The sequence below is a fragment of the Oncorhynchus kisutch genome, unplaced genomic scaffold (assembly GCF_002021735.2).
Source record: "Oncorhynchus kisutch isolate 150728-3 unplaced genomic scaffold, Okis_V2 scaffold3444, whole genome shotgun sequence".
In the NCBI taxonomy this organism is placed as follows: Eukaryota; Metazoa; Chordata; class Actinopteri; order Salmoniformes; family Salmonidae; genus Oncorhynchus; species Oncorhynchus kisutch.
In genome coordinates this window covers 340,374-412,462 of record NW_022265389.1, presented here as the reverse complement: position 1 = coordinate 412,462, position 72,089 = coordinate 340,374, and the positions used below count along the sequence as shown (strand labels likewise).

General features: G+C 44.2%; 2 protein-coding genes and 1 pseudogene across 2 annotated transcripts; all 3 read right to left on the bottom strand.

Moving 5' to 3' along the window:
* The window catches only part of LOC116371612 (F-actin-uncapping protein LRRC16A-like), an 87,562-nt pseudogene extending 77,422 nt beyond the window's left edge, over positions 1-10,140 (bottom strand).
* Positions 10,141-20,540: 10,400 nt separating this feature from the next.
* Positions 20,541-23,504, bottom strand: LOC116371611 (tumor necrosis factor receptor superfamily member 11B). Its single transcript, XM_031820516.1, has 5 exons — positions 23,370-23,504; positions 22,682-23,087; positions 22,349-22,534; positions 21,996-22,117; positions 20,541-20,993 (listed from the first exon to the last, which is right to left on the bottom strand). The coding sequence occupies exons 1-5, from the start codon at positions 23,412-23,414 to the stop codon at positions 20,724-20,726; spliced, it is 1,029 nt and encodes a 342-aa protein (XP_031676376.1). The 5' UTR covers positions 23,415-23,504; the 3' UTR covers positions 20,541-20,723.
* Positions 23,505-30,133: 6,629 nt separating this feature from the next.
* Positions 30,134-59,154, bottom strand: LOC109885033 (tumor necrosis factor receptor superfamily member 11B). Its single transcript, XM_031820517.1, has 6 exons — positions 58,913-59,154; positions 45,820-46,189; positions 40,619-40,834; positions 32,136-32,360; positions 30,953-31,164; positions 30,134-30,667 (listed from the first exon to the last, which is right to left on the bottom strand). Exons 1-6 carry the CDS (start codon positions 58,958-58,960, stop codon positions 30,488-30,490), a joined length of 1,251 nt encoding a protein of 416 aa, XP_031676377.1. The 5' UTR covers positions 58,961-59,154; the 3' UTR covers positions 30,134-30,487.
* Positions 59,155-72,089: the final 12,935 nt, after the last annotated feature.

Here is a 72,089-nt window from a genome sequence, read left to right as displayed (position 1 = left end):
AGGATGAACCAGACTTGTGGAGATCTACAATTTTTTTTCTGAGGTCTGATTTCTTTTGATTTTCCCATGATGTCAAGCAAAGAGGCACTGAGTTTGAAGGTAGGCCTTGAAATACATCCACAGGTACACCTCCAAAAGCCTCAAATGAGGTCAATTAGCCTATCAGAAGCTTCTAGCTTCTTCCTATCAGAAGCTTCTCTCTCTCTCGGTCTCTCTTTCACTCTCTCTGTAGCTCTCTCTCTCTGTCTATGTAGCTCTCTCTCTGTCTCTCTGTCTATGTAGCTCTCTCTCTGTAGCTCTCTCTCTCTCTGTAGCTCTCTCTCTCTCTCTGTCTCTCTCTGTATCTCTCTCTCTATATATCTCTGTATCTCTCTCTGTCTCTCTCTGTAGCTCTCTCTGTATCTCTCTCTCTCTGTAGCTCTCACTCTCTGTATCTCTCTCTCTCTCTCTCTGTATCTCTCTGTAGCTCTCTCTCTGTATATCTCTGTAGCTATCTCTCTCTGTCTCTCTGTAGCTCTCTCTGTATCTCTCTGTAGCTCTCTCTCTGTCTCTCTCTCTCTGTCGCTCTCTCTCTGTAGCTCTCTGTAGCTCTCTCTCTCTCTGTAGCTCTCTCTCTCTCTGTAGCTCTGTCTCTCTCTGTAGCTCTCTCTCTCTGTAGCTCTCTCTCTCTGTAGCTCTCTCTCTCTGTATCTCTCTCTCTCTCTCTTTCGCTCTGTCTCTCTCTCTCTCTCTGTCTCTCTCTCTCTCTGTCTCTCTGTAGCTTTCGCTCTGTCTCTCTCTCTCTCTCTCTCTCTCTCTCTCTCTGGTTCTCTCTGTAGCTCTCGCTCTGTCTCTCTCTCTTTCTCTCTGTTGCTTTCGCTCTGTCTCTACCCCCTCTCTTCACACTGTACTCCTAATTCTGGAGTCTGGTCTGTATGGGGGAGTTTGGTATAACTGTTCTGGCTGTGACTGTGTGACTGCTCGAACATTAGCTAACTCCTTCACTGTGACTGGGCCTGGGTCAAACCCTCTCTGGGAACACAGGTGTTGTTCTGTTGTTGTAACAATCAATTAGGAGCCATGATCTGTAAACTTCCTAAGATGTGACCCTTTCACCCTGGTGCTTGGCCTTGTGCCAGCTGGTGATAAGCTGACAAGCCTCGGAGTCGTCAGACAAAGAGAAAGTTGCTCAGGCAAATCAGTGTTCTCCTCTCGCTGTTGCTCTTTCACTTGCTCTCTCTCTCTCTCACCCCCCCCCCTCTCTCTCACCCTCCCTCCCTCCCTCTCACACACACACACACACACACACACACACACACACACACAATCCAGGTGAGGGCTATGAGAGCATCCTCCTGGTTGTGTGTGTGTGCGTCTGTGCGTGTGTGAGAGAGAGAGAACAGAACAATGAGCATCACTCAGACAATGCAGCTACTTTCTCTTCCTGGTGTGTTCTGACAGAGAATTATCATGCTGACTGTTCTGTGCTGACCGACTGCTCCATGCTGACTGCTCCATGCTGACTGCTCCGTGCTGACTGACTGCTCCATGCTGACTGCTCCGTGCTGACTGACTGCTCCGTGCTGACTGACTGCTCCATGCTGACTGCTCCGTGCTGACTGACTGCTCCATGCTGACTGCTCCATGCTGGCTGACTGCTTCATGCTGGCTGACTGCTCCATGCTGACTGCTCCGTGCTGACTGACTGCTCCGTGCTGACTGCTCCATGCTGACTGACTGCTGACTGCTCCATGCTGACTGACTGCTCCGTGTTGACTGCTCTGTGCTGACTGACTGCTCTGTGCTGACTGACTGCTCCGTGCTGACTGACTGCTGACTGCTTCATGCTGGCTGACTGCTTCATGCTGGCTGACTGCTTCGTGCTGGCTGACTGCTCCGTGCTGGCTGACTGATCCATGCTGACTGACTGCTCCATGCTGACTGACTGCTCCGTGTTGACTGATCTGTGCTGACTGACTGCTCCATGCTGACTGACTGCTCTGTGCTGATTGACTGCTCCGTGTTGACTGCTCCGTGCTGACTGACTGCTCCGTGCTGACTGGCTGCTCCGTGCTGACTGGCTGCTCCGTGCTGACTGACTGCTCCGTGCTGACTGACTGCTCTGTGCTGGCTGCTCCATGCTGACTGACTGCTCCGTGCTGACTGACTGCTCTGTGCTGACTGCTCTGTGCTGACTGCTCCGTGCTGACTGACTGCTCCGTGCTTCTCCACCTGCATTGCTTGCTGTTTGGGGTTTTAGGCTGGGTTTCTGTACAGCACTTTGAGATATCAGCTGATGTACGAAGGGCTATATAAATAAATTTGATTTGATTTGATTTGACTGCTCCGTGCTGACTGACTGCTCTGTGCTGGCTGCTCCATGCTGACTGACTGCTCCGTGCTGACTGACTGCTCCATGCTGCTATGTGTTACAACAGCTCCTAGAAGAAATGAGATCCTCATTCTACCGTCACTCCCCTGTTCTGTTCTATTGCCGTTGACTGTGATGTCACAACACATGATGTTATGTCAGCCCTCATTCTCTCAGTCACACCATCACAACACATGATGTTATGTCAGCCCTCATTCTCTCAGTCACACCATCACAACACATGATGTTATGTCAGCCCTCATTCTCTCAGTCACACCATCACAACGCATGATGTTATGTCAGCGCTCATTCTCTCAGTCACACCATCACAACACATGATGTTATGTCAGCCCTCATTCTCTCAGTCACACCATCACAACACATGATGTTATGTCAGCCCTCATTCTCTCAGTCACACCATCACAACGCATGATGTTATGTCAGCCCTCATTCTCTCAGTCACACCATCACAATGCATGATGTTATGTCAGCCCTCATTCTCTCAGTCACACCATCACAACACATGATGTTATGTCAGCCCTCATTCTCTCAGTCACACCATCACAATGCATGATGTTATGTCAGCCCTCATTCTCTCAGTCACACCATCACAATGCATGATGTTATGTCAGCCCTCATTCTCTCAGTCACACCATCACAACGCATGATGTTATGTCAGCCCTCATTCTCTCAGTCACACCATCACAATGCATGATGTTATGTCAGCCCTCATTCTCTCAGTCACACCATCACAACGCATGATGTTATGTCAGCGCTCATTCTCTCAGTCACACCATCACAACACATGATGTTATGTCAGCCCTCATTCTCTCAGTCACACCATCACAACACATGATGTTATGTCAGCCCTCATTCTCTCAGTCACACCATCACAATGCATGATGTTATGTCAGCCCTCATTCTCTCAGTCACACCATCACAATGCATGATGTTATGTCAGCCCTCATTCTCTCAGTCACACCATCACAACGCATGATGTTATGTCAGCCCTCATTCTCTCAGTCACACCATCACAATGCATGATGTTATGTCAGCCCTCATTCTCTCAGTCACACCATCACAATGCATGATGTTATGTCAGCCCTCATTCTCTCAGTCACACCATCACAACACATGATGTTATGTCAGCCCTCATTCTCTCAGTCACACCATCACAATGCATGATGTTATGTCAGCCCTCATTCTCTCAGTCACACCATCACAATGCATGATGTTATGTCAGCCCTCATTCTCTCAGTCACACCATCACAACGCATGATGTTATGTCAGCCCTCATTCTCTCAGTCACACCATCACAATGCATGATGTTATGTCAGCCCTCATTCTCTCAGTCACACCATCACAATGCATGATGTTATGTCAGCCCTCATTCTCTCAGTCACACCATCACAACGCATGATGTTATGTCAGCCCTCATTCTCTCAGTCACACCATCACAATGCATGATGTTATGTCAGCCCTCATTCTCTCAGTCACACCATCACAATGCATGATTGTTCTGATGGGAGAACTGGCCCCAATACTGTTCTGCTTTTACAACTGCTTGTGTTACTGTGGTGCTTCCAAACATAATTCCATCATGAGGACAGAGTGTGAGTTTATCAGGAGCTGGTCGATCAACCTCAATGATACTGGAATCTAGAAACGTCTAACGTCAACTACACACGTCTGGTGTCATATCGGGAGGGTAAAAGTCACCAAGCCGAATCCTATCATATCACTGTGAAACAGAGAGGTCTTTATCCACGGTTTGGTGTAATCTGGTGTCCTTACATGCAACTAAACTAGTAACTTGAGTCAGGATTTGACCAGCTTCCTTTCAATACAATTCAATCAATTATTTATTTACGTTGTAGTCCTACATTGTTTAGATGTTACCGGAGAGCCAAGTCCAGGTCCAAGAGGCTTCTAAACAGCTTCTACCGTCTAAGCCATAAGACTCCTGAACAGCCAATCAAATGGCTACCCAGACTATTTGCATTGACCCCCCCACCCCCTCCCCTCCCCCCAATTGTTACTCTGCTGCTATTCTCTGTTTATCATCTATGCATAGTCACTTTAACTATACATTCATGTACATATTACCTCAATGACCTCGACTAACCGGTGACCCCGCTCTTTAATTATTTGCTATTTTTCTATAATTTATTTATGTTTACCTTCAGTTTATTTTAGTAAATAATTTCTTAACACGTATTTTTCTTGAAACTGCATTGTTGGTTAAGGGCTTGTAAGTAAGCATTTCACTGTAAGGTCTACTACACCTGTTGTAGTCAGCATTTCACTGTAAGGTCTACTACACCTGTTGTATTCAGCATTTCACTGTAAGGTCTACCTACACCTGTTGTATTCAGCATTTCACTGTAAGGTCTACTACACCTGTTGTATTCAGCATTTCACTGTAAGGTCTACCTACACCTGTTGTATTCAGCATTTCACTGTAAGGTCTACTACACCTGTTGTATTCAGCATTTCACTGTAAGGTCTACTACACCTGTTGTATTCAGCATTTCACTGTAAGGTCTACCTACACCTGTTGTATTCAGCATTTCACTGTAAGGTCTACTACATCTGTTGTATTCAGCATTTCACTGTAAGGTCTACTACACCTGTTGTATTCAGCATTTCACTGTAAGGTCTACTACACCTGTTGTATTCAGCATTTCACTGTAAGGTCTACTACACCTGTTGTATTCAGCATTTCACTGTAAGGTCTACTACACCTGTTGTATTCAGCATTTCACTGTAAGGTCTACTACACCGTTGTATTCAGCATTTCACTGTAAGGTCTACTACACCTGTTGTATTCAGCATTTCACTGTAAGGTCTACTACACCTGTTGTATTCGGCATTTCACTGTAAGGTCTACTACACCTGTTGTATTCAGCATTTCACTGTAAGGTCTACTACACCTGTTGTATTCAGCATTTCACTGTAAGGTCTACTACACCTGTTGTATTCAGCATTTCACTGTTAGGTCTACTACACCTGTTGTATTCAGCATTTCACTGTAAGGTCTACTACATCTGTTGTATTCAGCATTTCACTGTAAGGTCTACCTACACCTGTTGTATTCAGCATTTCACTGTAAGGTCTACTACACCTGTTGTATTCAGCATTTCACTGTAAGGTCTACTACACCTGTTGTATTCAGCATTACACTGTAAGGTCTACTACACCTGTTGTATTCAGCATTTCACTGTAAGGTCTACTACACCTGTTGTATTCAGCATTTCACTGTAAGGTCTACTACACCTGTTGTATTCAGCATTTCACTGTAAGGTCTACTACACCTGTTGTATTCAGCATTTCACTGTTAGGTCTACTACACCTGTTGTATTCAGCATTTCACTGTAAGGTCTACTACACCTGTGGTATTCAGCATTTCACTGTAAGGTCTACTACACCTGTTGTATTCAGCATTTCACTGTAAGGTCTACTACATCTGTTGTATTCAGCATTTCACTGTAAGGTCTACTACACCTGTTGTATTCAGCATTTCACTGTAAGGTCTACTACACCTGTTGTATTCAGCATTTCACTGTAAGGTCTACTACAACCTGTTGTATTCAGCATTTCACTGTTAGGTCTACTACACCTGTTGTATTCAGCATTTCACTGTAAGGTCTACTACACCTGTTGTATTCAGCATTTCACTGTAAGGTCTACTACACCTGTTGTATTCAGCATTTCCCTGTAAGGTCTACCTACACCTGTTGTATTCAGCATTTCACTGTAAGGTCTACCTACATCTGTTGTATTCAGCATTTCACTGTAAGGTCTACTACACCTGTTGTATTCAGCATTTCACTGTAAGGTCTACCTACACCTGTTGTATTCAGCATTTCACTGTAAGGTCTACTACACCTGTTGTATTCAGCATTTCACTGTAAGGTCTACTACACCTGTTGTATTCAGCATTTCACTGTAAGGTCTACTACATCTGTTGTATTCAGCATTTCACTGTAAGGTCTACTACACCTGTTGTATTCAGCATTTCACTGTAAGGTCTACTACACCTGTTGTATTCAGCATTTCACTGTAAGGTCTACTACACCTGTTGTATTCAGCATTTCACTGTAAGGTCTACCTACACCTGTTGTATTCAGCATTTCACTGTAAGGTCTACTACACCTGTTGTATTCAGCATTTCACTGTAAGGTCTACTACACCTGTTGTATTCAGCATTTCACTGTAAGGTCTACTACACCTGTTGTATTCAGCATTACACTGTAAGGTCTACTACACCTGTTGTATTCAGCATGTCACTGTAAGGTCTACTACACCTGTTGTATTCAGCATTTCACTGTAAGGTCTACTACACCTGTTGTATTCAGCATTTCACTGTAAGGTCTACTACACCTGTTGTATTCAGCATTTCACTGTAAGGTCTACTACACCTGTTGTATTCAGCATTTCACTGTAAGGTCTACTACACCTGTTGTATTCAGCATTTCACTGTAAGGTCTACCTACACCTGTTGTATTCAGCATTACACTGTAAGGTCTACCTACACCTGTTGTATTCAGCATTTCACTGTAAGGTCTACTACACCTGTTGTATTCAGCATTTCACTGTTAGGTCTACTACACCTGTTGTATTCAGCATTTCACTGTAAGGTCTACTACACCTGTTGTATTCTGCATTTCACTGTAAGGTCTACTACATCTGTTGTATTCGGCATTTCCCTGTAAGGTCTACTACACCTGTTGTATTCAGCATTTCCCTGTAAGGTCTACTACATCTGTTGTATTCAGCATTTCCCTGTAAGGTCTACTACACCTGTTGTATTCAGCATTACACTGTAAGGTCTACTACACCTGTTGTATTCAGCATTTCACTGTAAGGTCTACTACACCTGTTGTATTCAGCATTTCCCTGTAAGGTCTACTACACCTGTTGTATTCAGCATTTCACTGTAAGGTCTACTACACCTGTTGTATTCAGCATTTCACTGTAAGGTCTACTACACCTGTTGTATTCAGCATTTCACTGTAAGGTCTACTACACCTGTTGTATTCAGCATTTCACTGTAAGGTCTACTACACCTGTTGTATTCAGCATTTCACTGTAAGGTCTACCTACACCTGTTGTATTCAGCATTACACTGTAAGGTCTACCTACACCTGTTGTATTCAGCATTTCACTGTAAGGTCTACTACACCTGTTGTATTCAGCATTTCACTGTTAGGTCTACTACACCTGTTGTATTCAGCATTTCACTGTAAGGTCTACTACACCTGTTGTATTCTGCATTTCACTGTAAGGTCTACTACACCTGTTGTATTCTGCATTTCACTGTAAGGTCTACCTACACCTGTTGTATTCAGCATTTCACTGTAAGGTCTACTACACCTGTTGTATTCAGCATTTCACTGTAAGGTCTACTACACCTGTTGTATTCAGCATTTCACTGTAAGGTCTACTACACCTGTTGTATTCAGCATTTCACTGTTAGGTCTACTACACCTGTTGTATTCAGCATTTCACTGTAAGGTCTACTACACCTGTTGTATTCAGCATTTCACTGTTAGGTCTACTACATCTGTTGTATTCAGCATTACACTGTAAGGTCTACTACACCTGTTGTATTCAGCATTTCACTGTAAGGTCTACTACATCTGTTGTATTCGGCATTTCCCTGTAAGGTCTACTACACCTGTTGTATTCAGCATTTCACTGTAAGGTCTACTACACCTGTTGTATTCAGCATTTCACTGTAAGGTCTACTACATCTGTTGTATTCGGCATTTCCCTGTAAGGTCTACTACACCTGTTGTATTCGGCATTTCACTGTAAGGTCTACTACACCTGTTGTATTCAGCATTTCCCTGTAAGGTCTACTACACCTGTTGTATTCTGCATTTCACTGTAAGGTCTACTACACCTGTTGTATTCAGCATTTCACTGTAAGGTCTACTACATCTGTTGTATTCAGCACATGTGATAAATAACATTTGGATGTGATTATTGAACACTGTTATGCCTATAGGGTCACAGCTAGGTAATTACATTTTAGTTACAGTGTAACTCCTCTGGTATGGCATAAAGGCCAATTAATGCAAAGTGTTTAATACGCTACCCAATCAGCAATGAACACACACCATGCTTTAGGACTACACTGTATAGCATAAAGGCCAATGAACACACACCATGCTTTAGGACTACACTGTATAGCATAAAGGCCAATGAACACACACCATGCTTTAGGACTACACTGTATAGCATAAAGGCCAATGAACACACACCATGCTTTAGGACTACACTGTATAGCATAAAGGCCAATGAACACACACCGTGCTTTAGGACTACACTGTATAGCATAAAGGCCAATGAACACACACCATGCTTTAGGACTACACTGTATAGCATAAAGGCCAATGAACACACACCATGCTTTAGGACTACACTGTATAGCATAAAGGCCAATGAACACACACCGTGCTTTAGGACTACACTGTATAGCATAAAGGCCAATGAACACACACCTAGCTTTAGGACTACACTGTATAGCATAAAGGCCAATGAACACACACTGTGCTTTAGGACTACACTGTATAGCATAAAGGCCAATGAACACACACCATGCTTTAGGACTACACTGTATAGCATAAAGGCCAATGAACACACACCATGCTTTAGGACTACACTGTATAGCATAAAGGCCAATGAGCACACACCATGCTTTAAGGACTACACTGTATCATGACTTGTCCTTTACATCAACTCCTCTACATCCAGCAGGTGCAGGTCCATCTGATGTCGTGGGGACTAATAACACAGACACACACGTGGACCATGAGGTTTGAACGAGATGAGTTACCTGACTGATGTTACACGTAGGTGACATTAGCTCAGATATTCTACGTTTTACAAGGTGATTACCAGAGAGAAACATAAAAAAAACACCTACAAAGACCGTCTGAAGCTACACTCCGCCATGCCTGAGGTTTCCAAACCGTTAGAGATGTACTCACGGGTTTAATAATACTGTAGCCCAATACAACGGGACAATGATTTACTGGGATAAAGACACGATTTAAAAACGGATGAAAGACAATCTCACTGAGACACTGGGATGTCTCTATATCTAAACGATTTTTCTGCTATTATACGATTTTATGTCGCTAAACCCAGCCAGTCTGGTTAAATGTTAAATGATAGTCTAAACAATGGAATTCGCCGAATACAGCGTTTCTCTGTTGGATGGTTATTACTGAAATATCAGTAACTACATTTTGCCACACAGTAATATCCCGCATCATTACAAGCCCGTGGGTTTCCCTGGATCACAATAAGACACAGCGGGTTGCCTTTACTAGCGGTTAGTAGCTACCGTTAACAAACCGGTGTTCACATGTCTTACCCAGCAGTTCTTTGGGGACCTCTGATACTTCCTCGCTCATTTTTGAAGTCTTGGCTCGACGATAATATCCAACGGAAAACACAAAAATACTGTGTGTCAATAATTCAAATAATAAAATAACGGGTGGATACAACAGACAGAGAGTCCTGCTCGCGAAGTGTCAGGTGCCGCTCCGAACGCCCGGTTACATGTTTCCCTCCCCTCGCGTTTTCGGTAAGATGTATCCACATTTGCCTGGGCGCATATCCCTCCGTTTCCTGTCCGTTTCTAAAACTCAGGATAGGAAAATCATACATTTAAAAAATAACAGATTTCCTCAGAGAATCCGCTGATTAACGGCTAGTAGATGACACCATCAGGGCTCACCTCGCGAGAATGAACCGCCACCGGAAGAATCACACACCCTCACACAGGGCCCTCGTAGTACGTTACAGACCGTGATGCGCCAGCCCCTCCTCTCCTGCGACGCCCGGGCCGTCGTGGCTGGCTGGCTGTAGACGGGTCAAGGAGCGCAGCAGCAGCGAGGAGAAGGGGACATCTGCTGGCGCTGTGTGAAGCTACATGCTGTACTGTGTATTAATGCTGTATTATAAGGTTGAAGTGCCTTGCTCAAGGGCACATTGACAGATTTTTGTCCACATATTTGGCTCAGGGATTCGAACCAGTGACCTTTCAGTTACTGGCCCAACACTCTTAAGCACAAGGCTACCTGCTTTACATTACCTGCTATAGGAATAAAGGGGGGAGTGGAAGTGGAGTGGAGGGTTGGCCTAGAGATTATGATGATGATGAGGAAGAGGAGGAGGAATTTGATGATTGTGAAGATGATGGAGATGAATGTGATGAAGTTGATGGGGAGGAAAAAATAATGATGATGTTGGTGGGGAAGGTAATGTTGATGGGGAAGGTAATGTTGATGTTGATGGGGAAGGTAATGTTGATGGGGAAGGTAATGTTGATGGGGAAGGTAATGTTGATGTTGATGGGGGGGTAATGTTGATGGGGAAGGTAATGTTGATGTTGATGGGGAAGGTTACCATCTCTGTGAATGGTTTGTCCTCTGACAAATCAACTGTACATTTCGGTGTTCCTCAAGGTTCCGTTTTAGGACCACTATTGTTTTCACTATATATTTTACCTCTTGGGGATGTTATTCGAAAACATAATGTAAACTTTCACTGCTATGCGGATGACACACAGCTGTACATTTCAATGAAACATGGTGAAGCCCCAAAATTGCCCTCGCTAGAAGCATGTGTTTCAGACATAAGGAAGTGGATGGCTGCAAACTTTCTACTATTAAACTCGGACAAAACAGAGATGCTTGTTCTAGGTCCCAAGAAACAAAGAGATCTTCTGTTGAATCTGACAATTAATCTTAATGGTTGTACAGTCGTCTCAAATAAAACTGTGAAGGACCTCGGCGTTACTCTGGACCCTGATCTCTCTTTTGAAGAACATATCAAGACCATTTCGAGGACAGCTTTTTTTCATCTACGTAACATTGCAAAAATCTGAAACTTTCTGTCCAAAAATGATGCAGAAAAATTAATCCATGCTTTTGTCACTTCTAGGTTAGACTACTGCAATGCTCTATTTTCCGGCTACCCGGATAAAGCACTAAATAAACTTCAGTTAGTGCTAAATACGGCTGCTAGAATCCTGACTAGAACCAAAGAATGTGATCATATTACTCCAGTGCTAGCCTCTCTACACTGGCTTCCTGTCAAAGCAAGGGCTGATTTCAAGGTTTTACTGCTAACCTACAAAGCATTACATGGGCTTGCTCCTACCTATCTCTCTGATTTGGTCCTGCCGTACATACCTACACGTACGCTACGGTCACAAGACGCAGGCCTCCTAATTGTCCCTAGAATTTCTAAGCAAACAGCTGGAGGCAGGGCTTTCTCCTATAGAGCTCCATTTTTATGGAACGGTCTGCCTACCCATGTCAGAGACGCAAACTCGGTCTCAACCTTTAAGTCTTTACTGAAGACTCATCTCTTCAGTGGGTCATATGATTGAGTGTAGTCTGGCCCAGGAGTGGGAAGGTGAACGGAAAGGCTCTGGAGCAACGAACCGCCCTTGCTGTCTCTGCCTGGCCGGTTCCCCTCTTTCCACTGGGATTCTCTGCCTCTAACCCTATTACAGGGGCTGAGTCACTGGCTTGCTGGGGCTCCCTCATGCCGTCCCTGGAGGGGGTGCGTCACCTGAGTGGGTTGATTCACTGTTGTGGTCATCCTGTCTGGGTTGGTGCCCCCCCCTTGGTTTGTGCCATGGCGGAGATCTTTGTGGGCTATACTCAGCCTTGTCTCAGGATGGTAAGTTGGTGGTTGAAGATATCCCTCTAGTGGTGTGGGGGCTGTGCTTTGGCAAAGTGGGTGGGGTTATATCCTTCCTGTTTGGCCCTGTCCGGGGGTGTCCTCGGATGGGGCCACAGTGTCTCCTGACCCCTCCTGTCTCAGCCTCCAGTATTTATGCTGCAGTAGTTTATGTGTCGGGGGGCTGGGGTCAGTTTGTTATATCTGGAGTACTTCTCCTGTCCTATTCGGTGTCCTGTGTGAATCTAAGTGTGCGTTCTCTAATTCTCTCCTTCTCTCGGGGGACCTGAGCCCTAGGACCATGCCCCAGGACTACCTGGCATGATGACTCCTTGCTGTCCCCAGTCCACCTGGCCATGCTGCTGTTCCAGTTTCAACTGACCTGAGCCCTAGGACCATGCCCCAGGACTACCTGACATGATGACTCCTTGCTGTCCCCAGTCCACCTGGCCATGCTGCTGCTCCAGTTTCAACTTCCACCTGACTGTGCTGCTGCTCCAGTTTCAACTGTTCTGCCTTATTATTATTCGACCATGCTGGTCATTTATGAACATTTGAACATCCAGAAGAGGACTGGCCACCCCACATAGTCTGGTTCCTCTCTAGGTTTCTTCCTAGGTATTGGCCTTTCTAGGGAGTTTTTCCTAGCCACCGTGCTTCTACACCTGCATTGCTTGCTGTTTGGGGTTTTAGGCTGGGTTTCTGTACAGCACTTTGAGTTATCAGCTGATGTACGAAGGGCTATATAAATAAATGTGATTTGATTTGAATGATGATGTTGATGGGGAAGGTAATGATGATGTTGATGGGGTAGGTAATGATGATGTTGATGGGGAAGGTAATGATGATGTTGATGGGGAAGGTAATGATGATGTTGATGGGGTAGGTAATGATGATGTTGATGGGTAAGGTAATGTTGATGTTGATGGGGAAGGTAATGATGATGTTGATGGGGAAGGTAATGTTGATGTTGATGGGGAAGGTAATGTTGTTGTTGATGGGGAAGGTAATGTTGATGTTGATGGGGAAGGTAATGATGATGTTGGTGGGGAAGGTAATGATGATGTTGATGGGGAAGGTAATGTTAATGTTGATGGGGAAGGTAATGTTGATGGGGAAGGTAATGTTGACGTTGATGGGGAAGGTAATGTTGATGGGGAAGGTAATGTTGATGCTGATGGGGAATGTAATGTTGATGTTGATGGGGAAGGTAATGTTGATGTTGATGGGGTAGGTAATGTTGATGTTGATGGGGAGGTAATGATGATGTTGATGGGGAAGGTAATGATGATGTTGATGGGGAAGGTAATGATGATGTTGATGGGAAGGGTAATGATGATGTTGATGGGGAAGGTAATGTTGATGTTGACGGGGAAGGTAATGTTGATGTTGATGGGGAAGGTGATGTTGATGTTGATGGGGAAGGTAATGTTGATGTTGATGGGGGAAGGTCATGTTGATGGGGAAGGTGATGTTGATGGGGAAGGTAATGTTGATGTTGATGGGGGAGGTGATGTTGATGGGGAAGGTAATGTTGATGTTGATGGGGGAGGTAATGTTGATGGGGAAGGTAATGTTGATGTTGATGGGGAAGGTGATGTTAATGGGGAAGGTGATGTTGATGGGGAAGGTGATGTTGATGGGGTAGGTAATGTTGATGTTGACTCAACCCACTCAGGTGACGCAACCCTCCCAGGGACGCAGTGATGCAGTGAGCAGGATGGAGCATAAAGTTCATCACAACCCATCACCTTGACTTCAATCTTAAATCACTGAGTCGTTACCACAGGACAGGAGTCCAATCAGCACGTCCTGTTTACGTTGTTTTTAATATGGATTCACCCTAATCTCGTTTACCAGACACTTCCTCCTATTGCTATCCGCAATTAGTCTTGTGATGAGGTTAGATTTACCCTAAAGTGTTGACCCTGTCTGGTCAAGAAAAGAAATGGGAAATTATAACAAATGATGACTTAATCCTGCCAATAGATGGCAGTAAAGTGACAGGTTTTGATCAGGAGTCCAACATCAGAATCTTTGTACTGAGCAGATTTTTTTACAATAGGCAAGTCAGTTAAAGAACAAATTCGTATTTACAATGTTTTGGCCCCCTACCCCGGGCCAAACCCCGGACGACGCTGGGCCAATTGTGCCTAGCATCATCCGGGATGAGGAACGGTTCCTTATTCTTGAGTGGTGAGATTGTCTTGTTCATTTGAAACTAGTGAGAAGGGAGCTATTTGGTGTCTTTCTCCAAGACGTACCATTTCAGTTACAGAACATTAGTTGTGTTGACAGCAGGGTTCAACTTACAGGTGGGTTGGGGGGGGGTACTGGGAACACCCATAACAAATCAGGGCACCCCCACGAGTGTCAAAGATATCTATGTTGGGCACCCAACACAGATAACAACCTCACTCGGTATATAAGGTTGAGAATCATTGTTTTGGCTTTGTTGATATCAACACTGACCCCTTAGAAACAGAAGATGGTAACACTATCTGCCGTGCTGTGTGCTCACAGGTTCCCTGTCTTTCTCAGAACACCACAGTAATCATGCAGGGGATATTTATCTACTACTCTGTCATCGGATCTGCTCACAGCAGAAGACATGACGTGTATTATCCCTTAAAGCTAAAGAGCTGGAACGGAGCTCATTGTGTCTAGTTTAACCAAGTGTGTTTGTGTTTCCCAAATCACACCCTACTTCCTATATAGTGCACTACTTTTAATGAGAGCCTTTATGGGGTTTGGTCAACATATGTGCACTTATATAGGAAATAGAGTGTAATTTAGGATGTAATCTGTGTGTTTATTCCAGAAGGAAAAATATTTGTTTTTCAGGCATTGTGGTCAGGCAGAAACACAGTCACACTTTCACAAAAATAAAATGCAGGGGGAAAAAATGTGGAAATTCGGGTGACTGTGTTTGGGACCGATCTGGAACATTCAGATTGTTCCAGCCTCCAGCTTCTGAGAAAGACCGAAAGAAAGAAAGAGAGAGAGAGCACGAGAGAGAGAGGGAGAGCATAAGAGAGAGAGAGGGAGAGCATAAGAGAGAGAGAGGGAGAGCATAAGAGAGAGAGAGGGAGAGCACAAGAGAGAGAGAGGGAGAGCACAAGAGAGAGAGAGGGAGAGCATAAGAGAGAGAGAGGGAGAGCACAAGAGAGAGAGAGGGAGAGCACAAGAGAGAGAGAGGGAGAGCATAAGAGAGAGAGAGGGAGAGGCACAAGAGAGAGAGCACAAGAGAGAGAGAGCGAGGGGGGAGAAAGAGAGAGAGAGGGGGGAGAAAGAGAGAGAGAGCACAAGAGAGAGAGCTAGAGAGAGGGGGGGGTGAGAAAGAGAGAGAGAGAGGGGGGAGAAAGAGAGAGAGAGCACAAGAGAGAGCGCTAGAGAGAGAGGGGGGGTGAGAAAGAGAGAGAGAGAGAAAGAGCGATTGAGGAGAAAGAGAGAGAGGGGGGGGTGAGAAAGAGAGAGAGAGAGCGAGGGGGGAGAAAGAGAGAGAGAGAGCGAGGGAGGAGAAAGAGAGAGAGAGAGAGAGTACCTATTGTGTGTCATGGTGGAATGAAGCAGAAATAGCCAGAGAAAGAACAAATGTGGGATGTTGAAAACAACCATGTCAGAATGCTCCTTAACATGTAGAGGTTTGGGCTACATCTCAAATGGAACACTATTCCCTATATAGTGCACTACTTTGCATCAGGGCCCTATAGGACTCTGGTCAAAAGTAGTGCACTATATATGGACTGGGGTTCCATTTGGGAGACATCCCTGGACAACATCACCCGGGGGGATTTCTGATCGGTTCGTTTCCTGGGGAAAGTCCTGAAGTTAAAATAATTGTTTCAGTTCTGTTCTCGTTCTCTCTCCCCGAAATTGTAATCGTACAGACAGTGGTCAATGACAGCCAGGGGTTGTTTGGACCATTTCAGAGAAGACTATTTCAGAGGAGACTATTTCAGACACTCATCAATAGATTTAAAAAGCTATTTGTGGCAATTTAAGTTGTTGGTTTTTTTTTTACATTGATTACTGACTATAAATGGTGACGTGTCGGGCTGAAGATGTATGACAAACAGGATGAAAATCACTTAAGACTGCAGGTCTGGGACACAGACAAACACAATTATCTAAAAGACCTAAATCTAGATTTTTAAAGTGGACCTTCATTTTTTCCCTCATGTTTCATTTCTCTCCACCATTTCCAGTTAAAGCACTTAACTTTTTTTACATTGTGGTTTGTCCCCTTCTGTCCCTAACGTGCTGCTTGGTGAAGAAGGACAGCACCGGTTAGTGGCTTCTCTGTGTCAGGTTTGTCCCCTTCTGTCCCTAACGTGTTCTGCTGCTTGGTGAAGAAGGACAGCACCGGTTAGTGGCTTCTCTGTGTCAGGTTTGTCCCCTTCTGTCCCTAACGTGTTCTGCTGCTTGGTGAAGAAGGACAGCACCGGTTAGTGGCTTCTCTGTGTCAGGTTTGTCCCCTTCTGTCCCTAACGTGTTCTGCTGCTTGGTGAAGAAGGACAGCACCGGTTAGTGGCTTCTCTGTGTCAGGTTTGTCCCCTTCTGTCCCTAACGTGTTCTGCTGCTTGGTGAAGAAGGACAGCACCGGTTAGTGGCTTCTCTGTGTCAGGTTTGTCCCCTTCTGTCCCTAACGTGTTCTGCTGCTTGGTGAAGAAGGACAGCACCGGTTAGTGGCTTCTCTGTGTCAGGTTTGTCCCCTTCTGTCCCTAACGTGTTCTGCTGCTTGGTGAAGAAGGACAGCACCGGTTAGTGGCTTCTCTGTGTCAGGTTTGTCCCCTTCTGTCCCTAACGTGTTCTGCTGCTTGGTGAAGAAGGACAGCACCGGTTAGTGGCTTCTCTGTGTCAGGTTTGTCCCCTTCTGTCCCTAACGTGTTCTGCTGCTTGGTGAAGAAGGACAGCACCGGTTAGTGGCTTCTCTGTGTCAGGTTTGTCCCCTTCTGTCCCTAACGTGTTCTGCTGCTTGGTGAAGAAGGACAGCACCGGTTAGTGGCTTCTCTGTGTCAGGTTTGTCCCCTTCTGTCCCTAACGTGTTCTGCTGCTTGGTGAAGAAGGACAGCACCGGTTAGTGGCTTCTCTGTGTCAGGTTTGTCCCCTTCTGTCCCTAACGTGTTCTGCTGCTTGGTGAAGAAGGACAGCACCGGTTAGTGGCTTCTCTGTGTCAGGTTTGTCCCCTTCTGTCCCTAACGTGTTCTGCTGCTTGGTGAAGAAGGACAGCACCGGTTAGTGGCTTCTCTGTGTCAGGTTTGTCCCCTTCTGTCCCTAACGTGTTCTGCTGCTTGGTGAAGAAGGACAGCACCGGTTAGTGGCTTCTCTGTGTCAGGTTTGTCCCCTTCTGTCCCTAACGTGTTCTGCTGCTTGGTGAAGAAGGACAGCACCGGTTAGTGGCTTCTCTGTGTCAGGTTTGTCCCCTTCTGTCCCTAACGTGTTCTGCTGCTTGGTGAAGAAGGACAGCACCGGTTAGTGGCTTCTCTGTGTCAGGTTTGTCCCCTTCTGTCCCTAACGTGTTCTGCTGCTTGGTGAAGAAGGACAGCACCGGTTAGTGGCTTCTCTGTGTCAGGTTTGTCCCCTTCTGTCCCTAACGTGTTCTGCTGCTTGGTGAAGAAGGACAGCACCGGTTAGTGGCTTCTCTGTGTCAGGTTTGTCCCCTTCTGTCCCTAACGTGTTCTGCTGCTTGGTGAAGAAGGACAGCACCGGTTAGTGGCTTCTCTGTGTCAGGTTTGTCCCCTTCTGTCCCTAACGTGTTCTGCTGCTTGGTGAAGAAGGACAGCACCGGTTAGTGGCTTCTCTGTGTCAGGTTTGTCCCCTTCTGTCCCTAACGTGTTCTGCTGCTTGGTGAAGAAGGACAGCACCGGTTAGTGGCTTCTCTGTGTCAGGTTTGTCCCCTTCTGTCCCTAACGTGTTCTGCTGCTTGGTGAAGAAGGACAGCACCGGTTAGTGGCTTCTCTGTGTCAGGTTTGTCCCCTTCTGTCCCTAACGTGTTCTGCTGCTTGGTGAAGAAGGACAGCACCGGTTAGTGGCTTCTCTGTGTCAGGTTTGTCCCCTTCTGTCCCTAACGTGTTCTGCTGCTTGGTGAAGAAGGACAGCACCGGTTAGTGGCTTCTCTGTGTCAGGTTTGTCCCCTTCTGTCCCTAACGTGTTCTGCTGCTTGGTGAAGAAGGACAGCACCGGTTAGTGGCTTCTCTGTGTCAGGTTTGTCCCCTTCTGTCCCTAACGTGTTCTGCTGCTTGGTGAAGAAGGACAGCACCGGTTAGTGGCTTCTCTGTGTCAGGTTTGTCCCCTTCTGTCCCTAACGTGTTCTGCTGCTTGGTGAAGAAGGACAGCACCGGTTAGTGGCTTCTCTGTGTCAGGTTTGAGGTTTCAAACGTTTGGTTGAGTAGTCACCTCACCTCCATCAGCGGACCCTATTGGTTAATTAACACACACACACGCACGCACACACGCACACACACACGCAAACACACACGCAAACACACACACACTATTGGTTCAAAGGATCTAATTTGAGGAACATTTGAGACCCAGGAACCAGACATGACGGTGGCCTGACCTGGTTGTCTTCAGCAGTCAGACACGGGGACCTCACCTCCCCTCTATAGAAATAACTAGTCGGCCATTTTGAGTGACCCCATGAGGTAAAATATGTTTCTATGTCACCTTTACCCTGGTTATAGTATGTTGGACATAAACACAAACCAACACACTAACTGTACCACGGTGTGTCACCACAATTGTAGAGGAGCCTTGTGAAGACATGAATCACGCTGGCTAGCCTGTTGTTGACATATTGTATGGTGAAGGTTTGGGAGGAGCCTTGTGAAGACATGAATCACGCTGGCTAGCCTGTTGTTGACATATTGTATGGTGAAGGTTTGGGAGGAGCCTTGTGAAGACATGAATCACGCTGGCTAGCCTGTTGTTGACATATTGCATGGTGAAGGTTTGGGTGTTGGATGGAGAGATGTTTAGGGTGTGGGGGGGGTCACCTCTTTATGAGTGTGGGGGGGGGGGGGTCACCTCTTTATGAGTGTGGGGGGGGGGTCACCTCTTTATGAGTGTTGGGGGGAGGGTCACCTCTTTATGAGTGTGGGGGGGAGGGTCACCTCATTATGAGTGTGGGGGGGAGGGGGGGTCACCTCTTTATGAGTGTGGGGGGGAGGGTCACCTCTTTATGAGTGTGGGGGGGGTCACGTCTTTATGAGTGTGGGGGGGGGTCACCTCTTTATGAGTGTGGTGGGGGGGTCACCTCTTTATGAGTGTGGGGGGGCACCTCTTTATGAGTGGGGGGGGGTCACCTCTTTATGAGTGTGGTGGGGGGGACCTCTTTATGAGTGTGGGGGGGGTCACCTCTTTATGAGTGTGGGGGGGGGTCACCTCTTTATGAGGGTGGGGGGGGTTCACCTCTTTATGAGTGTGGGGGGGGTCACCTCTTTATGAGTGTAGAAAGACTTGACTACTTGATGACATCATATTTTACAATATATCTGTTGACAGGAGGCATGAGGAGGTTTGGGGGAACAGAGAGATAAGAGGTGGAGATAAGATAGGAGATAGGATAGGAGATAAGATAGGAGATAAGATAGGAGATAAGAGGTGACTCCTTGTTGATTTACATCTGTTGCCTCATCATGGTTTACATCTGTTGACAGGAGATAAGAGGTGACTCCTAGTTGTGTGTGCATAAACGTTTACTAGTTGTCGACTAAAATGATTCACTTAACTGTCAGATGAAATATTAAAATTCTCTGTTAACACTAAAACCACTGTGTGAGGTATTAGATGAGAAGACAATGACAGTATGAAGGGAGAACCACTGTGTGAGGTATTAGATGAGAAGACAATGACAGTATGAAGGGAGAACCACTGTGTGAGGTATTAGATGAGAAGACAACGACAGTGTGAAGGTAGAACCACTGTGTGAGGTATTAGATGAGAAGACAACGACAGTATGAAGGGAGAACCACTGTGTGAGGTATTAGATAAGAAGACAATGACAGTGTGAAGGTAGAACCACTGTGTGAGGTATTAGATAAGAAGACAACAACAGTATGAAGGTAGAACCACTGTGTGAGGTATTAGATAAGAAGACAACGACAGTGTGAAGGTAGAACCACTGTGTGTGGTATTAGATAAGAAGACAACGACAGTATGAAGGGAGAACCACTGTGTGAGGTATTAGATAAGAAGACAACGACAGTGTGAAGGTAGAACCACTGTGTGTGGTATTAGATAAGAAGACAACGACAGTGTGAAGGGAGAACCACTGTGTGAGGTATTAGATAAGACAACGACAGTGTGAAGGTAGAACCACTGTGTGAGGTATTAGATAAGAAGACAATGACAGTGTGAAGGTACAACCACTGTGTGAGGTATTAGATGACAGTATGAAGGTAGAACCACTGTGTGAGGTATTAGATGACAGTGTGAAGGTGGTGTCATGGCTTTAGTAGGAAAAAGGACCATCTCGTTCCCTGAGGACTGATATTAATGTTTCATTATTTGACCAGGACAAAGCAGACACATTGTACAACCATAACTGACCAGTATTTTGGACCAGTGAACACACAGGCATACAGCATACAGCACAGTGGTTTACAGTAGTATATTCATGATCACTGTAGGCTATATGGTACTGTATCCAATCCGTGAGTTATTCAGATTGAGAAACCTCTTCTACATCACAGTGAGGTGATGAGGTCACCCCGTTTCTAACCGAGTTACAATCAGAGGCTTCCTGTAACTCCCTCATCTTCCCCTCTAGTCTCTCGGCCATCACACTCTGATGGGTCTTCCTCAGTATTTCAGGGAGTCTCCTCAGGTCTTCCTCTGAGGCATCCCTGATCCAGTCCTTCACCTGGTCCTGCAAGAGGCCTCTCTGGCCGGACTGGGAGAGGCTGCTGGCTGGGTGCTGCTGCTGCTCCTGCTCAAATCAAATCAAATTCAACTTTATTTAAATTTCATTTCAAATTGAGGCACATTTTCTAATAATAATAATGAAGGAGAACCATTGATTAAAGGCCAGGTTAAATGTAAACCTCTAACGGTGTCTGTTGATCATTTGGTATTTCATTAGGATCCCTGTTAGTTGTTGCCAGAGCAACAACTACTCTTCCTGGGTCCCACACGCAATATCAACCAGGGCATAATACAGAACATGAATAGACAACAACAGCTTAACGACAGAACTACATCACTGTACAGAGGGGCAAAAAAAAGTATTTAGTCAGCCACCAATTGTGCAAGTTCTCCCACTTAAAAAGATGAGAGAGGCCTATAATTTTCATCATAGGTACACTTCAACTATGACAGACATAATGAGAAAAAAAAATCCAGAAAATCACATTGTAGGATTTTTAATGAATTTATTTGCAAATTATGGTGGAAAATAAGTATTTGGTCACCTACAAACAAGCAAGATTTCTGGCTCTCACAGACCTGTAACTTCTTCTTTAAGAGGCTCCTCTGTCCTCCACTCGTTACCTGTATTAATGGCACCTGTTTGAACTTGTTATCAGTATAAAAGACACCTGTCCACAAGTATTGAGATAAACTTTTGTTATTGACCAAATACTTATTTTCCACCATAATTTGCAAATAAATTCATAAAAAATCCTACAATGTGTTTTTTTTCTCATTTTGTCTGTCATAGTTGAAGTGTACCTATGATGAAAATTACAGGCCTCTCTCATCTTTTTAAGTGGGAGAACTTGCACAATTGGTGGCTGACTAAATACTTTTTTGCCCCACTGTAAAACAAGAGAAATATAACTACGGTTCTGTACTGACTCAAAACGGAGGAAAACAAGACAGAGACCTGCTATTCTAGGTCTCCATTTATCATTTATGTGTTCATATATGACATTACATTCAGTAGCATCGATCAGTACATACACACACAATACTTAGGGTCTGTCTCTCTAACCTGGTGCTCCTGCTCCTCTTCAGTGGCCATCAACCTCCAGACCAGCTTCCTCAGCTTCACCACTCTCATCTTGTGATGAGTGAAGAAGTCAGGAAGGAAAGTTCTGAGTAGTTTAAACTCACCTGCCAACGAGGAAAACATTTTGATGTGTCTGTCAGTAACACTAACGTAATACAAATGCATAATACCAATGTAATACAAAAATATACGAATATTACTTTCATTACATTTCATAAAAGTCTGCAATAAATAAAATATAGACCACAAATTCTGTTTCAGTATTTGGGTTTGAAATACACCACAGCTAAAAACAAAAGTCAATATCAAGATCTTGTCGATAATGTGATACCCACCTCCATCTTTCTGTTCTTCACAGGAAAGGGCGCAGAGGTTGTCGTGCCAACACGTACCCCTGAGGACCGTCTTCCGCCCCAGTGACGCGCAATCCGTGTGATTTACGCACAGCGCGCGCGAAGAAGTGCTGTAGGAGAAGGAACCGTGAGGGCATTTTTCACACTCTGTGTCCGTCTCCGTCGTACCTGTGGGGGCATTTGACATTTTTAAACACATGTATATTACTATTTGTCCGTTATAAACCGTTATATACCGTTTTTCGATCTATCTGCAAAATAACGCTATTGCGCAAAGACGGAAATGGTGACATATCTGTCCATTCTGTTTCTTACCTCTCCGTTTCACCCCGTAGCCAGAAGGACACTCCGTGTGTCTGATACAGAAATCGGCGTCCCAGTAATATCCTCCTTTGCACTCACACACCCTGTCACTGAGAACCGAGCACTCCTCCTTGACCACCTGGTGCTCCCCACAGAACGTGCCGCAGTACAGGCACTTGTGCAGGTAGTTCCAGTACTGAGTGTAGTGGCCTGATGGACATGGTGTACACACGGTCTGCGTGGTGGCGGTGCAGTGCGCAGACATGTGATGGCCAGGTGGACAGCGATGACAGGTGAGTAACTGGTCGGTGGAGGAGTCCATGTGGTGATACGTGGCGGGGGTCTGACTTTGAAGAACCTCTTTCATTGCGCTACAGCTGAGATCAACCGACGCCAGCACTACGAGGATTGTGAACAACTGTAAATATAAGAAAAGAATGCACTTTGTTTGGAGCACGTTGTGACAATACATTTGATTGATATAAAGGTTTCAACTGTAGGCTAAGGGGCTACCCATTTATTACACAACATTATTGTAAAATTGACTAATAATTACAAACAGCGTTTTGTCATGGCAACACATTCACATTGTACAATATACCGAAATATGTAACTTTAAAATGTTGCAATATATAAATAATGTGTTAAAAAGGAACATCCTTGTATGTGTCATTATCCCATCATCAGAAGAGTGACTCACCATGTTGATGTTGTCGCTTGTCCAGCTGTAAAAGGACTTGATCATGGATCCTTCTCTCTGCCCTTTATCGTCAACCACTAGAAAGAGGAAGGGGAGGAGTCATATCCTCTATTGTGGGCTGATTCAGACCTTATCGCACTTTATCGTCAACCGACTAGAATGAGGAAGGGGAGGAGTCATATCCTCTATTGTGGGCTGATTCAGACCTTATCGCCCTTTATCCTGAACCGTGGACTAGAAAGAGGAAGGGGAGGAGTCAGAGACATGGAGACATGCCCTCTATTAGATCATATTATAACACCTTCACAACACACCTGGTGTCCCCAGTTAGTCACAACACGCCTGGTGTCCCCAATTAGTCATAACACACCTGGTGTCCTCAGTTAGTCACAACACACCTGGTGTCCCCAGTTAGTCATAACACACCTGGTGTCCCCAGTTAGTCACAACACGCCTGGTGTCCCCAATTAGTCATAACACACCTGGTGTCCTCAGTTAGTCACAACACACCTGGTGTCCCCAGTTAGTCATAACACACCTGGTGTCCCCAGTTAGTCATAACATGCCTGGTGTCCCCAATTAGTCATAACACGCCTGGTGTCCCCAATTAGTCATAACACACCTGGTGTCCCCAATTAGTCACAACACACCTGGTGTCCCCAGTTAGTCACAACACGCCTGGTGTCCCCAATTAGTCATAATACACCTGGTGTTGTCAGTTAGTCACAACACACCTGGTGTCCCCAGTTAGTCACAACACACCTGGTTTCCCCAGTTAGTCATAACACACCTGGTGTCCCCAGTTAGTCATAACATGCCTGGTGTCCCCAATTAGTTATAACACGCCTGGTGTCCCCAGTTAGTCATAACACACCTGGTGTCCCCAGTTAGTCACAACACGCCTGGTGTCCCCAGTTAATCATAACCAGCCTGGTGTCCCCAGTTAGTCATAACACGCCTGGTGTCCCCAGTTAGTTATAACACGCCTGGTGTCCCCAATTAGTCATAACACACCTGGTGTCCCCAGTTAGTCATAACACGCCTGGTGTCCCCAGTTAGTCATAACACACCTGGTGTCCCCAATTAGTCACAACATGCCTGGTGTCCCCAATTAGTCAAAACAAGCCTGGTGTCCCCAATTAGTCACAACACGCCTGGTGTCCCCAATTAGTCATAACACACCTGGTGTCCCCAGTTAGTCATAGCACACCTGGTGTCCCCAGTTAGTCATAGCACACCTGGTGTCCCCAATTAGTCATAACACACCTGGTGTCCCCAGTTAGTCATAACACGCCCGGTGTCCCCAATTAGTCATAACACACCTGGTGTCCCCAGTTAGTCATAACACACCTGGTGTCCCAGTTAGTCATAACACACCTGGTGTCCCCAGTTAGTCATAACACGCCTGGTGTCTCCAATTAGTCATAACACACCTGGTGTCCCCAGTTAGTCATAACACGCCTGGTGTCCCCAGTTAATCATAACACGCCTGGTGTCCCCAATTAGTCATAACACACCTGGTGTCCCCAGTTAGTCATAACACGCCTGGTGTCCCCAATTAGTCATAACACACCTGGTGTCCCCAGTTAGTCATAACACACCAGGTGTCCCCAGTTAGTCATAACACACCTGGTGTCCCCAGTTAGTCATAACACACCTGGTGTCCCAGTTAGTCATAACACACCAGGTGTCCCCAGTTAGTCATAACACACCTGGTGTCCCCCAATTAGTCATAACAGGTGAAGAGGGCAAGACAGCGCATATTCCCCCTCAGGACACTGAAAAGATTTGGCATGGGTCCTGAGATCCTCAAAAAGTTATACAGCTGCACCATCAAGAGCATCTGGTTGCATCACCGCCTGGTATGGCAACTGCTCGGCCTCCTACCGCAAGGCAATACAGAGGGTAATGCGTATGGCCCAAGCTTCCCGCAATCCAGGACCTCTATACCAGGCGGTGTCAGAGGAAGGCCCTAGAAATTGTCAAAGACTCCCCTAGTCATAGACTGTTCTCTCTGCTACCGCACAGCAAGAGATACCGGAGCGCCAAGTATAGGTCCAAAAAGCTTCTTAACAGCTTCTACCCCTAATCCAGAAGACTCCTGAACAGCTAATCAAATAGCTACCCAGACTATTTGCATTGCCCCCCCCCTCCCTCTTTTACACTGCTACTACTCTCTATTTATGGTTTATGCATAGTCACTTTAACTCTACCTACATGTACATATTACCTCGACTAACCGGTGCCCCCGCACATTGACTCTGTACCGGTATCCCTGTATATAGCCTCCACATTGACTCTGTACCGGTATCCCTGTATATAGCCTCCACATTGACTCTGTACAGGTACCCACTATACATAGCCTCCACATTGACTCTGTACCGGTACCCCTTGTATATAGCCTCCACATTGACTCTGTACCGGTACCCCCTGTATATAGCCTCCACATTGACTCTGTACCGGTACCCCCTGTATATAGCCTCCACATTGACTCTGTACCGGTACCCCTTGTATATAGCCTCCACATTGACTCTGTACCGGTACCCCCTGTATATAGCCTCCACATTGACTCTGTACCGGTACCCCCTGTATATAGCCTCCACATTGACTCTGTACCGGTACCCCATGTATATAGCCTCCACATTGACTCTGTACCGGTACCCCCTGTATAGCCTCCACATTGACTCTGTAAAAAAAAAAAAACACACATCCTCTCTCTCTCTCTCTCTCACTCACACGCACTCATTCTCACTCTTACTTCCCATGACAACCAAACATGTCTATAAAAAGTTCTGTAAAGGTCACCATTACTTCCTATAGGTAAAATGTGGAAGGGCTTCTGGGTCCTCATGTAGACCACAGCAGAACAGTCTTTAAAGGTCAGCTGACCAGAGTCTAACCTGGTCCCATATCTAGTTTGTACTGTCTTACCAACTCCTATGGTCGTTGTTGCTGCCAGTGACAATATGACTTGGGATCAGGCTAGACTCTGGTCAGCTGACCTTTAAAGATATAATAACATGTATGACAACATTATGATCCTCCGTAGGAAGTTACCCTGACTACACACTCCTGACAACCAAACAAGGAGCTCTGGTTCCTTTCTGAGGAGCAAGGTGAGATGGCGTGACAACAGCAGTAGGTACAGATCAGACTAGTTGTAACCAGATGAGACTAGTTGTAACCAGATGAGACTAGTTGTAACCAGATCAGACTAGTTGTAACCAGATGAGACTAGTTGTAACCAGATCAGACTAGTTGTAACCAGATGAGACTAGTTGTAACCAGATCAGACTAGTTGTAACCAGATCAGACTAGTTGTAACCAGATCAGACTAGTTGTAACCAGATCAGACTAGTTCTAACCAGATGAGACTAGTTGTAACCAGATCAGACTAGTTGTAACCAGATGAGACTAGTTGTAACCAGATCAGACTAGTTCTAACCAGATCAGACTAGGTCTAACCAGATGAGACTAGTTGTAACCAGATCAGACTAATTCTAACCAGATGAGACTAGTTCTAACCAGATCAGACTAGTTCTAACCAGATCAGACTAGTTGTAACCCGATGAGACTAGTATAGTCGTAACTAGTTTGATCTGGTTACAACTAGTCTCATCTGGTACAGAGGAGACAATGACCCTAGAAGACATCACAAACAGATCTGGGACCACACTAGTGGAGGTGAGACAGTGAACCACCTTCCAGGAGACAGAATGACCCAGTGAATAACCTTCCAGGAGACAGACTGACCCAGTGAATAACCTTCCAGGAGACAGACTGACCCAGTGAATAACCTTCCAGGAGACAGACTGACCCAGTGAATAACCTTCCAGGAGACAGAATGACACAGTGAACCACCTTCCAGGAGACAGAATGACACAGTGAACCACCTTCCAGGAGACAGAATGACCCAGTGAACCACCTTCCAGGAGACAGAATGACCCAGTGAACCACCTTCCAGGAGACAGAATGACACAGTGAACCACCTTCCAGGAGACAGAATGACACAGTGAACCACCTTCCAGGAGACAGAATGACACAGTGAACCACCTTCCAGGAGACAGAATGACACAGTGCACCACCTTCCAGGAGACAGAATGACACAGTGAACCACCTTCCAGGAGACAGAATGACCCAGTGAACCACCTTCCAGGAGACAGAATGACACAGTGAACCACCTTCCAGGAGACAGAATGACACAGTGAACCACCTTCCAGGAGACAGAATGACACAGTGAACCACCTTCCAGGAGACAGAATGACACAGTGAACCACCTTCCAGGAGACAGAATGACCCAGTGAACCACCTTCCAGGAGATAGAATGACACAGTGAACCACCTTCCAGGAGACAGAATGACACAGTGAACAACCTTCCAGGAGACAGAATGACACAGTGAATAACCTTCCAGGAGACAGAATGACACAGTGAATAACCTTCCAGGAGACAGAATGACACAGTGAATAACCTTCCAGGAGACAGAATGACACAGTGAATAACCTTCCAGGAGACAGAATGACACAGTGAATAACCTTCCAGGAGACAGAATGACACAGTGAATAACCTTCCAGGAGACAGAATGACACAGTGAAGAACCTTCCAGGAGACAGACTGACACAGTGAAGAACCTTCCAGGAGACAGAATGACACAGTGAAGAACCTTCCAGGAGACAATGACACAGTGAAGAACCTTCCAGGAGACAGAATGACACAGTGAAGAACCTTCCAGGAGACAGAATGACACAGTGAAGAACATTCACATACTCATTTTGCAGGAGAGTAAAGATGAGTCAAGTCATTTCATAGAACAGGACAGGACAGGACAGGACAGGACAGTGTGGACATTTTTTCTTTACCTTTATTTAACCAGGCAAGTCAGTTAAGAACACATTCTTATGTTCAAAGACTGCCTAGGAACAGTGGGGTTAACTGCCTGTTCAGGGGCAGAACGACAGATTTGTACCTTGTCAGCGCAGGGATTTGAACTTGCAACCTTCCGGTTACTAGTCCAACACTCTAACCACTAGGCTACCCTGCCGGCCCCTACATATCAGCTGTACACTGAAGCTTCACATAAACACTATATTTCCAAGGAAGGAATACCACATCCTTATTGAGTAAGTGTAATGAGGAAGCTATTTCCTGTTTCTTAATGAATGCGCGTAACAAGACTGAGTCAATAGGAGGAGTGGTGTGTATCAGAAACCATTCCGTCAGACACAGGTTACTGCAAGGAGAGTAACGACACCAGGGCTCTACATTCACACTAATGTAAGGGGAAAGCAAAACCATACAACAATTTTATCAAATGGATTTTAATCAGATAATTCGACATAATGTTTACAAATGTTAAGGACTTGAAAAGGGCTGGTCCAACCAGAAACATCCCAAATAAAGATCCATACCTTTTTTTATACAAAAATGATTTACAAAACAAATCCCTTCAGCTACAAACAAACAACATTCAAACCTGCAGCATTCAGAATCCAGTTTTTTTAATAGAGAAATAAAAATAAGCTTTTACAAACAAATTTGGTCAGAAAAATCACATTTAAATAAAACAAATTGCACTCCTTTGTACATTCATAAAAGCTGACAATGTTTGAAATGTTTTGACAGTGTCAATAGAGCTTTGGATGTCAGCAGTCCACACAGAACAGTGGCGGGGGGGGAATGGCACCCTATTACCTATATAGTGCACTACTTTTGACCAGGGCCCATTGGGTAGTAGTGCACTATATAGGGAATAGGGTTCCATTTGGAACGCACACAGGAGGAAACATTTCATTATGAAATACATCTCCTCCTTTTAAAACAGTGAAAAAAGCAAGATGACCCCCCCTTCCCTATCACCACCCCCTTCCCTATCACCCCCCCTCCCTATCACCCCCCCTCCCTATCACCCCCCCCTCCCTATCACCCCCCCTTCCCTATCACCACCACTTCCCTATCACCACCCCCTTCCCTATCACCACCCCCCCTCCCTATCACCCCCCCCTTCCCTATCACCCCCACTTCCCTATCACCCCCACTTCACTATCACCCCCCCCTTCCCTATCACCCCCCCCTCCCTATCACCCCCCCCTCCCTATCACCCCCCCTTCCCTATCACCACCCCCTTCCCTATCACCCCCCCTTCCCTATCACCCCCACTTCACTATCACCCCCCCTTCCCTATCACCCCCACTTCCCTATCACCACCCCCTTCCCTATCACCCCCCCTTCCCTATCACCCCCCCTTCCCTATCACCCCCACTTCCCTATCACCCCCCCTTCCCTATCACCCCCACTCCCCTATCACCCCCCCTTCCCTATCACCCCCACTTCCCTATCACCACCCCCTTCCCTATCACCCCCACTTCCCTATCACCCCCCCTTCCCTATCACCCCCACTTCCCTATCACCCCCACTTCCCTATCACCCCCACTTCCCTATCACCCCCCCTTCCCTATCACCCCCACTTCCCTATCACCCCCACTTCCCTATCACCACCACTTCCCTATCACCACCCCCTTCCCTATCACCCCCACTTCCCTATCACCACCCCCTTCCCTATCACCCCCCCTTCCCTATCACCACCCCCTTCCCTATCACCCCTCTACCTCACCTTAAAGACACCAGACTATATACACATTTTAAATAGTTTTCTCTTTTCGCTAAGGTTGGAATCAATTCCATTTTTAATTCAGTCAATTCAGCAAGTGAATTAAAAATCAAATTCACAAATAAAAATCCTCATGAATTGAATTTCCACTAAATTGACCCCAACCCTGTTTTTCACACAGTTAGGACTAATCCTAATTTACATTTTTGAATGGAATTGTCACTTAGTCATGCATTGATATCAATGGGAGACCAAGTGAAAATTTGACGTAAGTGGACGTTAGGATCCACCCCCATCAGACCTGGGGTGCAAATACCTTAAACATGAATTTACAACCTTTATCTGACCCTGATTGAGCTTGTCTGGAGCAATAAACCAATAGAAACATCACAAAACGTCAAACCCCATCCATCTGACACTCCAGGCAGACTCTAACAAATGATACATTTTTTAAGTATTTGAAACCCAGTTCTGCCCCTCCCCCTCCCCCACCTTAGACCCGCCCCATTTCTCCTATTGGTTGAAGGGTTTGGTGTTGAAGCAGGTCCCGTCCTCAATCATGTTGAGGAACATCTTCTCGTACATCTTGTGTATGGAGGAGGTGGAGATGATCCGGTTGATCTTCTTGATGCTCCTGAGGAGCGGACGTGGTGCCCCCTGCTGTCGGAGCCTGCTCAGGCTGTGAGCCAGACCCTTTCATTGATGGATTAATAGATTAGCTTTTATTTTGACCATTTAAACAAATACATATACAGACTACATTGTTTTAACGATCAAGGAGAACACAAAGTGATCAAGTCAGTTACTCCGTCTTCTCCGTTGCGGTGCTTTCATCAAAGGAAACCCAACACACTTCTAATTGGATAATCTTATCTTGTTGTTGGTACGTAGAAAAGGAAAAATGAGGAATGTCCACAGTCATAATTGGTCTAGATTAAGGCAGGCGTGTTAATGTGCATGGTGGTGGCGGACCAATACCTTATTGATGTCCAGGTCCTTGTTCTCGTTCTTCCAAAGGTGTAGGAGCTGCAGGAGGTACTGCTGGGAGCGGCATGAGGAGACCACGGCCCTGATGTCTTCCTCGTGAGCCCGGACCCCTGGAAGACTCTTCATCACCATCATCAGGTCACCCAGGGTCAGGTTCTTCAAACCCGCACACCTGGACACCTTACGCTCACAGTGGTTCACACCTGAGACCACAGGGTAGAGGAGGAACTCAGGTTAAACTGATACTACTGTAAGACACCTGGACTCCTTATGCTCACAGTGGTTCACACCTGAGACCACAGGGTAGAGGAGGAACTCAGGTTAAACTGATACTACTGTAAGACACCTGGACACCTTATGCTCACAGTGGTTCACACCTGAGACCACAGGGTAGAGGTGGAACTCAGGTTAAACTGATACTACTGTAAGACACCTGGACACCTTACGCTCACAGTGGAGGGAAAGGATAGTCATGATACTACTCTTAGACAGCTGGATTAGGGCTGCCACAATTATCGTATAACCACGTAACCAACGGTTATGGATGAAGAACATCAGGAAAATGAAAAAAAACTATTTTTTAGAACAAACAGCTGACTGAAGACGGGATGGCTGGGAACTCGTGTGGTTGAGTCAGTCTCTGCTATAACCTGGACACCCCTAACCTGGACACCCCTAACCTGGACACCCCTAATCTGGACACCCCTAACCTGGACACCCCTAACCTGGACACCCCTAACCTGGACAGCCCTAACCTGGACAGCCCTAACCTGGACACCCCTAACCTGGACACCCCTAACCTGGACACCTTCCACTCACAGTGGTTCACTGGATAATAGATATGATGAGCCCAGGACATAACAGGACCCTCTCATTGGATAATAGATATGATGAGCCCAGGACATAACAGGACCCTCTCATTGGATAATAGATATGATGAGCCCAGGACATAACAGGACCCTCTTATTGGATAATAGATATGATGAGCCCAGGACATAACAGGACCCTCTTATTGGATAATAGATATGATGAGCCCAGGACATAACAGGACCCTCTCATTGGATAATAGATATGATGAGCCCAGGACATAACAGGACCCTCTCATTGGATAAAAGTCTTTAGAACTCATATGCAGCAGCCAATAGCAGAGCTCTACTAAACGGATCCTACTGACCTTGAATGATGCCGTAGAGTTTAACCTGGTCTTTGTTCTGTTCTCTCCAGAGTCTCAACAGGAGTAGTATCTGCTGCTGGGGGGAGCAGGCCTTCTTAAGCCTCTCCAGACTCTTCCTGTCCACCCTCTTCCCAGGCAGGCTCTCCAGGAGACGCTCCAGGGGGACGGAGGACAGACGGAGAGACGCCAGAGACTGGAATATGGCCTCCTCACACAGCGACACGTCTGAGGGAGAGAGGGAGAGAGAGAGAGGACACTGACGTTACATCCTGGTACTTAGGTACGTTTTCTTTCCGATACATTGAGATGTTGATTGATTCTGTGTGAAGAGATCTGTGTGAAGAGACAGATGTGTTTGGTTTACTCTATTGGGACCATAATTGTATCCTATTCCTGAAACAGCCTTTCTGTTTCAGGTTCTATCAAATAAACATTCATTTATTCTATTGAACAGATATCAAATCGCTAGATGATGAGCACCAGTTCACATGAAGACCTCAACGCCTGTGGAGATGGACCTCAACCTTCCCCCTGATACGGCTCACTGTGATACGTCACACAGCAGACCTGCTGTGATGGAACAAAGGTGTTCTGTGTGTGTGCAGCGTTCTGGTTCTAGAACTCAGTACTGTGTTTGGGTCTCGTGAGAGACTCATCAGGCTCACTCTGATGTGGTGTGTGTGTGTGTCTGTGTGTGTGTGTAATGGAGGGTATCCAGTCATTACCAGACCAGATAATGAAAACATCACTTCCTCTCACTTCTTTGTTCCATCCCAGCGGCGACACACTCATTTCCCTCACAGCCTCTCCTCCTTATCTGGCTTCGTTCCTAAGTCTGTAGTTGACTCCGAAAGTGCACCGCATTCCCTTTATAGTGCACTACTTTTGACCAGGGCCAATAGGGCTCTGGTCAAAAGTAGTGCACTATATAGGTAATAGGGTGCCATTTTGGGATGCAGGTCTGACCTACAGCAGGGCTGACTTGGTTGGGGGTTACCCTGGTGGTGGGGTGTGGGGCTACACTGACACCATGATTACTGTATTTATGTCATAACCTTTGTATACCTGCAATGTGCAATGATGGAAAAGTACTGGGTAAATGGAGATGTACTGCTTCAAGTTCTCAGGATGAGAATCGTCTGCACCTGCTGATAGTCACACAGCCTCAAGGACGAGATAGAGAGAAACCACAGTCTAGACCTGTTTTTCTCATCTTAGATACTTTGTTTCTAATCCAATGCAACAATGTTATGATATGATTGACAGGTAGATTGTATTTTTTTTTTTTTACCTTTATTTAACTAGGCAAGTCAGTTAAGAACAAATTCTTATTTTCAATGACGGCCTAGGAACAGTGGGTTAACTGCCTGTTCAGGGGCAGAATGACAGATTTGTACCTTGTCAGCTCAGGGATTTGAACTTGCAACCTTCCGGTTACTATTTCAACACTCTAATCACTAGGCTACCCTGCCGCCCCTCCACTCTAACCACTAGGCTACCCTGCCACCTCTACACTCTAACCACTAGGCTACCCTGCCCCCTCTACACTCTAACCACTAGGCTACCCTGCCGCCCCTCCACTCTAACCACTAGGCTACCCTGCCGCCCCTCCACTCTAACCACTAGGCTACCCTGCCGCCCCTCCACTCTAACCACTAGGCTACCCTGCCACCTCTACACTAACCACTAGGCTACCCTGCCGCCCCTCCACTCTAACCACTAGGCTACCCTGCTGCCCCAAAGAGTATAAAGAGTGTTGTCTCCTGTTTCACCACACAGATCGTTACGATAGACTACTGAGGTATGTGAATCTCTGTCTGCAATTACATTGTATTACTAAAGAGTTTAATACCAAAGTTCCTGTGTCATCTATCTGGAAGACTGATTGTTTAAGGAAACTTACATCACCCCATGCAAAGGACCACCCAACTTACAGCAGGTCTGACTCACAGCAGGCCTGATTTACAGCAGGTCTGACTTACAGCAGGTCTGACTTACAGCAGGTCTGACTTACAGCAGGTCTGACTTACAGCAGGTCTGACTTACAGCAGGTCTGACTTACAGCAGGTCTGACTTACAGCAGGTCTGATTTACAGCAGGTCTGATTTACAGCAGGTCTGATTTACAGCAGGTCTGATTTACAGCAGGTCTGATTTACAGCAGGTCTGATTTACAGCAGGTCTGACTTAGAGCATTTTCTCAAATCTAAACCAACGGATTAGACATATTTCCTCTCAATTTGACATTTTTACTTCAAACTATTTTCTAATTCTTTGCAAACGATCTGCGGTGTCACCATAGAAATAGAACAACTAAATCATTGTAATTGTATGTGTGTCCTATCCTACGAAAACAAATCCTGAATGAATTGTTAAGGAGAGCGTCAGTCCCCAGGGAAAGTAACAGTTCTGGGTGTTCTACCCTGAGAGTTGTTAGTCATCCTATAGGAACTCAGTTTCATGTGAAGAGTTGATTCTCATGGAAGTCAACTTCCCCCTGACACGGCTCATTGTGATACATCACACAGCAGAGATGGTGTGATGGAAGACAGGTGTTCTGTGTGCATCGTTCAGGTTCTAGAATGAGAACTCAGTACTGTGTTCGGTCTCCTGAGAGGCTCATCAGGCTCAGTCTAATGTGTTGTGGTTCTGTGGTGTGTGTGTGTATGTGTGTGTGTGTGTTCTGAGCAGCATTCTTCATGGTTTCAGTCTGAGTAAGACCCAAACTGGCGGCCTGTGAGCAAAAAAACAAAACAGGTTTTTCATGGTTGGGCATAAAATACTGTAAAAACACCAGCAAATCAGCTCCAATTGATTTTAATTTAGGAAATCTGTTCCCAAGTATTCCCACGTATACTAGAAAGACACGTGATCGTAAACTTTTTATTTTATTTAACCTTTATTTAACTTGGCAAGTCAGATAAGAACAAATTCCTATTTACAATGACTGCCTACTCCGGCCAAACCCGAACCGGGACGACGATGGGCCATTTGTGAGCCGCCCTATGGGATGTGAGGGGCCCTATGGAATGTGAGCCGCCCTATGGGATGTGAGCCACCCTATGGGATGTGAGCCACCCTATGGGATGTGAGCCACCCTATGGGATGTGAGCCGCCCCATGGGATGTGAGCCGCCCCATGGGATGTGAGGCGCCCTATGGGATGTGAGCCGCCCTATGGGATGTGAGCCGCCCTATGGGATGTGAGCCACCCTATGGGATGTGAGCCACCCTATTGGATGTGAGCCGCCCTATGGGATGTGAGCCGCCCTATGGGATGTGAGCCGCCCTATGGGATGTGAGCCGCCCTATGGGATGTGAGCCACCCTATGGGATGTGAGCCGCCCTATGGGATGTGAGCCGCCCTATGGGATGTGAGCCGCCCTATGGGATGTGAGCCACCCTATGGGATGTGAGCCACCCTATGGGATGTGAGCCACCCTATGGGATGTGAGCCGCCCTATACAAATGTATGCAAGGCTTGAAATTATTATGTATTAGTCAAATATTATATATGTTTGGGCTTCTTGCGGTCAATTTGCAGTCTACAAATGATCTGTAATTATGTTCCGGCCCCCAGACCATCTGCTCAAGAAAAAGTTAGTGGGATGACGTCTGGAGTTAGTGGGATGACATCTGGAGTGACGTCTGGAGTTAGTGGGATGACGTCTGGAGTTAGTGGAGTTAGTGGGATGATGTCTGGAGTTAGTGGGATGATGTCTGGAGTTAGTGGGATGATGTCTGGAGTTACTGGAGTTAGTGGGATGACGTCTGGAGTTACTGGAGTTAGTGGGATGACGTCTGGATTTACTGGAGTTAGTGGGATGACGTCTGGAGTTAGTGGGATGACATCTGGAGTTAGTGGGATGACATCTGGAGTTAGTGGGATGACATCTGGAGTTAGTGGGATGACATCTGGAGTTAGTGGGATGACGTCTGGAGTTACTGGAGTTAGTGGGATGACGTCTGGAGTTACTGGAGTTAGTGGGATGACGTCTGGAGTTACTGGAGTTAGTGGGATGACGTCTGGAGTTACTGGAGTTAGTGGGATGACGTCTGGATTTACTGGAGTTAGTGGGATGACGTCTGGAGTTACTAGAGTTAGTGGGATGACGTCTGGAGTTACTGGAGTTAGTGGGATGACGTCTGGAGTTACTGGAGTTAGTGGGATGACGTCTGGAGTTACTGGAGTTAGTGGGATGACGTCTGGATTTACTGGAGTTAGTGGGATGACGTCTGGAGTTACTAGAGTTAGTGGGATGACGTCTGGAGTTACTAGAGTTAGTGGGATGACGTCTGGAGTTAGTGGGATGACATCTGGAGTTAGTGGGATGACATCTGGAGTTAGTGGGATGACATCTGGAGTTAGTGGGATGACATCTGGAGTTAGTGGGATGACATCTGGAGTTAGTGGGATGACATCTGGAGTTAGTGGGATGACATCTGGAGTTAGTGGGATGACATCTGGAGTTAGTGGGATGACATCTGGAGTTAGTGGGATGACATCTGGAGTTAGTGGGATGACATCTGGAGTTAGTGGGATGACATCTGGAGTTAGTGGGATGACATCTGGAGTTAGTGGGATGACATCTGGAGTTAGTGGGATGACATCTGGAGTTAGTGGGATGACATCTGGAGTTAGTGGGATGACATCTGGAGTTAGTGGGATGACGTCTGGAGTTAGTGGGATGACGTCTGGAGTTAGTGGGATGACGTCTGGAGTTAGTGGGATGACGTCTGGAGTTAGTGGGATGACGTCTGGAGTTACTGGAGTTAGTGGGATGCTGTCTGGAGTTAGTGGGATGACGTCTGGAGTTACTGGAGTTAGTGGGATGACGTCTGGACTGGAGTTAGTGGGATGACGTCTGGAGTTAGTGGAGTTAGTGGGATGATGTCTGGAGTTAGTGGGATGATGTCTGGAGTTAGTGGGATGATGTCTGGAGTTACTGGAGTTAGTGGGATGATGTCTGGAGTTACTAGAGTTAGTGGGATGACGTCTGGAGTTACTAGAGTTAGTGGGATGACGTCTGGAGTTACTGGAGTTAGTGGGATGACGTCTGGAGTTACTGGAGTTAGTGGGATGACGTCTGGAGTTACTGGAGTTAGTGGGATGACGTCTGGATTTACTGGAGTTAGTGGGATGACGTCTGGAGTTACTAGAGTTAGTGGGATGACGTCTGGAGTTACTAGAGTTAGTGGGATGACGTCTGGAGTTAGTGGGATGACATCTGGAGTTAGTGGGATGACATCTGGAGTTAGTGGGATGACGTCTGGAGTTACTGGAGTTAGTGGGATGACGTCTGGAGTTACTAGAGTTAGTGGGATGACGTCTGGAGTTACTAGAGTTAGTGGGATGACGTCTGGAGTTAGTGGGATGACATCTGGAGTTAGTGGGATGACATCTGGAGTTAGTGGGATGACATCTGGAGTTAGTGGGATGACATCTGGAGTTAGTGGGATGACATCTGGAGTTAGTGGGATGACATCTGGAGTTAGTGGGATGACATCTGGAGTTAGTGGGATGACATCTGGAGTTAGTGGGATGACATCTGGAGTTAGTGGGATGACATCTGGAGTTAGTGGGATGACATCTGGAGTTAGTGGGATGACATCTGGAGTTAGTGGGATGACATCTGGAGTTAGTGGGATGACATCTGGAGTTAGTGGGATGACATCTGGAGTTAGTGGGATGACATCTGGAGTTAGTGGGATGACATCTGGAGTTAGTGGGATGACATCTGGAGTTAGTGGGATGACATCTGGAGTTAGTGGGATGACGTCTGGAGTTAGTGGGATGACGTCTGGAGTTAGTGGGATGACGTCTGGAGTTAGTGGGATGACGTCTGGAGTTACTGGAGTTAGTGGGATGCTGTCTGGAGTTAGTGGGATGACGTCTGGAGTTACTGGAGTTAGTGGGATGACGTCTGGACTGGAGTTAGTGGGATGACGTCTGGAGTTAGTGGAGTTAGTGGGATGATGTCTGGAGTTAGTGGGATGATGTCTGGAGTTAGTGGGATGATGTCTGGAGTTACTGGAGTTAGTGGGATGATGTCTGGAGTTACTAGAGTTAGTGGGATGACGTCTGGAGTTACTAGAGTTAGTGGGATGACGTCTGGAGTTACTGGAGTTAGTGGGATGACGTCTGGAGTTACTGGAGTTAGTGGGATGACGTCTGGAGTTACTGGAGTTAGTGGGATGACGTCTGGATTTACTGGAGTTAGTGGGATGACGTCTGGAGTTACTAGAGTTAGTGGGATGACGTCTGGAGTTAGTGGGATGACATCTGGAGTTAGTGGGATGACATCTGGAGTTAGTGGGATGACATCTGGAGTTAGTGGGATGACGTCTGGAGTTACTGGAGTTAGTGGGATGACGTCTGGAGTTACTGGAGTTAGTGGGATGACGTCTGGAGTTACTGGAGTTAGTGGGATGACGTCTGGAGTTACTGGAGTTAGTGGGATGACGTCTGGAGTTACTGGAGTTAGTGGGATGACGTCTGGATTTACTGGAGTTAGTGGGATGACGTCTGGAGTTACTAGAGTTAGTGGGATGACGTCTGGAGTTAGTGGGATGACGTCTGGAGTTAGTGGGATGACATCTGGAGTTAGTGGGATGACATCTGGAGTTAGTGGGATGACATCTGGAGTTAGTGGGATGACATCTGGAGTTAGTGGGATGACATCTGGAGTTAGTGGGATGACATCTGGAGTTAGTGGGATGACATCTGGAGTTAGTGGGATGACATCTGGAGTTAGTGGGATGACATCTGGAGTTAGTGGGATGACATCTGGAGTTAGTGGGATGACGTCTGGAGTTAGTGGGATGACGTCTGGAGTTAGTGGGATGACGTCTGGAGTTAGTGGGATGACGTCTGGAGTTAGTGGGATGACGTCTGGAGTTAGTGGGATGACGTCTGGAGTTAGTGGGATGACGTCTGGAGTTAGTGGGATGACGTCTGGAGTTAGTGGGATGACGTCTGGAGTTAGTGGGATGACGTCTGGAGTTACTGGAGTTAGTGGGATGCTGTCTGGAGTTAGTGGGATGACGTCTGGAGTTACTGGAGTTAGTGGGATGACGTCTGGAGTTACTGGAGTTAGTGGGATGACGTCTGGAGTTAGTGGGATGACATCTGGAGTTACGGAAGTTAGTGGGATGACGTCTGGAGTTACTGGAGTTAGTGGGATGATGTCTGGAGTTACTGGAGTTAGTGGGATGACGTCTGGAGTTAGTGGGATGACGTCTGGAGTTAGTGGGATGACGTCTGGAGTTACTGGAGTTAGTGGGATGCTGTCTGGAGTTAGTGGGATGACGTCTGGAGTTACTGGAGTTAGTGGGATGACGTCTGGACTGGAGTTAGTGGGATGACGTCTGGAGTTAGTGGAGTTAGTGGGATGATGTCTGGAGTTAGTGGGATGATGTCTGGAGTTAGTGGGATGATGTCTGGAGTTACTGGAGTTAGTGGGATGATGTCTGGAGTTACTAGAGTTAGTGGGATGATGTCTGGAGTTACTAGAGTTAGTGGGATGATGTCTGGAGTTACTAGAGTTAGTGGGATGACGTCTGGAGTTAGTGGGATGACATCTGGAGTTACGGAAGTTAGTGGGATGACGTCTGGAGTTACTGGAGTTAGTGGGATGATGTCTGGAGTTACTGGAGTTAGTGGGATGACGTCTGGAGTTAGTGGGATGACGTCTGGAGTTAGTGGGATGACGTCTGGAGTTAGTGGGATGACGTCTGGAGTTAGTGGGATGACGTCTGGAGTTAGTGGGATGACGTCTGGAGTTAGTGGGATGACGTCTGGAGTTAGTGGGATGACGTCTGGAGTTAGTGGGATGACGTCTGGAGTTAGTGGGATGACGTCTGGAGTTAGTGGGATGACGTCTGGAGTTAGTGGGATGACGTCTGGAGTTACTGGAGTTAGTGGGATGATGTCTGGAGTTACTGGAGTTAGTGGGATGCTGTCTGGAGTTAGTGGGATGACGTCTGGAGTTAGGTGGATGACGTCTGGAGTTACTGGAGTTGGTGGGATGATGTCTGGAGTTACTGGAGTTAGTGGGATGATGTTGACCTGCTGTTCAAGTGAAACGCTGTAAGCAGCTGTGATTAACTGGGTTTCAACCAGTGTTTACCTGCTGAGATCAAGCCTAGGTATTTTTGGGGGGATGGAAAACAGTTTCAGCTGAAGTTACTCATTAACCTATGTTGCACATCTGTCCCATTCAGACTCACATACTTAGTAAAAGTACAGGAGTCAGACACTGTGGTCATTTAGTCAGTGTGAAGCTGAGCGGGTCGTCGTGCAGAGCTTTTTTAATAGACATTACGTGGTGTATGTGCTGTGGTCATGTATGGTTCAGGAGGTAGAGCGTGGGGTTCGCAACGCCAAAGGTAGTGGGTTCAATTCCCGTTGGGGCCAATGTATGACTTTAAATTGCTTTGGATAAGAGAGTCTGGCATATATCACCATTATCCTGTATATTCTCACCAGTGTGACACTGTGTGTGGTGTTGGGAGCACTCCAGGACAGATCCTTCAGCCTTGTTCTCACACAGTGTGTTCTGGGTGGGGGTCCCTGGTCGGAGGGTCTTCAAGCCCAGCTCAGAGCAGTTCCTGTGAGGCACACATGGCTCGCTGGCAGACATCCGGCTGGAGAACAGGCCCTGCGGACACGCCTCACACGCTGTGTCTATCTCTGGTGTACCTAGGAGAGAAGAACACAAAACAAACTTCCAATTTATGACACCTGACCGAGATCATTTCTTTCTTTTATTTTTTTTACAGGTGGGGATCATGTTTTTATCACAATCTGAGAGAAATTGCTCTTTTCACATCAAGCCTCTTCAGGTTATACATTTCCAATATGTCAAGTTACAAGTTGTGGTACGTCGTTCTCATCACAAAGCAGCAGTGGAAGTGTGGAGTTTCTGTGGCATTGTTTAGAGAGGAGTAAACTACTAACGGTGCTATAACGCTATCTACCACATCCTGTTTTAGATCAGAGAAGAAGTGAGAATCGGAGACTGTATAAGGTCCTTCATTCATCCAGTATGATGATATTTGACAGAGATGACAAGGCATATTTGCGTGAAAACAGATGACATGATGACAAAGCGTGTGACAAGGCATATTTGTGTGAAAACAGATGACAGGTTGACAAAGCGTGTGACAAGGCATATTTGTGTAAGTACATTAACTAATAGGTCTATATGAAATGACTAGTTATTACTACAAGTGACCAGCATAGCATCTTCACTAGGTCATAGATCCTCAGGTTGACAAGCCATACAGTGGTCATAGATCCTCAGGTTGACAAGCCATACAGTGGTCATAGATCCTCAGGTTGACAAGCCATACAGTGGTCATAGATCCTCAGGTTGACAAGCCATACAGTGGTCATGGATCCTCAGGTTGACAAGCCATACAGTGGTCATTGATCCTCAAGTTGACAAGCCATGCAGTGGTCATAGATCCTCAGGTTGACAAACCATACAGTGGTCATAGATCCTCAGGTTGACAAGCCATACAGTGGTCATAGATCCTCAGGTTGATAAGCCATACAGGCCATTTGGAAAGTATTCAGACCACTTAACTTCTTCTACATTTTCTTAGGTTACAGACTTATTATTTTCTCAATCTACACACAATACCCCATAATGACAAAGCAAAAAACTGTTTTTTAGAAATGTTTGCAAATGTATAAAAACTACATAAAAACTGAAATATGACATTTACATAAGTACTCAGACCCTTTACTCAGTACTTTGTTGAAGCACCTTTGGCAGTGATTACGGCCTGGAGACTTCTTGGGTATGACGCTGCAATCTTGGCACACCTGTATTTGGGGAGTTTCTCCCAGTCTTCTCTGCAGATCTTCTCAAGATCTGTCAGGTTGAATGGGGAATGACACTGCACAGCTATTTTCATTGTCTCTTCAGAGATGCCCGGGTTTTGGCTGGGACCCTCAAGGACATTGTCCTGTTGGAAGGTGAACCTTCACTCCAGTCTGTGGTCCTGAGCGCTCTGGAGCAGGTTTTCATCAAGGATCTCTCTGTACTTTGCTCTGTTCATCTTTACCTCAATCCTGACTAGTCTCCCAGTCCCTGCCGCTGAAATAAATCCACACAGCATGATACTGCCACCACCATGCTTCACCGTAGGGATGGTGAACGCTTGGCATTCAGGCCAAAGAGTTCAATCTTGGTTTCATCAGACCAGAGAATCTTGTTTCACATGGTCTGAGAGTCTTTAGGTGCCTTTTGGCTAACTCCAAGCGGGCTGCCATGTGCCTTTTACTGAGGAGTGGCTTCCGTCTGGCCACTCTACCATAAAGGCCTGATTGGTGGAGCGCTGCAGAGATGGTTGTCCTTCTGAAAGGTTCACCCATCTCCACAGAGGAACTCTGGAGCTCTGTCAGATTGACCATTGGGTTCTTAGTCAGCTCCCTGATCAAGGCCCTTCTCCCCTGATTGCTCAGTTTGGCCGGGTGGCCAGCTCTTGGAAGAACCTTGGTGGTTCCAAACTTTTTACATTTAAGAATGATGGAGGCCACCTTGCTCTTGGGGACCTTCAATGCATCAGAAATGCTTTGGTAGTGTTCAGAATTTTAAAAATTATGACTACCCCATCTCTGTACCCCATACATTCAATTATCTGCAAGGTCTCTCAGTCAAGCAGTGAATTTCAAGCACAGATTCAACTACAAAGACATGGGAGGTTTTCCAATGTTTTCGTAAAAAGAAGGGAACCTATTGGTAGATGGGTAAAAATATCCCTTTGAGCATGGTGCAGTTATTCATTACGCTTTGGATGGTGTATCAATACACCCAGTCACTACAAAGATACAGGAACCCTTTCCAACTCAGTTGCCAGAGAGGAAGGAAACTGCTCAGGGATTTCACCAATGGTGATTTTAAAACAGTTACAGAGTTTAATGGCTGAGATAGGAGATAACTGAGGATGGATCAACAACACTGTAGTTACTCCAGAAATAATAACATAAAGGACTGAGTGAAAATAAAGAAACATTTCCAGAATAAAAAATATTCCAAACATGCATCCTGTTTGCAATTAGGCACAGAAAAATACTGAAAAGAATGTGGCAAAGCAATTAACTTTTTGTCCTGAATACAAAGCGTTATTCAATCTTCATATTTTCAAGGAAGATGGTGGCTGCATTATGTTATGGGTATGCTTGTCATCGACAAGGACTAGGGAGTTTTTTTGGGGGGGGAAAATAAACCGAATAGAGCTAAGCAAAACGTGGTTCAGTCTGCTTTCCATCAGACACTAGGAGACAAATTCACTGTTCAGCAGGACAAGGACAAATATACAATCCAGGTGTGCAAAGCTCTTGGAGATGTCACGATCGTCGTATGAAGTGGACCAAAATGCAGAGTGGTATGTGTTCATGATGATTTTTAAAATAAAAGAAAGCACTGAACACTGAATACAAACTATACAAAACAATAAACGAATAACGACCGTGACGCTACAATGAGAACTGTGCTGAACACAAGCAACTAACATAGACAATCACCCAACAAACAAACAGTGAAACCCAGGCTACCTAAGTATGATTCTCAACCAGAGACAACTAATGACACCTGCCTCTGATTGAGAACCATACTAGGCCCGAAACATAGAAATCCCCAAAATCATAGAAAAACAAACATAGACTGCCCACCCCAACTCACGCCCTGACCATCCTAAATAATGACAAAACAAAGGAAATAAAGGTCAGACAGGAGACTTGTTCAGAAAAGACTGTAAAAAGCTGTAATCGCTGTCAAAGGTTATTCTGACATGTATTGACTCAGCGGGTTGAATACTTCATTAATCAAGATATATTAGTGTTTTATTTTACATTAATCCAAAAAAAAATCTATATTTGAATTGTTCTTCCACTTTGACATTACAGAGTATTTTGTGAGGTTCATTGACTAAAAATGTACAATTAAATCAATGTTAATCCACAATTTGAAACAAATTAGGTAGGTAGGAAACATCTTCCAGCCCCAGTCTAACAGTCTGATACAGACTCAGGTAGGAAACACCTTCCAGTCCCAGTCTAACAGTCTAACACAGACTCAGGTAGGAACCACCTTCCAGTCCCAGTCTAACAGTCTGATACAGACTCAGGTAGGAAACACCTTCCAGTCCCAGTCTAACAGTCTAACACAGACTCAGGTAGGAAACACCTTCCAGCCCCAGTCTGTCTGATACAGACTCAGGTAGGAAACACCTTCCAGCCCCAGTCTAACACAGACTCAGTTAGGAAACACCTTCCAGCCCCAGTCTAACACAGACTCAGGTAGGAAACACCTTCCAGTCCCAGTCTAACTGTCTAACACAGACTCAGGTAGGAAACATCTTCCAGCCCCAGTCTGTCTGATACAGACTCAGGTAGGAAACACCTTCCAGACCCAGTCTGTCTGATACAGACTCAGGTAGGAAACACCTTCCAGCCCCAGTCTGTCTGATACAGACTCAGGTAGGAAACACCTTCCAGCCCCAGTCTGTCTGATACAGACTCAGGTAGGAAACACCTTCTAGCCCCAGTCTAACAGTCTGATACAGAGACAGAGAGGAAATATGGAGCTGATCCTGTCTAACTGTCTCCAATAGAATCTGACATGTCTCTATTCATCATCTCTAACTGAGACGTTCAACAGACTATTGAAACTCAAACTCTGTCCAGAAACAAAACCCTCCACTCCTCTCCACTCTTCTCCTCTCTTCTCCCCTCCTCTCTTATCCTCTCTCCTCCCCTTCTCCCATCCTCTCCTTTCCCCTCTCCTCTCCTCTTCTCCCATCCTCTCTTCTCCTCTCTCCTCCCCTCTCTCCTCCCCTCTCCTCTTCTTTCCTCCGACTCTCTTCTTTCCTTCCCCTCTCCTCTCTCTCCCAGCCTCTCCCCTCCTCTTCTCATCTCCTCTCTCCTCTCCCCTCTCATCATCTGGCCTGGAATACATCTGAATCCCAAACCAAGACTGAAGGCTGAGGAACGTTATAATTAAAAGGAGGGGAAGGAGGCCAACGAGAACAACGGACAAATGACAAAGTCAAAGATCTTGATCCTGCTAAGCTTTGTCTGTGTCCCAAATGGCACCCTATTCCCTATATAGTGCACTATTTTAGACGAGGGCACATAGGGCTCTGGTCAAAAGTAGTGCACTATATAGGGACATGTGAGACATAACCTATCTGAGTGAGCTGACAGGAGAGGAGAGATCCTGGTGATGATGACAGCCAGGCAGCAGAGTTATTATGTCTGATGAAAAGGCCTGCCACTCACAGCTCTGCCTCTGTCTGGTCCTCCGCCAACACACTCAGTACTATCAGTGGGCTCTCATAGAGAACAGAACAGGTCAGGACCATACAGCAGTGGATTCTGGGTAATGGAGAGTACAGTACTATTATATTGTAGACTGATTAGACCTACCACAGGCTGAGTAAACACTTCCCCCCCTCTGAGGACATGGGCTGACCAGGAATAACATTTGCAAACCATTATGTATGAGTATATAACTGGAAGTACCAATCAAAAGCAGTTAAAACAGCAGTTAAAGAATGAACAAGATCCTTCAGCACCACCGCTTCATTTGCAACATAAAACAAAAAACAACAACATTTCAGTCAATCAATTCATTCAGTCATTGGTTGATTGTAATAACAACATAGATGACCTACCTAGAGCAGTCACGCCGAAGCCAGGTGGACAGGACGTGTGTTTGATGCAGAACTCCACCACCAGGTGGTAGCCTGGGATACACTCACACAGCTGGTCGTGGGTTCTGTTACACTCCTGACTGACCAGCTGCCTCTCCTTGCAGACGGTCGTGCAGTATTGGCAGCTGTCGCCCCAGTGCCAGTGTTCTGAGAAGGACCGGTCGGGGCACGGCGAGCAGGCGGTGGGGGTTTCGGCGGTACAGTGGGTCAGGACGGCCGTACCGGGCGGACACTGGTCACACAGGAGGAGTTCAGAGGTCAAGGGGTCGTAGTGCTGGTACTTAGGGGGTGGGACCTCGTGGAACGCCCAGGAGAAGGAAATGGCGAAGAGCTGTGGAGAAATAGAGAGGGGGGGGGGGAAGAGAGATAGTGGGGAAATGAAAGAGAGAACAGAGAGAGAAGAGGGAGAGAGAGATATAGAAAGATAAAGACAGAGTCAGAGAACAGAGAGAGGAGGGAGAAGAGTTGAGAACAGAGAGAGGAGGAAGAAGAGTTGAGAACAGAGAAAGAGAGAAGAGGGAGAGAGAGAGGTGAAAAAGAGAGACAGAAAGGGAGAGAGAACAGAGAGGAGAACCACCAGATTAGACAGAGCGAATGTTTACAGCCTATCTGATGCCAGAGAAACTAAGCGTTCAGGCTTTTTGTGATTGACCGGGTGTAACCCAAGCCTGGGGTGATTGACTGAGTGACTAAGTGTTATATGAAGTCAGAAACCAGGCAGGACTAAATAGAAGCGTGTCTGTGATTGACAGTGTAAAGCAGCAGTAAGCAAGGCAGCAGCCTTCACCGCTGTGGCCCAGATGTCAATTCTCCCTCCGGGGACTTCCCCTACCTCCCCTACGCCACTGTCATGAAAAACACTGTATCCAGTCAGCAATGTCCCTCAGAATCTCCTGCAGAACTGTATAGGCCTTGGCCTGGGGTGACCTATACTGGCCTGGGGTGACCTATACTGGCCTGGGGTGACCTAAACTGGCCCGGCCTGGGGGGACCTATACTGGCCCGGCCTGGGGTGACCTATACTGGCCCGGCCTGGGGTGACCTATACTGGCCCGGCCTGGGGTGACCTATACTGGCCCGGCCTGGGGTGACCTATACTGGCCCGGCCTGGGGTGACCTATACTGTCCTGGGGTGACCTATATTGGCCCGGCCTGGGGTGACCTATATTGGCCCGGCCTGGGGTGATCTATATTGGCCCGGCCTGGGGTGGCCTATACTGGCCCGGCCTGGGGTGGCCTATACTGGCCCGGCCTGGGGGGGCCTATACTGGCCTGGGGTGACCTTTACTGGCCCGGCCTGGGGGGACCTATACTGGCCTGGGGTGACCTTTACTGGCCTGGGGTGACTTTTCTGTCCTGGCCTGGGGTGACCTATAATGGCCCGGCCTGGGGGGACCTATATTGGCCCGGCCTGGGGCGACCTATATTGGCCCGGCCTGGGGCAACCTATAGGTTATATTGGCCTGGGGAGACTTATACTGGCCTGGAGTGACCTTTACTATCCTGGCCTGGGGTGACCTATACTGTCCTGGCCTGGGGTGACCTATATAGGCCTGGGGTGACCTGTGCTGGCTGCATGCCAAATAAACATGGAGCATGGAGACTGAAAACCTAGGGAGTAGACTGATTTCCCAAGGCCCTCCTCCCTTCCCTTCCTTCCCTTCCCGTCAGTCTCCAGACCAAATCCAGCTAAATCCTTACTGTAAACTGTTATCTAAATCCTTACTGTAAACTGTTATCTAAATCCTTATTGTAAACTGTCAGCTAAATACCTTACTGTAAACTGTTGAACCCATGGAAGTTACTTGTTTTACTCCCGGGAAATGCCCCTGTGCATTCTGTATATGGAAGTTCTGGAATAAAGACATTGTTGAACTTTTGACCTTTCACCATTCAGTTGGAAGTCACCATTCAATGACATTCTGCTACAGAGCTCTAGACCAAAATTACACGCTGCTCTGTCGCCCATAATTACAATGTTCTGATCATCTGAAGGGAAGTCACATTGGATGACTCCTGTGGCCGTTCGCCAGCTGAGAGGGAACACAGCTGGAGTGTGTACATCCCCTCAATCAGACAGAGGCTTAGTGGCTCGGCGGTCTTAAGGCGCTGCATCTCAGTGCTTAGAGGCGTCACTACAGACCCTGGTTCGATTCCAGGCTGTATCACAACCGGCCGTGATTAGGAGTCCCATAGGGCGGCGCACAATTGGCCCAGCGTCGTTAGGGTTTGGTCGGAGTTGGCTGTCATTGTAAATAAGAATTTGTTCTTAACTGACTTGCCTAGTTAAATAAAAATATGGCTTCCTATGTAGTGCACTACTTTTGACCAGAACCCATAGGACTATATAGGGAATAGGGTGCAATTTGGGACGCATTAAGAGTTTACTAGTGTATTACACAGTAGTCAGTCAAGGAGATGTTATTCTGCTCGTCAGTGTCCAAACCGCTGAATGACACGAGAATTGAAATCAGGGCAGGAGCGTGATTTAAAAGACTAAATACTACTTCCTCTAACTAACTCAGGCTATGGAGCAGGATTTAAAAGACTTCCTCTGACTAACTGAGGCTATGGAGCGGGATTTAAAAGACTTCCTCTGACTAACTCAGGCTATGGAGCAGGATTTAAAAGACTTCCTCTAACTAACTCAGGCTATGGAGCAGGATTTAAAAGACTTCCTCTGACTAACTCAGGCTATGGAGCAGGATTTAAAAGACTTCCTCTAACTAACTCAGGCTATGGAGCGTGATTTAAAAGACTTCCTCTGACTAACTCAGGCTATGGAGCGGGATTTAAAAGACTTCCTCTGACTAAAGTGCTGTCGCCTAAATGGCTTTCCATATTCAACCTAAACCACCATCTACCCCCGGAGGGATGACAGACAGTCATTTCCATGTGTATCATTTCCCTGCATTAAGCACTGAGGAGGAACACACCCAGCAGCTGACTGAGAGGAACGCATTGGAGGACCTAGGCTACGTCCCAAATGGCCCCCATATTCCCTGTGTAGTGCACTATATAGGGAATAGGGTCCCCATAGGGCTCTGGTCAACAGTAGTGCACTATATAGGGAATAGGGTCCCCATAGGGCTCTGGTCAACAGTAGTGTACTATAGAGGGAATAGGGTCCCCATAGGGCTCTGGTCAACAGTAGTGCACTACATAGGGAATAGGGTCCCCATAGGGCTCTGGTCAACAGTAGTGCACTATATAGGGAATAGGGTCCCCATAGGGCTCTGGTTAACAGTAGTGTACTATAGAGGGAATAGGGTCCCCATAGGGCTCTGGTCAACAGTAGTGCACTACATAGGGAATAGGGCCCCCATAGGGCTCTGGTCAACAGTAGTGCACTATATAGGGAATAGGGTCCCCATAGGGCTCTGGTCAACAGTAGTGCACTATATAGGGAATAGGGCCCCCATAGGGCTCTGGTCAACAGTAGTGCACTATAGAGGGAATAGGGTGCCATTTAAGACACAGACCTAGGTAATGTCCCAACTATCTCTCCTTCCTCCTAAAGTGTGCACTTGTTCACTTCCCTTAAAGCCCCGATGCAGTCTTTTTAATTGTATTTTTAATACCATCACTGTGTGTGTTTATTTCATGAAAATAACTCAAAATATATTTTTTATCATTTATTTCCCTGAGCTACCTTTTGCCATTGAAATGCTCAGTCCGATCGTGTGGGCGTGTCGATACACATTTTTAAATGTTTACAATACACGGCCCTGATTGGCGGATAGGATGGTCTAGACTCGAGCAGGGGTCTCCAACATCAGGAGCTACCAGTAGCTCACAGCCTACCTATGAGTAGCTAAATCAACACAACATTGACATTATCCCACCCCTGGTTAGCCACTATTGGCTTAAAAAGCCAAACCTAACACAATATCTGCCAATTAATTTCCAGCAATATTGCCCCTGTCTGTCGGTGTGGTGCGCGCGTCTGTCTATCACTCCGTGTGTATCACGTTGATGTGATAACCATCTTGTTGGTTGACAGAAATACTTTTCCCCAAAAACACTCTCATATAAATGTTAACTGCAAAGTAGGCTTACCTGGCAGAAGTATTTAATGAGTAGATATAATTTGTATGTATAATTTGTTATTGGCTAACTTTGCCATAGAATGAGTAGCAGCAGTATAAACCCATCACCAGACCGGCTTGTTAGACCGCACATTCCTCACGCGCTACATATTAAAGGGACAGACGCCCAATTAAAGAGGAATTACACAAAAACCCCAGACAATGGTCTTCTGATGTGATGTCATCATTAACATGGACTCAGAACATCTATTGGAGTTGTTTATTAACCCGTATTTTACCAGGCATGTTGTCAGAAAACATATTGCACTACTTTCTGTTGTACACTAAGGACCGTGGGAAGAGTTGACATCATAGTACACTACTTTCTGTTGTACACTAAGGACCCTGGGAAGAGTTGACATCATAGTACACTACTTTCTGTTGTACACTAAGGACTAGGGGAAGAGTTGCAGGGGAGAGGAGAAGAAGAGAAGGATGTACCTATTTGAAAGTTTGAAAAAAATGAGTAGCTTGTGACATGTGTTTTTTTTAAAAGTAGCTCTCATGCTAGAAAAGGTTGGAGAACCCTGCTGTAGAGCCTACCCCGTTAACCCCTTCAAATAGAACTGCTCATTGGTCAGAATAATCTAATCGTATTGTGATGTCATGCTGTGGCCAAAAACTCCATCCCACCTGAACAGGCGTTTTCTTTGAAAAAAAAGAAGCTCTTATACTAAAAGGACATTATCATCATTTTCACAATTTGAGAGTGTTATTTCGACCTGAAAGTGCTGAAATAACATGAATGAACCTGTAAAATCACTGCACTGCCCCTTTAACTCATTTGAAAGGAGACGACTGGTATAAGAAATATGATGGAAATTCCCACGAGCCCATCCCTGCACCAATACAATGCTTTTAGATTTGTGGGAAGTAGTAAACGAACGCACACATCAGTAGAAAGTAGACTCGCCTCCAGACTTTCTAAGTTCGTTTTTTTTTTAAACGTCAAGCAACAAGACTATGGAGGACCAAATGTATTGTACACACAGCGGTAAGTCTCTTTGGATAACAGAGTCGGCTATATGGTATACATCATTAGGTCTATTATACAATGGAGGAGCATAAGGCTGGAGAGCTGAGGGATGGATGGATGGAGTCAGTACTGCTGTTCAGGTGGTCTGCCTGGGGATTTCAGCTCTTCAGAGACATCAAACACACACACAGACTGACCCAGCCCTCTGCCTTTAACTAAAATGACTGCTGTAAAATCCCCCCCCATTAAAAGGCCTCAGAGGCTACATCCCAAAATGGCACCCTATTCCCTACATAGTGCACTACATTAGACCACATTAGACCAGAGCCCTATGGCACCCTATTCCCTACACATAGTGCAGTACTTTAGAGCAAAGTCCTATGGGTCCTGGTCAAAAGAGTACACTAAACAGGGATTAGGGTGCTATTTGGGACACACAAGGAGCACCAGGCCTGGCATCAAACAGCTCTCTTGATGAAATCCTAAAACCATCAACGACCCCAGCAGCTATGACCAGATGATATGGGTCGGTCCCCATAATACCCATAACAAATCAAATGTTAGTATACAGATGATCAACGACCCCAGCAGCTACGAGCAGATGAGATGGGTCGGTACCCATAATACCCATAACAAATCAAATGTTAGTATACAGATGATATAACATACACATACCGTGAGACATTACAATTTAATAAACCTTGGCGAATGACTAATCTGGCACGTTCAACTCTTACAATCAAATCAAATGATATTTGTCACATGCGCCCGAATACAACAGGTGTAGTAAACCTTACAGGGAAATGCTGAATACAACAGGTGTAGTAGACCTTACAGTGAAATGCTGAATACAACAGGTGTAGTAGACCTTACAGTGAAATGCTGAATACAACAGGTGTAGTAGACCTTACAGTGAAATGCTGAATACCACAGGTGTAGGTAGACCTTACAGTGAAATGCTGAATACAACAGGTGTAGGTAGACCTTACAGTGAAATGCTGAATACCACAGGTGTAGGTAGACCTTACAGTGAAATGCTGAATACCACAGGTGTAGTAGACCTTACAGGGAAATGCTGAATACAACAGGAGTAGTAGACCTTACAGGGAAATGCTGAATACAACAGGTGTAGTAGACCTTACAGGGAAATGCTGAATACAACAGATGTAGTAGACCTTACAGGGAAATGCTGAATACAACAGATGTAGTAGACCTTACAGGGAAATGCTGAATACAACAGGTGTAGTAGACCTTACAGTGAAATGCTGAATACAACAGGTGTAGTAGACCTTACAGTGAAATGCTGAATACAACAGGTGTAGGTAGACCTTACAGTGAAATGCTGAATACAACAGGTGTAGTAGACCTTACAGGGAAATGCTGAATAAAACAGGTGTAGTAGACCTTACAGGGAAATGCTGAATACAACAGATGTAGTAGACCTTACAGTGAAATGCTGAATACAACAGGTGTAGTAGACCTTACAGGGAAATGCTGAATACAACAGATGTAGTAGACCTTACAGGGAAATGCTGAATACAACAGATGTAGTAGACCTTACAGTGTAATGCTGAATACAACAGGTGTAGTAGACCTTACAGGGAAATGCTGAATACAACAGATGTAGTAGACCTTACATTTAAATGCTGACTGACAAGCCCTTAACCAACAATGCAGTTTTTCAAAAAAATACCTAACAAAAATAAGAATAAGAAATAAAAGTCACAAATCAATATTTGGGTCAATAAAGTCCACCAACTAACTTTTAGAAACCTGTAACAGTACAGGCCGGTAGCCGAGTATTAAAGGAAAACAGGAGCAGAGATAGCAGAGATTCATACAGTATGTGTAACCATGGCAGAGTATGTCATTGATCTCCATATCATTTAGTCCCAGGCTGTGTTCCACTGTGTCTGATTTATGCAGCGTTACAACGAACAGATGATCATTTATGAGTGGGAGGTCGTAGCAAGAGTTTGGCACGGTCAAGTGGGTATTTGTTAATGATTAACTAAAGATAATATAAACATTTCTGATGAATTAGAAAGGATTGAAACTGAGTCTTTCTTCATCAGAAATGTTTATATTATCTTTAGTTAATCATTAACAAATACCCACTTGACCGCGCCAAACTCTTGCTACGGTCTCCCACTCATAAATGATCATCTGTTAGTTGTAACGCTGCATAAATCAGAGACAGTGGAACACAGCCTGGGACTAAATGTATACAGTGCCTTGCGAAAGTATTCGGCCCCCTTGAACTTTGCGACCTTTTGCCACATTTCAGGCTTCAAACATAAAGATATAAAACTGTATTTTTTTGTGAAGAATCAACAACAAGTGGGACACAATCATGAAGTGGAACGACATTTATTGGATATTTCAAACTTTTTTAACAAATCAAAAACGGAAAAATTGGGCGTGCAAAATTATTCAGGCCCCTTAAGTTAATACTTTGTAGCGCCACCTTTTGCTGCGATTACAGCTGTAAGTCGCTTGGGGTATGTCTCTATCAGTTTTGCACATCGAGAGACTGAAATTTTTTCCCATTCCTCCTTGCAAAACAGCTCGAGCTCAGTGAGGTTGGATGGAGAGCATTTGTGAACAGCAGTTTTCAGTTCTTTCCATAGATTCTCGATTGGATTCAGGTCTGGACTTTGACTTGGCCATTCTAACACCTGGATATGTTTATTTTTGAACCATTCCATTGTAGATTTTGCTTTATGTTTTGGATCATTGTCTTGTTGGAAGACAAATCTCCGTCCCAGTCTCAGGTCTTTTGCAGACTCCATCAGGTTCTTCCAGAATGGTCCTGTATTTGGCTCCATCCATCTTCCCATCAATTTTAACCATCTTCCCTGTCCCTGCTGAAGAAAAGCAGGCCCAAACCATGATGCTGCCACCACCATGTTTGACAGTGGGGATGGTGTGTTCAGGGTGATGAGCTGTGTTGCTTTTACGCCAAACATAACGTTTTGCATTGTTGCCAAAAAGTTCAATTTTGGTTTAATCTGACCAGAGCACCTTCTTCCACATGTTTGGTGTGTCTCCCAGGTGGCTTGTGGCAAACTTTAAACGACACTTTTTATGGATATCTTTAAGAAATGGCTTTGTTCTTGCCACTCTTCCATAAAGGCCAGATTTGTGCAATATACGACTGATTGTTGTCCTATGGACAGAGTCTCCTACCTCAGCTGTAGATCTCTGCAGTTCATCCAGAGTGATCATGGGCCTCTTGGCTGCATCTCTGATCAGTCTTCTCCTTGTATGAGCTGAAAGTTTAGAAGGACGGCCAGGTCTTGGTAGATTTGCAGTGGTCTGATACTCCTTCCATTTCAATATTATCGCTTGCACAGTGCTCCTTGTGATGTTCAAAGCTTGGGAAATCTTTTTGTATCCAAATCCGGCTTTAAACTTCTTCACAACAGTATCTCGGACCTGCCTGGTGTGTTCCTTGTTCTTCATGATGCTCTCTGCGCTTTTAACGGACCTCTGAGACTATCACAGTGCAGGTGCATTTATACGGAGACTTGATTACACACAGGTGGATTGTATTTATCATCATTAGCCATTTAGGTCAACATTGGATCATTCAGAGATCCTCACTGAACTTCTGGAGAGAGTTTGCTGCACTGAAAGTAAAGGGGCTGAATAATTTTGCACGCCCAATTTTTCCGTTTTTGATATGTTACAAAAGTTTGAAATATCCAATAAATGTCGTTCCACTTCATGATTGTGTCCCACTTGTTGTTGATTCTTCACAAAAAATACAGTTTTATATCTTTATGTTTGAAGCCTGAAATGTGGCAAAAGGTCGCAAAGTTCAAGGGGGCCGAATACTTTCGCAAGGCACTGTATATGTATATATTCTGTTTGTTTTTAAGGATTCTTTCAATGGACATTTCCACCAACTCCCGAGTCATTTTGGAGGATGTTTACACATACCACCTAACTCACCTGAGAACCAGGGTGAATCCCGAAACGGAAACGTGTTCCTGTAGTCATTTAGATGGCATCAGTCATGCTGTTTCCACAGTACGTGACAACAACATAAAGAGTAGAGAAAGGGATAGAGACACTGTCTCTCAGTGATTCCATGTTAGTAGAGTAGAGAAAAGGATAGAGACACTGTCTCTCAGTGTAGTAGAGAAAAGGATAGAGACACTGTCTCTCAGTGTAGTAGAGAAAAGGATAGAGACACTGTCTCTCAGTGATTCCATGTTATTAGAGTAGAGAAAAGGATAGACACTGTCTCTCAGTGTAGTAGAGAAAAGGATAGAGACACTGTCTCTCAGTGTAGTAGAGAAAAGGATAGAGACACTGTCTCTCAGTGTTTCAATGTTATTAGAGTAGAGAAAAGGATAGAGACACTGTCTCTCAGTGTAGTATAGAAAAGGATAGAGACACTGTCTCTCAGTGTAGTAGAGAAAATGATAGAGACACTGTCTCTCAGTGTTTCAATGTTATTACAGTAGAGAAAAGGATAGAGACACTGTCTCTCAGTGTAGTAGAGAAAAGGATAGAGACACTGTCTCTCAGTGTTTCAATGTTATTAGAGTATAGAAAAGGATAGAGACACTGTCTCTCAGTGTAGTAGAGAAAATGATAGAGACACTGTCTCTCAGTGTTTCAATGTTATTAGAGTAGAGAAAGGGATAGAGACACTGTCTCTCAGTGTTTCAATGTTATTAGAGTATAGAAAAGGATAGAGACACTGTCTCTCAGTGTAGTAGAGAAAAGGATAGAGACACTGTCTCTCAGTGTTTCAATGTTATTAGAGTAGAGAAAAGGATAGAGACACTGTCTCTCAGTGTAGTAGAGAAAAGGATAGAGACACTGTCTCTCAGTGTTTCAATGTTATTAGAGTATAGAAAAGGATAGAGACACTGTCTCTCAGTGTAGTAGAGAAAATGATAGAGACACTGTCTCTCAGTGTTTCAATGTTATTAGAGTAGAGAAAGGGATAGAGACACTGTCTCTCAGTGTTTCAATGTTATTAGAGTATAGAAAAGGATAGAGACACTGTCTCTCAGTGTAGTAGAGAAAAGGATAGAGACACTGTCTCTCAGTGTTTCAATGTTATTAGAGTAGAGAAAAGGATAGAGACACTGTCTCTCAGTGTTTCAATGTTATTAGAGTAGAGAAAGGGATAGAGACACTGTCTCTCAGTGTTTCCATGTTATTAGAGTATAGAAAAGGATAGAGACACTGTCTCTCAGTGTAGTAGAGAAAAGGATAGAGACACTGTCTCTCAGTGTTTCCATGTTAGTAGAGTAGACCGGTAGGATAGAAACACTGTCTCTCAGTGTTTCCATGCTATTAGAGTAGACCGGTAGGACAGAAACACTACTGACGGCATCACTACTACTGTTGATGTAAAAGAGGAAGTTACTGTAGTCGCTGTCAAGAAGCTTCCCTTCAGGATGATGTGTTCCTTTCTAAATAAACGTTAGGCGTGTGTGTGGGTGTGGATGTGTGTGTGTGTGTGTGTGTGTGTGGGTGTGTGGGTGTGGGTGTGTGTGTGGGTGTGTGGGTGTGTGGGTGTGGGTGTGTGGGTGTGTGGGTGTGGGTGTGGGTGTGGGTGTGGGTGTGGGTGTGTGGGTGTGGGTGTGTGGGTGTGGGTGTGTGTGTGTGTGTAAAGCCTCAGTATTTGACAACAAAAACAAATATTTGTGTTTATTCTGCAGGGCGTTATAGGGTGACCTTTTGACACATTTCTCTCTGTTTTCTCTGTCACCTCGTGAACGGCTCATTTTGGGGAAGTTGTCTGTAACAGACGCCACCGAGTGCAGACACCACCGAGTGCAGACACCACCGAGGGCAGAGCATAAAGATAAAGAGTTAAAAGATAACAAGCCACATGTAGAACAATCCACATAGAAGAATAGCTCCCTGGCTCTGCTTTCACATTAATATCACCTGTATTCATTTACACAGAAGGCAAGTGTAGCCTATCATATCAGACTGTGTATCTGTGTTTCAATCATTTAACACACACACACACACACACACACACACACACACACACACACACACACACACACACACACACACACACACACACACACGACAAGAGTTCAATGAAAATAGAATAGGTTTATTTTCATACAAGTTCTCTACTGGTTTTTAATCTGATACAGATCTCAACATGGACATATGCAAACCCCTTTATGAGGCCCAGATAGGAAGGACATCATGCAAAACACATCAAAGGAAACAACTGTGCCAAAACAGAGAGGTGAGAACTACACTACCACCAGTGTAATATCCTATAGCATTACTATGGCACATCATCGCCTGACTACTAACACACCGTTGGCCCAGAAGCACTTTTAGGACAAATTCTCACAGCTGTCACTCACTATCTATGGAATCTTGATTCACTTCACATTGGTCCGACAGGAAATAAAAACATAACCTACATCTCTACTCCATTAGCCTAGTGGGACGGCAGGTAACCTAGTGGTTAGTGTGGAGGGATGGCAGGTAACCTAGCGGTTAGTGTGTAGGGGCAGGCAGGTAACCTAGTGGTTAGAGTGTAGGGGCAGGCAGGTAGCCTAGTGGTTAGAGTGTAGGGACGGCAGGGAACCTAGTGGTTAGAGTGTAGGGGCGGCAGGTAGCCTAGTGGTTAGAGTGGAGGGACGGCAGGGAACCTAGTGGTTAGAGTGGAGGGACGGCAGGTAACCTAGCGGTTAGTGTGTAGGGGCAGGCAGGGAACCTAGTGGTTAGAGTGTAGGGGCGGCAGGTAGCCTAGTGGTTAGAGTGGAGGGATGGCAGGGAACCTAGTGGTTAGAGTGGAGGGACGGCAGGTAGCCTAGTGGTTAGAGTGGAGGGACGGCAGGTAGCCTAGTGGTTAGAGTGTAGGGGCGGCAGGTAACCTAGTGGTTAGAGTGTAGGGGCGGCAGGTAACCTAGTGGTTAGTGTGTAGGGGCAGGCAGGTAACCTAGTGGTTAGAGTGTAGGAACGGCAGGTAGCCTAGTGATTAGAGTGTAGGGACAGGCAGGTAGCCTAGTGGTTAGAATGTAGGGACGGCAGGTAGCCTAGTGGTTAGAGTGTAGGGACGGCAGGTAGCCCAGTGGTTAGAGTGGAGGGACGGCAGGTAGCCTAGTGGTTAGAGTGGAGGGGCGGCAGGTAGCCTAGTGGTTAGAGCGTTGGGCCAGGAACCGAAAGGTTGCAATATTGAATCCCCGAGCTGAGAAGGTAAAAGTCGTTCTGCCCCCAAAAACAAGGCAGTTTACTCACAGTTCCTAGGCCGTCATTGAAAATAAGAATTTGTTCTTAACTGACTTGCCTAGTTTAAAAAAAAAATGTAAATACAAAATTGACTTATTGTCACGTTTCATGCACAAGTCAAAATAAATACTGATGCGGTTCATGGTTCCTTTTTAGGATTAGTTTAGGAAAATTACACATGGTATGTGTAGGGGTGGGAACCATCTCTAACCAACAAGTTATGCAAATTCAGCCTGAAACAAATTGAGTCATGACGGAGAGAGTTGAAAATACAATACACACCTATGTCAGGAGAGTCATGTGGTCGAGAAATATAGCAGCATGCTGGTGTTTAGGCTCTATGAAGCCGGTACTATTTATAATAGTCATTGACGCATAAACATTATCGACTTAGTTTACATTAAAATACAAAATATGAAATTATGTCAAAGAAATTTGTTCAAAACGTTTCGTCCATACAACGAGGTTTCAAAACAATCACAGTTTCTACTAATATTAGTCTCCCCTTCACCAAAGACCAAGAGCTACAATTTCTATAATCAAAGATGATTTAAACACAGAATAGACTACCTACCTGTGCTGCGTTTTGATGAAGGCGCGCATCGCATCGAATATAACCGGGATGTATCGTTCATCTGCACACTGTTCTAATCTCACAATTCACTCGTTGGAATAATCTATTCAATCGTTAGAATAAACCCCTTCGTCAAAACATAGTCCAGGGAGAGTATCAACAACGTGAAGGTAAAATACTCACCACGTGTAATTTCATTGCTGGCTGTGGTCGCATAACGTTAGCGCTCATCTCCGTCTCCTCTGTAGTAGAAATCCGTTAGGACGAGACGAGGTTGTTTCCATTCTTATACTTAGGAAGAGTGCCCACCCACTTTGGTGGCATTACGACTAGCGGGCTTCTTCGCTTTGCCTTCTTACAGGGTTTCTCCTTCAAATAAATGCATACTTGCTATGATTGCGTCATCACTTACGTAGCCTATAGAGGCAGTTTTTTTTACTCCACCTATGGTTTAGCACTGGAAATAAAATGAATATTTACAATTTGATGTATAATGCCGTTAACTCATATGAACAATAGCCTTTTTAAAGTTATTTTAAAAATAGTTATTCAAATAATGAAATGAACAAAGGAGGGCATTGATCATTCTTGCCTAATGCCTATACTGCCGAATGTTTAGGTTGTTATTGTCTCCTTCCTGGATGGGGAAGACGAGGTATTGGTCCAGAGAGAGGTTGGGTGAGGATGTATTGGTTCAGAGAGAGGTTGGGTGATGAGGTATTGGTCCAGAGAGAGGTTGGGTGATGAGTTATTGGTCCAGAGAGAGGTTGGGTGACCAGGTATTGGTCCAGAGAGAGGTTGGGTGACCAGGTATTGGTCCAGAGAGAGGTTGGGTGACCAGGTATTGGTTCAGAGAGAGGTTGGGTGACTTGTGTCGAGCACATTTTGTGAAGACAACAACCTCACAGAAGATGAACCATATCCATCAAACCTACCATATTTCCTGGTTTATTACAGACAGAACTGTCATATACCTTACAGGGAGTGCCTTCAGAACGTCTTCATACCCCTTTACTTGTTCCACATTTTGTTCTGTTACAGCCTGAATTCAAAATGGATTTATGTATAATAATATCTCATATTGACAAAGTGAAAAGATGGGGTTTTAGATTCAAACGTTTGGGGTCACTTAGAAATGTCATTATTTTTAAAAGATAAGCACATTTTTTTGTCCATTAAAATAACATTGAATTGATCAGAAATACAGTGTAGACATTGTTAATGTTATAAATGACTTTTGTAGCTGGAAACAGCTGATTTGAATGCACCTGATTTTTTCTTTGTAACGGCTGATTTGAATGGGCCTCTGTGCATAGGCATACAGAGACCCATTATCAGCAACCATCACTCCTGTGTTCCAATGGCCCGTTGTGTCAGCTAGTCCAACTTTATCATTTTAAAAGGCTAATTGATCATTAGAAAACCCATTTGCGATTATGTTAGCACAGCTGAAAACTGTTGTTTGTGATTTAAGAAGCAATAAAACTGACCTTCTTTAGACTAATTGAGTATCTGGAGCATCAGCATTTGTGGGTTCGATAACAGGCTCAAAATGGCCAGAAACAAATACCTTTCTGCTGAAACTCATCAGTCTATTCTTGTTCTGAGAAATGAAGGCTATTCCATGCGAGAAATTGCCAAGAAACTGAAGATCTCATACAACGCTGTGTGCTACTCCCGTCACAGAACAGCGCAAATTGGCTTTAACCAGAATATAAAGAGGGGTGGGAGGCCCCGGTGCACAACTGAGCAAGAGGACAAGTACATTAGATTGTCTAGTTTGAGAAACAGACGCCTCACAAGTCCTCAATTGGCAGCTTCATTAAATAGTACCCACAAAACACCAGTCTCAACGTCAACAGCGAAGAGGCGACTCCGGGATGCTGGCCTTCTAGGCAGAGTTGCAAAGAAAAAGCCATATCACAGACTGGCCAATAAAAATAAAAGATTAAGATGGGCAAAAGAACACAGACACTGGACTGAGGAACTCTGCCTAGAAGGCGGAGTCGCCTCTTCACTGTTGACTTTGAGACTGGTGTTTTGTGGGTACTATTTAATGAAGCTGCCAGTCTCCCAGTGTCTATTGGAAAGCAGACTGAATCAGGTTTTCCTCTAAGATGTTGCCTGTCCTCAGCTCTAGTCCGTTTCTTTTTATCATAAAAAACTTCCTAGTTCCTCCCGGGTGGCGCCGTGTTTAAGGGCGCTGTACTGCAGCGCCAGCTGCACCACCAGAGACTCTGGGTTCGCGTCCAGGCTCTGTCGTAACCGGCCGTGACCGGGAGGTCCGTGGGGCGACGCACAATTGGCCTACCGTCGTCCGGGTTAGGGAGGTTTCAGCCGGTAGGGAAATCCTTGTCTCATCGCGCATCAGCGACTCCTGTGGCGGGCCGGGCGCAGTGCGCGCTAACCAAGATAGCCAGGTGCACGGTGTTTCCTCCGACCCATTGGTGCGGCTGGCTTCCGGGTTGGATGCGCGCTGTGTTAAGAAGCAGTGCAGCTTGGTTGGGTTGTGTATCGGAGGACGCATGACTTTCAACCTTCGTCTCTCCCGAGCCCGTATGGGAGTTGTAGCGATGAGACAAGATAGTAGCTACTAAACAATTGGATACCATGAAATTGGGGAGAAAAATGGGTAAAATTTAAAAATAAAAACTCCCTAGTCATTGCCTATGACAAGCATACCCATAACATGATCCAGCCACCACCATGCTTGAAAATATGAAGAGTTGTATTGGATTTGCCCCAAACATAATGATTTGTATTCAGGACATACATACAGTATATTTCTTTGCCACATTTTTAGCAGTTTTCCTTTAGTGCCTTACTGCAAACAGGATGCATGTTTTAGAATATTTTTTATTCTGTACAGACTTCCTTCTTTTCACTCTGTCATGTAGGTTAGTATTGTGGAGTAACGACAATGTTGTTGATCCATCCTCAGTTTTCCCCTATCACAGCCATTAAACTCTGTAACTGTTTTAAAGTGACCATTGGCCTCATGGTGAAATCCCTGAGCGGTTTCCTTCCTCTCCGGCAACTGAGTTAGACAGGACATCTGTATCTTTGTAGTGACTGGGTGTATTTGATACACCATCCAAAGTGTAATTAATAACTTCACCATGGTCAAAGGGATATTCAATGTCTGTTTTTTTACCCATCTACCAATAGGTGCCCTTCTTTGCGAGGCACCGAAAAACCTCCCTGGTCTTTGTGGTTGAATCTATTTTTAAATTCACTGCTCGATTGAAGGACCTTACAGATAATTGTATGCGTGGTGTCCAGAGATGAGGTAGTCATTCAAAAATCATGTTAAAACACTATTATTGCACACAGAGTCAGTCCATGCAACTTATTATGTGACTTGTTAAGCACATTTTTACTCATTTTTTTAGGCTTGCCATAACAAAGGAGTTAAATACGTATTGATTCAAGACATTTCAGCTTTTAATTTATTTATTATAAAAATGTAAAAAAGTATAAAAACATGATTTCACTTTGACATTATGGTGTATGGTGTGTTGGTCAGTAAAACAACATCTCACTTTAATACATTTTAAATTCAGGCTGTAACACAACAAAATATGTAACAAGTCAAGGGGTGTGAGTCCTTTAAGGTACTGTACTGTTTGTCTGGATTTTTTAATAAAATTCAAATTAATTATGGCTAAACCTCCTCTCACCCTAGAATTATTGACTATGCAAATACTATGTACAGGTATTAGGAAAAGTAGGACTGGGATTTATGAGGTGGGATTTATGATGTATAAAGTATAGTTGTCAATGTGGTTGTTTATTATTCATTGCAGTCCTGAGTGTCCACTTCCGCCTAAAGATATTAACATATCCCTACAGATATTAACATATTCCTACAGATATTAACATATTCCTAAAGATATTAACATATTCCTACAGATATTAACATATTCCTACAGATATTAACATATTCCTACAGATATTAACATATTCCTACAGATATTAACATATTCCTACAGATATTAACATATCCCCACAGATATTAACATATTCCTACAGATATTAACATATTCCTAAAGATATTAACATATTGTCACGTTCTGACCTTAGTTCTTTTGTCATGTCTTTGTTTTAGTATGGTCAGGGCGTGAGTTGGGTGGGTTGTCTATGTTAGTTTTTCTATGAGTTGGTATTTTCTGTGTTTGGCCTGGTATGGTTCTCAATCAGAGGCAGCTGTCAATCATTGTCCCTGATTGAGAACCATATTTAGGGAGCCTGTTTTCTATTGTGTTTGGTGGGTGATTATTTTCTGTTTTCTGTTGTGTGTCTGCACCAGCCAGAACTGTTTCCTGTTGTGTGTCTGCACCAGCCAGAACTGTTTTCAGTCGTTCTCTTTGTTGTTTTTGTTATTTCCGTGTTCATTTAATAAATATGGACATATACCACGCTGCATCTTGGTCCTCACCTACTTCCACCAACATCGGTTGTTACACATATAAGATATTAACATATTCCTACAGATATTAACATATTCCTAAAGATATTAACATATTCCTACATATATTAACATATTCCTACAGATATTGACATATTCCTACAGCTATTAACATATTCCTACAGATATTAACATATTCCTACAGATATTAACATATTCCTACAGATATTAACATATCCCTACAGATATTAACATATTCCTACAGATATTAACATATTCCTAAAGATATTAACATATTCCTGCACCCCAATAGTTCCTCCCTATTTCCAAACTACACCTTTATCTGATTGACATTGAGTGTGCTGTGGAGTCCAAATATTTATTGACCTACTCTTATAACTCAACCAATTTAGTTATTTTTTTAACTAGGCAAGTCAGTTAAGAACAAAAGTTTATTTACCATGACGGCCTACCAGGGAACAGTGGGTTAACTGTCTTGTTCAGGGACAGAACGACATATTTTTACTTTGTCAGCTTGGGGATTTGATCCAGCAACCTTTCGGTTACAAGGACCCCAGGACCAGCAGAAGCCAAATAACCCCATACCATCACAGATCCACCACTATATTTTACAGGTATGACCTTAACAAGGACCCCAGGGCCAGTGGAAGCTAAATAGCCCCATAACATCACAGATTCACCACCATATTTTACAGGTATGTTGTTATTTTCTCCTTATGAATCTTTCTTTAGACAAAGGTTCCAACAAATGTAAACGCCTGGAGTTTGATAAACGGCACTGGCTCTTGGATTGGAACCTTTGTTCAAATGACATGAAAATTGAATTCTGAAAATGGCGCAGGCGAAGGATATCAAAGATCTGGAAAGATGCTGAATGGAGGAATGATCCCTCCCAATGTATTCTCCAATCTCATCACACATTTTAGTAAAGGTTGTGTTATCTTGGCAAGGTGAGGAAATGAAAGGTATTAAAAACAGGACTTATTTTACTAAAAAAAATCTCTTTCTCTTTACAGTTGTATTATTATAAAATAATGTAACTTTACCACATTAGTGGAGCATACAATATAGCTTGGTACTATTTATTTGATTTATTACTATTTTCTTTTAGTTATTATTGCCAATCTGTATCAAGGGTGTCATTAAATATGGACTGTATATGGCTCCAGGGGCGCTGTGTGTGTGTGTGTGTTGTGAGATCAGCACAGAAGACAACTGCCAGTCTCTCCAGAGCTGCACTAAGTTCTATTCTAAAGTTCTATTCTAAAAGTTCTATTCTAAAGTTCTATTCTAAAAGTTCTATTCTAAAGTTCTATTCTAAAGTTCTATTCTAAAGTTCTATTCTAAAGTTCTATTCTAAAAGTTCTATTCTAAAGTTCTATTCTAAAAGTTCTATTCTAAAGTTTTATTCTAAAAGTTTCTATTCTAAAAGTTCTATTCTAAAAGTTCTATTCTAAAAGTTCTATTCTAAAGTTCTATTCTAAAAGTTCTATTCTAAAAGTTCTATTCTAAAGTTCTATTCTAAAGTTCTATTCTAAAAGTTATATTCTAAAAGTTCTATTCTAAAAGTTCTATTCTAAAGTTCTATTCTAAAAGTTCTATTCTAAAAGTTCTATTCTAAAGTTCTATTCTAAAGTTCTATTCTAAAGTTCTATTCTAAAAGTTATATTCTAAAGTTCTATTCTAAAAGTTCTATTCTAAAAGTTCTATTCTAAAGTTATATTCTAAAGTTATATTCTAAAAGTTCTATTCTAAAGTTCTATTCTAAAACAGGGATTAGCAGACGATCGTGACTCACCCACTGGGTGACGTACCAGACAGATGACGTAGAAAACCTAGAACAATACGTACCAGACCTACAGTCTACGTAGTTAGACACGAGCCTCATCCTCATAGGCAGGAGGGAAACCTCGGCTGTGAAGTCACAACACCACAACGACAACACAACGATAGCTGGAGACATCCTACACACGACAGTCACACCACAACCCAGCGTAACGGTAGCTGGACATCCTAGACACACACGGCATCAGTGACGCGTGGACGAGGCGTGGACGCCTGGTCAGCTGTCCTGCGGTGAGGTCTCTCTCCTGACACCAACGGACTCACAAAGGAGACGTGGTGAGAGGAGGTAAACCATCTCTACTACACAGCTTAGCCCTGTCCCTCTGACCAAGTCAAAACCCTTACCCACACACCAATTACATATCACAATGCTGCACCCTTTGGTGGCTAGCCTAGCAGTACTGTTTTCACAGACTAGACTGCTGGCTTTGGCCCATAAATAACGTGCCAAATGGCACCATATTCCCTATATAGTGCACTACATTTCACCAGGTTCCATAGGACTCTTGTCAAAAGTAGTGCACTATAGAGGGAATAGGATGCCATTTGGGACACATCCCAACAACTACTATTGTGATTTATCTTTACTACTTTTGGAAGCGGTCGATGGCAGACCTTTAAATCTGAGATTTTAGTCATGTTTGCTGTAATTTACAACTTGTCTTATATGCTAAATGTCCACATCAAATGCGTTGGTTGGTTAAATCTTTGTTTAGATTCTGCAGCGACGCAGCGATCTCTGATTTAAATACAAAACAAGCAGAAAGATTAAAAGATTATGCTTCTTGCATAATGTAGCATAGAGGGTTAAGAGGCCAAATGGAACCCTCTTCCCTGTTTAGTGCACTATTTTTGACCAAGGCCAATAGGGCTCCGGTCAAATGTAGTGCACTATATAGGGAATGGGGTGCCATTTGGGGGACACGACAAGGAATCTCATGCCATCTCATTTGCATCCTCTGCAGTCTGATATGAGAGGTTTCACTCTTTTCCCTTTGTTTAGCCATTCGTTCCCATGTGTTCCTGTCAGCCTGCAAAGCTAACCAAACACAATTCATTTCCATAACAGATCTCACAAATGAATGGAAAAAGGGAACCTTAACTGATAGCTGGCCTCTAGCCCTGAACAACAGTCTGTTATGAGAGAGAGAGCCTGGTACAACCTGGACAAAAGTCTGTTATGAGAGAGAGAGAGAGAGAGAGAGAGAGAGAGAGAGAGAGAGAGCCTGGTACAATCTGAACACTATAAGCAGCATACCTCACTGAGCAGTACAATACGTATTAAATCAAACTCGAAAACACTGGATAAATATAATTTATCCCACAATCTAATAAAATACAAATACACAAATATCAAACAGCTTACACTACCTTCAACGATCATAATGACATATTACACACAGATCATAATGACATATTACACACAGATCATAATGACATATTACACACAGATCATAATGACATATTACACTCAGATCATAATGACATATTACACACAGATCATAATGACATATTACACACAGATCATAATGACATATTACACACAGATCATAATGACATATTACACACAGATCATAATGACATATTACACACAGATCATAATGACACATTACACACAGATCATAATGACATATTACACACAGATCATAATGACATATTACACACAGATCATAATGACATATTACACACAGATCATAATGACACATTACACACAGATCATAATGACATATTACACACAGATCATAATGACATATTACACACAGATCATAATGACATATTACACACAGATCATAATGACATATTACACACAGATCATAATGACATATTACACACAGATCATAATGACATATTACACACAGATCATAATGACATATTACACACAGATCATAATGACACATTACACACAGATCATAATGACATATTACACACAGATCATAATGACATATTACACACAGATCATAATGACATATTACACACAGATCATAATGTCATATTGCACACAGATCATAATGACATATTACACACAGATCATAATGACACATTACACACAGATCATAATGACATATTACACACAGATCATAATGACATATTACACACAGATCATAATGACATATTACACACAGATCATAATGACATATTACACACAGATCATAATGACATATTACACACAGATCATAATGACATATTACACACAGATCATAATGACATATTACACACAGATCACAATGACACATTACACACAGATCATAATGACATATTACACACAGATCATAATGACATATTACACACAGATCATAATGACATATTACACACAGATCATAATGACATATTACACACAGATCATAATGACATATTACACACAGATCATAATGACATATTACACACAGATCACAATGACACATTACACACAGATCATAATGACATATTACACACAGATCATAATGACATATTACACACAGATCATAATGACATATTACACACAGATCATAATGACATATTACACACAGATCATAATGACATATTACACACAGATCATAATGACATATTACACACAGATCATAATGACATATTACACACAGATCATAATGACACATTACACACAGATCATAATGACATATTTCACACAGATCATAATGACATATTACACACAGATCATAATGACATATTACACACAGATCATAATGACATATTACACACAGATCATAATGACATATTACACACAGATCATAATGACATATTACACACAGATCATAATGACATATTACACACAGATCATAATGACATATTACACACAGATCATAATGACATATTACACACAGATCATAATGACATATTACACACAGATCATAATGACATATTACACACAGATCATAATGACATATTACACACAGATCATAATGACATATTACACACAGATCATAATGACATATTGCACACAGATCATAATGACACATTACACACAGATCATAATGACATATTTCACACAGATCATAATGACATATTACACACAGATCATAATGACATATTACACACAGATCATAATGACATATTACACACAGATCATAATGTCATATTACACACAGATCATAATGACATATTACACACAGATCATAATGACATATTACACACAGATCATAATGACATATTACACACAGATCATAATGACACATTACACACAGATCATAATGACATATTACACACAGATCATAATTACATATTACACACAGATCATAATTACATATTACACACAGATCATAATGACATATTACACACAGATCATAATGACATATTACACACAGATCATAATGACATATTACACACAGATCATAATGACATATTACACACAGATCATAATGACATATTACACACAGATCATAATGACATATTACACACAGATCATAATGACACATTACACACAGATCATAATGACATATTACCCACAGATCATAATGACATATTACACACAGATCATAATGACATATTACACACAGATCATAATGACACATTACACACAGATCATAATGACATATTACACACAGATCATAATGACATATTACACACAGATCATAATGACATATTACACACAGATCATAATGACATATTACACACAGATCATAATGACATATCACACACAGATCATAATGACATATCACACACAGATCATAATGACATATTACACACAGATCATAATGCCATATTACACACAGATCATAATGACATATTACACACAGATCATAATGACATATTACACACAGATCATAATGACAAATTACACACAGATCATAATGACACATTACACACAGATCATAATGACATATTTCACACAGATCATAATGACATATTACACACAGATCATAATGACATATTACACACAGATCATAATGACATATTACACACAGATCATAATGACATATTACACACAGATCATAATGACATATTACACACAGATCATAATGACATATTACACACAGATCATAATGACATATTACACACAGATCATAATGACATATTACACACAGATCATAATGACATATTACACACAGATCATAATGACACATTACACACAGATCATAATGACATATTACACACAGATCATAATGACATATTACACACAGATCATAATGACATATTACACACAGATCATAATGACATATTACACACAGATCATAATGACATATTACACACAGATCATAATGACATATTACACACAGATCATAATGTCATATTACACACAGATCATAATGACATATTACACACAGATCATAATGACATATTACACACAGATCATAATGACATATTACACACAGATCATAATGACATATTACACACAGATCCTAATGACATATTACACACAGGTCATAATGTCATATGTCATTAGGATCATAATGACATATTACACACAGATCATAATGACATATTACACACAGATCATAATGTCATATTACACACAGATCATAATGACATATTACACACAGATCATAATGACATATTACACACAGATCATAATGACACATTACACACAGATCATAATGACATATTACACACAGATCATAATGACATATTACACACAGATCATAATGACATATTACACACAGATCATAATGACACATTACACACAGATCATAATGACATATTACACACAGATCATAATGACATATTACACACAGATCATAATGACATATTACACACAGATCATAATGACATATTACACACAGATCATAATGACATATTACACACAGATCATAATGACACATTACACACAGATCATAATGACATATTACACACAGATCATAATGACATATTACACACAGATCATAATGACATATTACACACAGATCATAATGACATATTACACACAGATCATAATGACACATTACACACAGATCATAATGACATATTACACACAGATCATAATGACATATTACACACAGATCATAATGACACATAGAGTCTGACAGTCATGTGCCAGTCTCTCTGGCCAGTCAGTTGCATGCGTGGCAGACTCAGGCGGGGATGATAGACCAGGCCCAAGGTTACAGTAGGTTTGCTGGAGGACTGGAGGTATTACCAACCAAACAGACCAGACCTCGGGCCGGCTGGACACACAGCGTAGAGGATCCATGTGAGCTCTGTGACCTTCTCGGGTTCTCCATCGCCGGAGCCTTGCGGTCTTCCTCAGAGTTCTCATTCCGCCATGTTTTTCATCTCTCAGTTTCCATGCCTCTCCAACATAAATCAACTGGACAATACTTTATGTCTGCATCCCAAATGGCACCCTATTCCCTATATAGTCCCCTACTTTTGTTCATGAGCCCTGGTCAAAACTAGTGTACTATATAGGGAATAGGGTGCAATTTGGGACCTCCCCTATTTGTGCTTGACGCAACTTTTACATTTAACTAAGCAAGTCAGTGTAATGGATTTCTTCATCTGAAGGAGAGGCGGACCAAAGCGCAGCGTGGTGGTTATTCATATTCTTTAATTTATAAAGAAACTACACATGAGATAACTAACAAAAACAACAAATGTGAGAAAACCTAAAACAGTCCCATCTGGTGCAAACACAAAGACAGGAACAATCACCCACAAACACACAGTGACACCCAGGCTACCTAAGTATGATTCTCAATCAGAGACAACTAATGACACCTGCCTCTGATTGAGAACCATACTAGGCCGAAACATAGAAAACCCCAAATCATAGAAAATCAAACATAGACTGCCCACCCAACTCACGCCCTGACCATACTAACTAAATACAGAACACAGGAAATAAAGGTCAGAACGTGACAGTCAGTTAAGAACAAATTCTTATTTACAATGACGGCCTAACCCGGACGACGCTGGGCCAATTGTGCGCCACCCTTTGGGACTCCCAATCACAGCCGGATGTGATACAGCCTGGATACGAACCAGGGACTGTAGTTATGCCTCTAGCACTGAGATGCTGTGTCTTAGACCTCTTCGCCACTCGGGAGCGTAACGTCACAAAGGCAATTGAAATGAGGGACGAATATGGGACATGTCTTCTGACGAGGCTTCCAGACGTCAACCTGCTGTGGAGTCTGTGTCAGTGAAAGCAGGGAGTCACATGACATCTTGGGAAGCAGGGAGTCACATGACATCTTGGGAAGCAGGGAGTCACATGACATCTTGGGAAGCAGGGAGTCACATGACATCTTGGGAAGCAGGGAGTCACATGACATCTTGGGAAGCAGGGAGTCACATGACATCTTGGGAAGCAGGGTGTCACATGACATCTTGGGAAGCAGGGAGTCACGTGACATCTTGGGAAGCAGGGAGTCACGTGACATCTTGGGAAGCAGGGAGTCACATGACATCTTGGGAAGCAGGGAGTCACATGACATCTTGGGAAGCAGGGAGTCACATGACATCTTGGGAAGCAGGGAGTCACATGACATCTTGGGAAGCAGGGAGTCACATGACATCTTGGGAAGCAGGGTGTCACATGACATCTTGGGAAGCAGGGAGTCACGTGACATCTTGGGAAGCAGGGAGTCACATGACATCTTGGGAAGCAGGGAGTCACATGACATCTTGGGAAGCAGGGAGTCACATGACATCTTGGGAAGCAGGGTGTCACATGACATCTTGGGAAGCAGGGAGTCACGTGACATCTTGGGAAGCAGGGAGTCACATGACATCTTGGGAAGCAGGGAGTCACATGACATCTTGGGAAGCAGGGAGTCACATGACATCTTGGGAAGCAGGGAGTCACATGACATCTTGGGAAGAGAATAACATTGGAACTCCATCCGACAAGTTAAACTGCAGCTGATGTGGTGGTTGACTTTTCTCCTGCTGTGGTGTTGTGTTTTAAATAACTGAGGAGAAACCGTAGACTAATTGAGGAGGAATGGAAGTGTCTGTTTATGTGCTGTTGGGTTGTTTTTGTTCAAAATGTTTTTGTTTTGGTTGTCAATGACTTTGTCAATGATTACATTTCAAATGGGATAAAATGTTTGGGAATGAGTTGAAATGTGATTTATAAGCGTGATTAATACCCAAACGTCTGGCCCAAGAGGGTTAATGAGGTAACCAGATCACGCCCAGGTGGAACCAGGC

Coding starts and splice junctions, on each gene's coding strand:
- LOC116371611 (XM_031820516.1), bottom strand. CDS start 23,414: ATGATCAAGTCCTTTTACAGCTGGACAAGCGACAACATCAACATG. Junction 23,088..23,369: donor CAAGCGACAACATCAACATG/GTGAGTCACTCT, acceptor TTATATTTACAG/TTGTTCACAATCCTCGTAGT. Junction 22,535..22,681: donor CTACGGGGTGAAACGGAGAG/GTAAGAAACAGA, acceptor ATGCCCCCACAG/GTACGACGGAGACGGACACA.
- LOC109885033 (XM_031820517.1), bottom strand. CDS start 58,960: ATGAGCGCTAACGTTATGCGACCACAGCCAGCAATGAAATTACACGTG. Junction 40,835..45,819: donor CTTCGGCGTGACTGCTCTAG/GTAGGTCATCTA, acceptor CTTCTCTCCTAG/GTACACCAGAGATAGACACA. Junction 32,361..40,618: donor CCACACACAGTGTCACACTG/GTGAGAATATAC, acceptor TCTCTCCCTCAG/ACGTGTCGCTGTGTGAGGAG.